The sequence below is a fragment of the Triticum urartu genome, chromosome 7A (genome assembly GCF_056163025.1).
Source record: "Triticum urartu cultivar PI428250 chromosome 7A, HENAU_Tu73, whole genome shotgun sequence".
NCBI classification, from domain to species: Eukaryota; Viridiplantae; Streptophyta; class Magnoliopsida; order Poales; family Poaceae; genus Triticum; species Triticum urartu.
The window spans coordinates 272711591-272782706 of record NC_141879.1 but is presented as its reverse complement, the minus strand read 5'-3'; the positions used below and the strand labels follow the sequence as shown (position 1 = coordinate 272782706).

General features: G+C 49.0%; 3 protein-coding genes across 5 annotated transcripts; 1 reads left to right on the top strand and 2 right to left on the bottom strand.

Annotated features, from left to right (window-relative positions):
- Positions 1-29398: 29398 nt before the first annotated feature.
- Positions 29399-32856, top strand: LOC125520996 (Membrane fusion protein Use1). 3 transcript variants are annotated; one of them, XM_048686036.2, is made up of 8 exons: positions 29399-29685; positions 30214-30310; positions 30595-30662; positions 31510-31582; positions 31721-31830; positions 31910-32014; positions 32300-32399; positions 32512-32856. In XM_048686036.2, exons 2-8 carry the CDS (start codon positions 30227-30229, stop codon positions 32686-32688), a joined length of 717 nt encoding a protein of 238 aa, XP_048541993.2. In that variant the 5' UTR covers positions 29399-29685; positions 30214-30226; the 3' UTR covers positions 32689-32856. The 3 variants fall into 3 exon arrangements, with proteins under 3 accessions (XP_048541993.2, XP_048541991.2, XP_048541992.2); XM_048686034.2 differs by having other exon boundaries at positions 29399-29702; XM_048686035.2 differs by having other exon boundaries at positions 29399-29702; positions 30211-30310.
- A 1705-nt stretch (positions 32857-34561) lies between these two features.
- On the bottom strand, positions 34562-36945 carry LOC125520995 (bidirectional sugar transporter SWEET11). Its single transcript, XM_048686033.2, has 5 exons — positions 36685-36945; positions 36050-36086; positions 35553-35925; positions 35351-35470; positions 34562-35246 (listed from the first exon to the last, which is right to left on the bottom strand). Exons 1-5 carry the CDS (start codon positions 36740-36742, stop codon positions 34923-34925), a joined length of 912 nt encoding a protein of 303 aa, XP_048541990.1. The 5' UTR covers positions 36743-36945; the 3' UTR covers positions 34562-34922.
- A 9480-nt stretch (positions 36946-46425) lies between these two features.
- LOC125519581 (putative protein S-acyltransferase 7) lies at positions 46426-50255 on the bottom strand. Its single transcript, XM_048684336.2, is given in 6 exon segments — positions 46426-46741; positions 46744-47256; positions 47343-47576; positions 47756-48046; positions 48374-48556; positions 49890-50255. Coding segments are annotated over 6 exon segments (1350 nt in total). The 5' UTR covers positions 49977-50255; the 3' UTR covers positions 46426-46699.
- Positions 50256-71116: the final 20861 nt, after the last annotated feature.

Genomic DNA, 71116 nt, shown 5'->3' with positions numbered 1-71116 from the left:
GTGGCAATCGGCGTGGTTCTACATCACCGAGCCACGCGACACCAAATGGGTGGCTGCCCCCAAGTTTCGATCCGGATTCCCTACACGGCTCACTTCGTGGAAAGAGAAGGGTCTGTCGTGGGGTTCATCGGTGGAGCTGGACGGACTCCAGAAATGTATCCTGAACATGACAAGCAAGAAGCTCAAGCTTGTTAACATAGTCCAGGTCATGCTCATCCGCCGAATCCTCTCGTGCCAACAACAGGACTTTAACTTGTGGGAGTTCGACCCGGCCCAGCACCAGACTCTGAGCGAGCTCTTCGACACGACGCACAAGGACGTCTGGAAGGTGTTGTTCAAGGGCGCCGAGGTCCCTCCCTCTCTCACCGAGGACTGCGGGCTAAGCGCGGAGCACCGAGCGCATTCGGTGAGTTCTATACATCTGGTAGGATATTTATTTCCCCTAGCTTAACCATGTGCGGGGTCTGATCTCCATGCCTTTGACAGGACTGGGTGGAGACGTCGGGGCAGATTAACTGTCTGGCCCCTCTGCCCGAAGACACTACGGACGCTCTCCTGACGGAGATGCTGAATCCGGCTCCTTACAAGGTGCCGGAGAAGACCAAGAAGGCCAAGGGAACCCGAAAGAGCTCCCGGCGCCAGGTGTTATCGGACTCATCGTCCGATAACTCCGCGACGCACTCCTCCCTCGAAGACGAGGATGAAGATGAAGATGTTCCCCCTCCAGTCGGGGGAGATAAGAAAAGCAAGGCCGCCCCTACTGGGGGGCGAAGGGTCCAAGAAGGGAAAGACTCTCCTTCCGGACTACTCCACCACCGCCGCCGAAGGCGAAGATGAGTGGCTGCTCAAGGACAAGCCCCTGGCGAAGTCGTAAGTATTCGGATACCAGAGTAACTCATAGCATTCCTTCGTCGCACTACTTCTCCTAACGCCGAATTATGATTGTGCAGACCGCCCCGAACCCGTATCGATGTATCCTCGTCGAACGGCTCCCTGGGCTCGTCGGATATGGATAGTGATCCACTTCCGACCGCCACCTCCCCTTGCCCTACGGACAACGCCGAGGTGTTGTCTCAAGAGGCACTAGGTCGAGGGGAGACAGTCCCGGAGGCGCCTCAAAGAGACCTTCCGGACACCGGGAGCACGGGGAGCAAAGCCCCCGAGGGCTCCGAGTTCGGCCCTCAGCCGAACACCGCACCGGAACCTCCAGTGGTTCCGGACTCGGGCAGGCAGCCTCCTTCCAAGAGGGGCAAGATGCCTGTGCCGGTGAGGCAAGTCCTTCGTGGGCGATGGCCATGGTGGGATAGACAAGGTTGCTTCTTCGTGGACCCTTCGTGGGTGGTTGCTTCTTCGTGGACCCTTCGTGGGTGGAGCCCTCCGTGGACTCGCGCAACCATTACCCTTCGTGGGTGGAGCCCTCCGTGGACTCGCGCAACCGTTACCCTGCGTGGGTTGAAGTCTCCATCAACGTGGATGTAGGATAGCACCACCTATCCGAACCACGGGAAAAACATCCGTGTCTCCAATTGCGTTTGAATTCTCCAAACCCTTCCCTTTACATTCTTGCAAGTTGCATGCTTTACTTTCCGCTGCCAATATACTCTTTGCATGCTTGCTTGGATTGTGTGATGATTGCTTGACTTGTCCTACAATAGCTAAAATCTGCCAAGAACTAAAATTGGGAAAAGGTTAAGTTTTTATTTGGTCAAGTAGTCTAATCACCCCCCCTCTAGACATACTTTCAATCCTACAAGTGGTATCAGAGCTTTCGTCTCCATTTTCTTTGATCACCATAGATTTTGGTGGTCCTAGCCTTGGTTTCACAACCTAGGAGAGTATGGTGTCTAGCGAGGGAAATTATCACCGTAGAGGTCCTTACTTTGATGGTACTAATTTTGCTAGTTGGAAGCATAAAATGAAAATGCATATTCTTGGACATAACCCCGCCGTTTGGGCTATTGTGTGTGTTGGTTTGCAAGGTGACTTCTTTGATGGGAAAGAACCAAACCGTGAAGCTACCGCGGATGAGTTGAAGATGTTGCAATACAATGCTCAATCTTGTGATATTCTCTTCAACGGATTGTGCCCCGAAGAATTCAACAAAATCAGCCGTCTTGAGAATGCAAAGGAAATTTGGGACACTTTGATTGATATGCATGAAGGTACCGACTCCGTCAAGGAATCCAAGTTGGATGTGCTTCAAAGTCAACTTGACAAGTTCAAAATGAAGGATGGTGAAGGTGTCGCTGAAATGTACTCTAGGCTTGCTCTCATCACAAATGAGATTGCCGGCTTAGGAAGTGAAGAGATGACCGATAGATTCATCATCAAGAAGATTCTAAGAGCCTTGGATGGAAAATATGATACCGTGTGCACATTGATCCAAATGATGCCCAATTACAAAGATCTCAAGCCAACGGAGGTGATTGGAAGAATTGTTGCTCATGAGATGTCACTTAAGGATAAAGAGGAACTTCACAACAAATCAAGTGGTGCCTACAAAGCCTCATGTGAAGCCCCTACATCATCAAGTGAGAAACAAAACTTCAATGAAGAATTGAGCTTAATGGTGAAGAACTTCAACAAGTTCTACAAGAGTAGAAGCAAAGATAGAAGCTTCAAGTCAAGGTCCTACAATGACAAAAGATCTTCTAGTCGAGAGCGAAACTGCTACAGTTGTGGAAGACCCGGACACTATTCCAATGAGTGTACGGCTCCCTACAAGAGAAGAGAAGATTCTCCAAAAAGAAGAAGCAAAGAATCACCACCAAGAGAGAGAAGGAGTAGAGATGATCGTTATGAACGAAGATACTCACGGAGAAGCAAGGATTTGGAAAGAAAGGAAAAATCATCAAGGAGCTACACGAAACGAAGACATTAAGCTCATGTTGGTGAATGGGTATCCGGCTCCGACTCCGACAGCCACTCCGAGAGAAGTTATCACTCCGACTCCGAAGATACTCAAGATGAAGGTGTTGCCGGTCTAGCACTTGTGTCAACCAACTCCTACGACATATTTGACTCACCAAATGAAGGAATTGGAAGATGCTTCATGGCCAAAGGTCCTAAGGTAACACACCCCGAGTATGTTGATTCCAATAGTGATGAAGATGACTTGTTAGGTGATGATTTGCTTGTTGACAACTCTAGTGATGAATACTATGATGAAACGTCAATTAATCATGCTAATCAAGATAAAACGAATGACAATGATAAGGAGAAGATTGAGGCTCTAACTAAAGAACTAAACACTCTTAAGTTAGCTCATGAAACTATCTTCGAAGATCATCGAGAACTTTTAAGAGCTCATGAGAAATTACGCTTTGAAAAGCTCAATCTTTAGCAAGAGCATGAGTTCTTAAAAGCAATCAATGATGATCTCCGCAAGAAAAGTTCTTCTTACATTGCCAAGCGTTTACTCTTATCCACTTACATGCCTCAAGTCAAGTCTAGTAACAAGAACAAGAAAGATTCTTCCTCCAGCAGTAACAATGATCATGCTAAATCCAATATTGTTGCTTCTAGTAGTTCCCTTGATTACACTAATGATTCTCTTAGCCAAGTTACACTTGAGCAAGAAAATAGATTATTGAAGGGAATTATAGAGAAAGGAGTGTACAAAAGCCTTGCCGGGAGTAAGCAATTTGAGGAAATTGTGCGCAAGCAAGGAATGCACTGAAAGAATCAAGGTGTTGGTTTTGAACGAAAGTTCAATGCCAATGGAGTTGAGTGGGAAGAAGATCAATACCCCAAGACAAAGTTTGTTCCTCAACAAGAGAAGTATGATACTTCTTTCAAGGGGACACAAGCTCAAGATGATCTTCCACCACAAGACTACAAGCAAAAAAGGCAAGGATAAGCTTCAAGAGGAAATTGATGCATTTGAAGAAGCTCCTAAGACCTTAGTCAAGTGGATTCCCAAGACTACTTCAAGTTCCACTTCATCAAGTACGACTACAACTCCAAGGATTCCCATCAAGATGGTGTGGATCCAAAAGAAGAAGAACTAGAGAGTTCTTGAGGGTGACTCCGCCAACATACTTCACTCTTATCATTTTGGCAAGAACAAGTGCAATCAACTTCCACATCTTGCACTAGTTCAAGGAGTCACAAACCCTCTTGTTGGTAAGACAAGGGACAAGGTAACCTAAAAGTTTTCATGGACATCATCTTGTGTGTGCATCACTCTATGTCTATGGATATCCTTGTTTGTTCCTTGTCGGACTAACCCATGTAGGTATTGAAAGTGCCATTCACTCAAATGGATAGCTCCAAGTGATCTACATCAACATTGAGCATCCACATCTTCAACATCTACATGAAGTCATCATCGACAAAACCCGAGGTTAGTTCATCCCTCTAAGGGGGGATATCACATCTAGGGGAGCTTTACTCTAAGACTTGAGCTAAAGCAACTCTAAAGATGTGAACACAACAATGCTTTATGTAAAAGTGGTAACCCCACTTGAGCTTAAATGATGAGTATGACCTATGATCAAGTGTTCTCACTTGACTCCTAAGTCAATATACTCATATATAGATGACCTTGTCATCGCAAATTGCTTGATAGATGCTAGAATTGGTTGTGCATGCCTTGTCACATATTTCGTTTGCCATCTTATTGTGTGAGCATGCTGGTTGCATATTTTACTCATTCGAGGACATCCACTTGTTGTTTTGATTGTTTGGTTTTATTTCCTTTTGCCAAGTGGATGGACAAGAATGCCTAAGAACCTCCTCTAGCTCTATGCTTTTCTCGTCTCAAACTCTATTCATGCTACATCACAAAATTTGATCAAGTCAGATTCGAACCACTCTGTGTGAGGAGCGCTCGGAGTCCCCGATTCGTCATAGACTTAAACTTCCAAAACCTCTTTATGATTCTCGGTCTGACCGATACCCCACTTTCGGTCCTACCGAGATCATTAAGTTGATCTAGGTTTTCGATCTCGGTGCAACCGAGTTGAACCATTCGGTCACACCGAGTTGCAACAACTGTATACAGTTTTGCATCTCGGTGCCACCGAGTTGTTCCACTCGGTCACACCGACAGGGTCGGGCTATATATAGTCACGAGCAAAAATTTGGAAATTTCTCTGAACCCCTTCGCCCACGCGATAGCCTGCTCTGCCAACTTGGTCTCCGGATTGTCTCCTTGCCGCCAGCCGCCTCCAGTCGCTGGTCTCCGTCGCCGTCAACGGAAATTCAACCCCGCCGTTGCCGCCGTAGCGAGTCTCCGCCGAACTAGGGTATGGACTCGATCTTTGTGCTATTCCCCAATCCGATTCTTAGCACATTGTGATCATCATGATTCTTGCCACGTTTGTTAAACTTCTATCCAGTCAATGAACTCGTAGATTAGGTTTGATTCGAAAATTCTAGGTTTAGGTTTCCACCGAAACCATCTCGGACCCACCGAGTTGAAAAACTCGATCCCACCGATTTGGCTTATGCCATTGCACAAGTGAGACTCGGTCTGACCGAGAATTACTTATCGGTGTGACCGATTTTGGAACTCTGTGAAACCCTAGCAGTCTCGGTGCCACCGAACTGTGACTCGGTCTGACCGAGTTCACTAGTTTAGGTTCCAAAAAACTGCTTCGGTATCACCGAGTTTGAAAATCGGTAGATCCGAGATGATTTCAGTGGGAAACTAAAACTAAGATTTTGAGTCATTCTTTTGCAAAAATCTCTGCATTTTGTGATGCTCATCTATTCTACCTCATCTATAAACTGTTCACAGGGTCAGCAGTCAGCTTGTTCATCATGTCAGACCAGACTGATTGCCAGAACATGTCAGAAGAGCAAGTGCAGATGAGTGAGGGCACTAGTCCCTCAAGTTCTTCAGATGATGGCAGCAGAAGTACTCCTAGCAATCTGCCAAAAGCTGCCACCAGACAGAGGAAGAAGAGAACCTCAGAATCAGAGGATGAGGATTATGTGGCAGAAGAGGAAGCAACTTCAAAGAGAGTAGTGCTTGAGAAGGAACATGGCTCAGCTCAAGGCACAAAGCCAGGGATGAAAATCAAAAGGCCAGCAGGCAGGCAGCCTATGTCAAAGGCCAGAGCTTCAACTGAGAAACCCACTCCCATAGAGCCAGTTGCTGCTGAAGGCAAGAAAAGGAAGGAAAGGGTCAAGAAGACCATAGCCAAAGTGCTTGGAAAGGCTTCCATCATGGAAGATGAGGATGAAGAAGAAGAGGTTGCTGCACCAGCACCTAAGGCACCCAAGCTGATGGGTGATGCCATAAGATCAGGGTCAACTGCTTCTAAGGCCAAGCCAGCTCCAAAGCCAAAGCCAAAGAGGAATATAAGGAGCATACCTGCAGCTGAAAAGAACAAGGCCCAGTGCCTGACATTGCTGAAGAAGAAGAAGGTCAAGTGCTCAGAAAGCTCAAGCCCAAGATCCCAGACCATAGTGATGCTCATCCTGTGGCTGAGGACATGAAGCTCAGGAGAGACTCAGGGCTCAGGAAGTGGAGAGAAGCAGATCCGTATGCTTCAAGGAGAAAGACTGCTGTTGACTACAGGTTCCACACTAAGGAACAGCAGGACTTTTATGAGACAGTGCTGCTTGATAAGAAGCCCATAGTTTGTGATATGAGATGGGTCGACTGGGAGTACATCAAGGACAATGAAGAACACTACCCTGGAGTGTATGATAGCTTCAATGCTTGTGGAGTAGCAGACTTTGTTGGGCAGAAGCTCACAAAGTGGAACGAGGAACTCATTATGCAATTCTACTCCACAGCACATTTCTACCCAGATGGAAAGATCACATGGATGTCTGAAGGTACGAGGTACCAATCTACTGTTGCTGAGTGGGCACAGCTCATCAATGCCCCAGAGGAGCATGAGGATGACTTGGATATCTATGCCAAGAAGAAGATGGACCACAACTCTATGTCCAATATGTACAAGGAAATTCCAAACGAGGCACTTGATACTTTCAAGTTTGGGTATGTGCATTATCTTCTGTCAGGGCTGCCAACCATTAACTGGATTCTTAGGCACACCCTATTTCCCAAGTCTGGAGATCACAAGATGATCAGGGGCCATGCGATCAATTTGCTTCATATATTTGATGTGCCACAGAAGTTCAAGGTGATGAGCCTCATGGTAGAGACCATTAAGAGGACAGCAGCTGATCAGAAGAGGAGATGTGGATATGCCCCACAAATTCAGGAATTAATCAACTCCAAGATGGGCACGGGCATATACTTATTGGACAAGGAACACCTGCCCATCCGTCCAGATTTTGAAGATAATCAAGTTGTCATGACTGAGAATGAACCATCATCTGCACAAGCACAAGCAAAGAAGGAGAAGGCAAGGAAGGAGAAAGCTGCCAAGATGCCAACTCAAGAGGAGGCATCTGAGTATTTCTTGAAAACCAAACAAGAGCAGATTGGTTACTTGATTGCATCCACCCTGCGGATTGAGCAAGGACTAGCCACCCTAACTCAGAACCAGGCAAGCTTAGAGAGGATCATGGAACAAAAGTTCTATGACTTGGATGTCAAAGTGACAGAGATTCAGACTGCAGTGGAGCAGCTCCAGGATGACATGCAGGAGAGGAGAGGCAAGACTACAACTGATGCATTTGCCAGAGTGCCAAGAGCTCAGAGATCACATGCAGTGCCAGTTGCTGACACCAGAGCCACCACTTCTGCACCAGCTACAGCCTCAGTTCCACCAGCTCCAGCGTCCACTTCAGCCTCGACTCCGACCATGTCTACAGAAGGCTGCGTCCTTGGAGTGCTCCGGACTCCACCACCACCTGAAGATCAAGCCTGAGTGTCGACTTAGCACTATGCATTTTCTAGGAACTTTTTGGTAACTTGTTGCCAAAGGGGGAGAAAATGTATAGATCATAGGCTTCGAGAGAGAGTGTTGCTTTTATTCTCTCTTGTTTTATTTGGTGGTTTTTCGAACTTTGTTTGCTTTTGTGTGAGCTCATGAGACATTGATGATCATGTGACAAGGTTTAACCTTTTTCTACCCACGCCTTCTTCCTCCTTGCTCATCCACTCTTGCGCACTCGAGCTCCAACGCCCAAGTCCACATCTTTCTCCTCAACCTCCTCCAGACATGTCCGGAGCAGGAGGCAAGTGGATGGCTTCCTCCGTTACGAAGGAACACATCAAAAAGTTGTGCGGAGCCGGATACTTAGCCGCGAATATCGCGCATCGGCTACCCGCTGCGGGGCAGATCGTCCCTACCCCAAAACCCCATGAGAGGGTAGTTTTCCTCCACCACTTCCTCCGCAGACTGGGGTTTCCCCTTCATCCATTCGTCCGCGGTCTCATGTTCTACTACGGTCTGGACTTCCATGATCTGGCCCCGAACTTCATCCTCAACATTTCGGTGTTCATCGTCGTCTGTGAGGCTTTCCTCCGCATCCGGCCCCACTTCGGCCTATGGCTAAAGACCTTCAATATCAAGACGAAGGTGGTGGGCGGCCAACAAGCAGAATGCGGCGGAGCCATGGTGGGCAAGATGCCCAACGTTATATGGCTTGAAGGCTCCTTCATGGAGACCATAAAGGGGTGGCAATCGGCGTGGTTCTACATCGCCGAGTCACGCGACACCAAATGGGTAGCTGCCCCCAAGTTTCGATCCGGATTCCCTACACGGCTCACTTCGTGGAAAGAGAAGGGTCTGTCGTGGGGTTCATCGGTGGAGCTGGACGGACTCCAGAAATGTATCCTGAACATGACAAGCAAGAAGCTCAAGCTTGTTAACATAGTCCAGGTCATGCTCATCCGCCGGATCCTCTCGTGCCAACAACAGGACTTTAACTTGTGGGAGTTTGACCCGGCCCAGCACCAGACTCTGAGCGAGCTCTTCGACACGACGCACAAGGACGTCTGGAAGGTGTTGTTCAAGGGCGCCGAGGTCCCTCCCTCTCTCACCGAGGACTGCGGGCTAAGCGCGGAGCACCGAGCGCATTCGGTGAGTTCTATACATCTGGTAGGATATTTATTTCCCCTAGCTTAACCATGTGCGGGGTCTGATCTCCATGCCTTTGACAGGACTGGGTGGAGACGTCGGGGCAGATTAACTGTCTGGCCCCTCTGCCCGAAGACACTACGGACGCTCTCCTGACGGAGATGCTGAATCCGGCTCCTTACAAGGTGCCGGAGAAGACCAAGAAGGCCAAGGGAACCCGAAAGAGCTCTCGGCGCCAGGTGTTATCGGACTCATCGTCCGATAACTCCGCGACGCACTCCTCCCTCGAAGACGAGGATGAAGATGAAGATGTTCCCCCTCCAGTTGGGGGAGATAAGAAAAGCAAGGCCGCCCCTACTGGGGGGCGAAGGGTCCAAGAAGGGAAGGACTCTCCTTCCGGACTACTCCACCACCGCCGCCGAAGGCGAAGATGAGTGGCTGCTCAGGGACAAGCCCCTGGCAAAGTCGTAAGTATTCGGATACCAGAGTAACTCATAGCATTCCTTCGTCGCACTACTTCTCCTAACGCCGAATTATGATTGTGCAGACCGCCCCGAACCCGTATCGATGTATCCTCGTCGGACGGCTCCCTGGGCTCGTCGGATATGGATAGCGATCCACTTCCGACCGCCACCTTCTCTTGCCCTACGGACAACGCCGAGGTGTTGTCTCAAGAGGCACTAGGTCGAGGGGAGACAGTCCCGGAGGAGCCTCAAAGAGACCTTCCGGACACCGGGAGCACGGGGAGCAAAGCCCCCGAGGGCTCCGAGTTCGGCCCTCAGCCGAACACCGCACCGGAACCTCCAGTGGTTCCGGACTCGGGCAGGCAGCCTCCTTCCAAGAGGGGCAAGGTGCCTGTGCCGGTGACCTCTGCCCATCCAGAGGCACCGGACAATCTGCTGGGAGCGCTTCGCAGCGCTTCCATTGATGAAGAGCACCGCACTATTATGAGTGCGGTGGTCCAGAAGGTTCAGTCCGCCAAGAGCGGACTGACTGAAGCCTGTGCCAGCCTTCTAACAGGCTTTGAGGTAAGTTTTTGAAATATAGGAGAAATATTACCGCATAGACAGTAGCCCCTGATGCTCTATTCGGTGTTCACAATGAAAAGCCGAACAGAGGATCAAACAATATCGCAGGAGTCTAATATAAGTATGTCTATATGCGTATGCAGGCTTCGCTGCTGGCCTCTGCCGCACTGACTGCGGAGGTCGCCGCACTGAAGCAGGACCTTAAAGGGTCCAAGGAAGAGCTCGGCCTTGCCAAGAGGCAGCTCGAGGAGAATAAAGGTAAGTAATACCTAGTCTATGGATCTATATAAAAGGAAAGCGATTGCAAAATGACAGGATTATCGTAAATTTGCCGGGGGCCACGACCGAGGTGGCGACCCTGAAGCAAGTCCTGTCCAAGGCCAAAAACAAAGCAGCCAAGGAGCGCACCGAGCGGGAAAGGCATGAGGCACGGGTGGGCGAGGTGCAGCAAGAGCTCCACGCTCTCGTGACGAAGAACGAGGCGTTGGAGCTTGACTTGGAGACGCGAGAGTCCGAGCTTGCCGCGGCCCTTGAGAGTGCAAAGAATGCCAAGGCCGAAGCCCAAAAGGCCCTCCAGGAGATTGATGCGATGAAGAAGATAGCGGTGGGTAAGGCATTCTATATGCAAAGCAAGCATGTGAAAGTAAATTACATGTTACTTACCCGAATCCGGAGCTCTCCAGGAGCATTCGTAGATTTGCCCCGTAGCGTGTCGGATGCCGCACAGTTTTACCAGGCCGAGGAGGGAAGCTCAACGGAGAAGTTGTTCTGGTCTCAGTATACTGGGACCGAACACCTGATGCCTCTTAGCAACCAGCTGAAGCAGCTGGTCGAGCTGCACAAGGCGGCCGAACAGGCCATGAAGGGCTTTATAGTCCGGATGTGGCCTGGCGACGCCCTTCCCAACAGCTACTTTGGCCTGGTGAGGCGGCTTGTGGATGCCTGCCCACAGCTGGAAGTCATCAAGCGGTCCGTCTGCATCGAAGGTGCACGCCGGGCTTTCGCCCGTGTGAAGGTGCAATGGGCCAAGCTGGACGCCGTGAAGCTGATTAAGGAAGGGCCGCTGGAGGGCAAGGAGCATCGCCACCCCGAGATGTACTATGAGGGTGTCCTGAATGGTGCTCGTCTCGTAGCGGACGAGTGTACTAAAGATATAATATTCGAGTAAATTCGCTCGTGTAATCCTGTATTTATGAAAACTTGTTCATATGCGCTATGCAACGCTTGTTTGAATTTAAAATATTACCTTCTGTTCGGCTGTTTATCAAATCTGAGAGATGGCTAGTCGTCGGCTTCTGCCCCCACGCCACGAGTGCTGGGGTGTTCGGGGTAAACCTGAGCACTCTTGTTCCCATTGTTGGGTCCTTCGAGGGAGGTGCTCAGCACAACAAACAAGGCAATCGGACTATAATGTGTTATCACTCTCACTTAGCCATAGAATTCTATAATTTTAAATTTCAACGAAGCCCCTAGTATTTGGAAGGCCGAATTCGGGGCGCGATACACGCCTTAAGCCGGACAGGGCTGACTCCTCGCTCTAAGCGGCATAAGCCTTTAGGGACTCGAAACCTCTCGAACAGCGACCAGTCTCTCGCCTTATCATGACAGTCAGTTTTAGCTTTCTCTACTGAGGTGCTTAGCCCAGCAGAACCGGGGCACAATCGCAGTAGTTCTCCCAGTGCTACCTTAGCCGATATAGCGGAACGTAAGTGAAAGTGCAACTATCCCTAGGTGGTTTTGGTAATTCATAACAACATATAGCTCATTGAGCTAATGCTATTCCAAGATGACTATTTCAGGAAAGCTCAGTGATTGGCATGGCATGGATGTGAAAGTGGAACCCTCAAAATGCTAAGGACAAAGGATTGGCTCAAGCTCAAAAGCTCAAGACTCTTCATTTTATATTTTAGTGATCCAAGATCACATTGAGTCTTTAGGAAAAGCCAATACTATCAAGGAGGGATGAGGTGTTGCTTAATGAGCCTCTTGCTTCATGTGCTTAGTGATATGCTCCAAAACCCTCAACTACTTTCCCATATCCACATATGACCTAAACCCTAAGCCAAACTCGGTCATACCGATTCTTTCTATCCGGCGCCACCGAGTTTCACTTGTCATAAGCCACTGCCAAACCCTAGCAATTCGGTTCTACCGATAGGGATCTCGGTCTCACCGAGATGGGATTGCAAACTCTCTATTTCCCTTCTGTAACTTTTCGGTCTCACCGAAAGAGCGAATCGGTCCCACCGAGATTGCAATGTAAATTCAGTGTTTCCTTTTTGTAACTTTTCAGTCTCACCGAAAGAGCAAATCGGTCCCACCGAGTTTGCCTGACCAACTCTCTGGTTAGCTAATTACCAAAATCGGTCTCACCGAGTTTGTGTAATCGGTCTCACCGAGATTACGTTATGCCCAAAACCCTAACCATATCGGTCCTACCGAGTTGCATGTCAGTCCCACCAAAAATCTCTAACGGTCACTAGGTTTACCTTTTCGGTCCGACCGAGTTTGTTGATTCGGTCCCACCGAGATTGGAAAACTCTGTGTAACGGTTGGATTTTGTGTGGAGGCTATATATACCCCTCCACCTCCTCTTCATTCGTGGAGAGAGCCATCAGAACACATACACAACTCCAACTCATATGTTCTGAGAGAGAACCACCTACTCATGTGTTGAGACCAAGATATTCCATTCTTACCATATGAATCTTGATCTCTAGCCTTCCCCAAGTTGCTTTCCACTCAAATCTTCTTTCCACAAAATCCAAATCCTATGAGAGAGAGTTGAGTGTTGGGGAGACTATCATTTGAAGCACAAGAGCAAGGAGTTCATTACCTACACACCATTTGTTACTTCTTGGAGAGTGGTGTCTCCTAGATTGGCTAGGTGTCACTTGGGAGCCTCCGACAAGATTGTGGAGTTGAACCAAGGAGTTTGTAAGGGCAAGGAGATCGCCTACTTCGTGAAGATCTACCGCTAGTGAGGCAAGTCCTTCGTGGGCGATGGCCATGGTGGGATAGACAAGGTTGCTTCTTCGTGGACCCTTCGTGGGTGGTTGCTTCTTCGTGGACCCTTCGTGGGTGGAGCCCTCTGTGGACTCGCGCAACCATTACCCTTCGTGGGTGGAGCCCTCCGTGGACTCGCGCAACCGTTACCCTTCGTGGGTTGAAGTCTCCATCAACGTGGATGTAGGATAGCACCACCTATCCGAACCACGGGAAAAACATCCGTGTCTCCAATTGCGTTTGAATTCTCCAAACCCTTCCCTTTACATTCTTGCAAGTTTCATGCTTTACTTTCTGCTGCCAATATACTCTTTGCATGCTTGCTTGGATTGTGTGATGATTGCTTGACTTGTCCTACAATAGCTAAAATCTGCCAAGAACTAAAATTGGGAAAAGGTTAAGTTTTTATTTGGTCAAGTAGTCTAATCACCCCCCCCCCTCTAGACATACTTTCGATCCTACAGTAAGGTCCCAAAAGATGGGAGCCGGGCAAACCCAACTATTCACCCAAGACATGATTCGGAGCTGATGCATATAATGCTATAAGTTCGGGGAGCCGCACTGTCGAAAGTGTTCGGACTTCTCACGCCATATTATGGGGTATGCTTAAGCCCCTGGCGTATTGGCCGTACCAGAGTGTACGGGTGTTGGATGTTATAAATGAACATATATATAAAAAAAGAATGCAATAATAGTCTTGATGCTATGCATTTTTTATTCAAAAAGGGTGTGTTAAAGCAGAATGATACAAGTAGTGCGATAAGCAAAAAGTAGGACTGTTTGACATGTCCCTTCCAAGGGCAAGCTGAGGAATGGTAGTAAAGAAAATATTTCACTCGTTATCGTAATCCACCTGGGAGTTCCGTGGTGTGACGTAGCTTTCTGCCTCCTTGGATGTTGCATCATGTGTTCGGCAAGCACGCTGCCGGACAGGGTTTCCAGAGATTGAAGTCCTAAAAGAGAAAAATAACAAAGCTGGAATCCCCTAGTGTGGTTTAAGACGCGACTTGGGGCGTGCCACCGTCGTGCCCCCCTCCCCGCCTATGCCCATGGTATTTTTAATGCGTAATATGTACGCGTGGCACGGATTTCGCCGTTTGGCTGGGACCGGGGTGGGGGCCGCATTGCTATGCGAGCTCGGAATGTGCCAGGCGGTCCTGTTGCCGATTACTCCGGGCGCACTTGAAGGTGTCCGGGTCCTTAAACGCCGAACTAGTGGATTGCCTTAAGAGGCTGCTTTGCACTTCCGCTGCGAGGGCCGCAGTGTGCTCCTCCGTTCGGAGAGAGCGCTCTGTGTTTCCATTAACTGTAATGACCCCCCGAGGTCCTGGCATCTTGAGCTTGAGGTATGCATAATGCGGTACCGCATTGAATCTCGCAAATGCGGTTCGCCCGAGCAGTGCATGATAACCACTGTGGAACGGGACTATATCAAAGATTAACTCTTCGCTTCGGGAGTTATCCGGGGATCCGAAGACCACTTCCAGTGTGACTGAGCCTGTGCAATGGGCCTCTACACCTGGTATGACGCCTTTAAAGGTCGTTTTGTGGGTTTGATCCTTGAGGGGTCTATACCCATTTTGCGCACTGTGTCCTGATAAAGCAGGTTCAGGCTACTGCCGCCATCCATAAGGACTCGAGTGAGGTGAAATCCGTCAATGATTGGGTCTAGGACCAGTGCGGCAAATCCGCCATGACGGATACTAGTGGGGTGGTCCCTACGATCGAAGGTGATCGGATAGGAGGACCATTGGTTGAACTTTGGGGCGACTGGCTCCAACGCATACACGTCCCTGAGCGCACGCTTCCGCTCCCTCTTGGGGATGTGGGTTGCATATATCATGTTCACCGTCCGCACTTGTGGGGGGAACCTCTTCTGTCCTCCGATATTCGGCTGCCGGGGCTCTTCCTCGTCATCGCTATGTGGCCCCTTATCTTTGTTTTCGGCAATTAACTTGTCGGCCTGCTTGAACACCCAACAATCCCTGTTGGTGTGGTTGGCTGGCTTGTCTGGGGTGCCGTGTATTTGACACGAGCGATCGAGTATACGGTCCAAACTGGACGCGCCCGGAGTGCTTCGTTTGAATGACTTTTTCCGTTGACCGGGTTTAGAGCCTTTGAATCCGGCATTGACTGATGTATCCTCAGTATTATCGCTGTTAATGCGGCGCTTATGTTTGTTGCGACGTGACCTGCTATTGTCATCCTTGGTATCCAAAGTACCATGGTTCTTTGATATGTTATTACTGCGAGCCAGCCAGCTGTCTTCTCCCACACAAAAGCGGGTCATGAGTGTCGTGAGGGCTGCCATAGATTTCGGCTTTTCCTGACCAAGGTGCCGGGCTAGCCACTCGTCGCGGATGTTGTGCTTGAAAGCTACTAGGGCCTCTGCATCCGGACAGTCAATGATTTGATTTTTCTTTGTTAGGAACCATGTCCAGAATTGCCTGGCCGATTCCTCTGGCTGCTGAATTATGTGGCTCAAGTCATCGGCATCTGGTGGTCGCACATAAGTGCCCTGAAAGTTGCCGAGGAATGCGGCTTCCAGATCTTCCCAACAGCCAATGGACTCTGCTGGCAGGCTATTGAGCCAATGCCGAGCTGGTCCTTTTAGTTTGAGTGGGAGGTATTTAATGGCGTGTAGATCATCACCACGTGCCATGTGGATATGCAGGAGGAAATCCTCGATCCATACCGCAGGATCTGTTGTGCCGTCGTATGATTCTATATTTACGGGTTTGAAACCCTCTGGGATTTGATGATCCATTACTTCGTCTGTGAAGCATAAGGGGTGTGCGGCGCCTCTGTACTGGGCTATATCGCGACGCAGCTCCAATGAGTCTTGCCCGCTGTGCTCGGCCCGGCCAGATTTACTTTTATTGTATTCGGCGTGACAATTATCGTCTCACGTAGTGGCGCGCCCCGGCGATCCGTAGATCGATCTTGCATGTTTTGCTTTGTCCTCCAATACGTCTCGCAGGTCTGGTGTATTTCCCCATGCCTTTTTATTTGAATGGCGTCGGGGTGCAGGCTGAGCTTTTGGCTGGAATGCCTCTCTGTCGCGGCCACGAGGTGGCTGGTCAGTCACGTCATACGCTTCTTCCTCCAGTCGGGGTAGCAACCTGCATTTTGGATAACTCTTGGAGGGGCGTTTGAATTTATATTCCTCGGCCGCCAGGACTTCAGTCCATCTGTCAGCTAGCAGATCATGATCAGCTTGAAGCTGCTGCTGCTTTTTATGAAGGCTATTTGCCGTGGCTATAAGCCGGCGCTTGAAGCGCTCTTGTTCGACGGGATCCTCTGGCACGACGAATTCGTCATCGTCGAGGCTTGCCTCGTCTTCGGAGGGAGGCATGTAATTATCATCCTCCTCATCTGCCGCTCTCTCAGGAGGGCTGGCCTCTCCATCCTCCTGCCCTAAATCGTGCTGGAGGGGATTATTGCCATCTTCCGCACTATCCAGAGTGCTATTATCTCCTGTGACGGTATCATCACTTTTGCTTTGGAGGGACTTAGAGTGGCGCCGCTGACGTCGGCGCTTGGGTTGCTTCTTGGAGGGGTCATCCTCCGCTGTCTCGTCGCCATTGCCTTCTTTGGGTGTGTCCACCATGTATATATCGTATGATGAGGTCGCTGTCCAGTGCCCTGTGGGCAGTGGTTCCTCTTCGTCTCCCGCATTGTCGTCCATACCGTGGATGTCTTCGGAGTCGAAGTCGAGCATGTCGGTTAAGTCGTCGACAGCGGCTACTAAGTGGGTGGTGGGTGAGCAGCGAATTTCTTCGTCATCCCCATCCCAATCCTGCCGGACATAATTCAGCCAGGATCCTCCTGACAAGGAGAGAGACCTTAATGAGTTCAGTATGTCGCCAAAGGGCGAGTGCTGAAAAATATCCGCGGAGGTAAACTCCATGATCAGCGCCCAATCGGATTCGCTAGGAACGGGCGCAGGCGGTTCGGAGTCCGTGGCTGGAGAAGGATCCGGCAGTTTGACAACACGGCTCTCGTGCAGGGTAAGGTCGATGTTCGGCTCGATCGCCGCTGAGGATAAGGCCTCCGTGGCGGGGTCCATCCACCCATCCATGGATGACACAACTGGCTTCGAATTGAGGCTCGGAGTGGCTGCCGGTGCGATCTCCTGAATACGGTCCGATGGTAGAGCTAAATCGTACTCATCGTGACCGAGTGGCGCACAAGGCAGGGGCTCGAATCCATCGAAGATCAAGTCTCCGCGGATATCGGCCGTGTAATTTAAGCTTCCAAACCTGACCTGATGGCCAGGGGCATAGCTTTCGATCTGCTCCAGATGGCCAAGCGAGTTGGCCCGTAGTGCGAAGCCGCTGAACACAAAGATCTGTCCGGGGAGAAAAGTCTCACCTTGGACTGCATCGCTATCGATGATAGAAGGAGCCATCAAGCCTAACGGCGACGACACAGAGGAACTCTCAATGAAAGCACCAATGTCAGTGTCAAAACCGGCGGATCTCGGGTAGGGGGTCCTGAACTGTGCGTCTAAGGTGGATGGTAACAGGAGGCAGGGGACACGATGTTTTACCCAGGTTCGGGCCCTCTTGATGGAGGTAAAACCCTACGTCCTGCTTGATTTATTCTTGATGATATGAGTATTACAAGAGTTGACCTACCACGAGATCGGAGAGGCTAAACCCTAGAAGCTAGCCTATGGTATGATTGTATGTTGTCCTACGGACTAAAACCCTCCGGTTTATATAGACACCAGAGGGGGCTAGGGTTACACAAGGTCGGTTACAAAGGAGGAGATATACACATCCGTATTGCCTAGCTTGCCTTCCACGCCAAGTAGAGTCCCATCCGGACACGAGACGAAGTCTTCAATCTTGTATCTTCATAGTCCAACAGTCCGGCCAAAGGATAGAATCCGGCTGTCCGGATACCCCCTAATCCATGACTCCCTCACCATCATCTCGGCCTTCTCCGATGGCGTACGCGATGTCAAGATGAAGGAGGAGCTAGCAATCCATGAAGACCTGTGCACATCCCTGGAGCTGTTCAACTTGGCGACCAAGTGCGCCAGGGCTGAGGAAGGGCGCCTTTCACTCCTCGAACTCCCGGCTGCCGACCCAGAAGAGAAGAAGCCCAAGGCCAAGGATGTGAAGCGCAAGGGGGCTGCCGTGCTTGCAGCAAAGCCAGACACCAAGCGAGGCAGGGATCGGCCCGAGTCATCCAAGGGCAGCCGGTACTGCGTGTACCACGACCTCCACACCCACAACACCAACGAATGTCAAGAGCTCAGGGCCGTGAGAGATGGACGTGTCGGCCGACGCCCCGAGCGCAACGACAGGGGCTATGGCCAAGGAGGAGGAAGAGGTGGCGGATGATGGGAAGACCGTGGCCCTCGCCAAGGGTGGCATGACCGACCTCGCGAGGATCACTGGCAGAACCAGCCTCGCGAGGGAGGCTGGAGAGATCAGCCTCGTGAGGATCGCCCGTGTGGCAACGCATGCCTTCCTCCTCTACCGCCGCCGCCGAGGAGGAACGAAGACCAACATCAGGACGAGGGGGCTGGGGGCTTCCAGGAGCCACACGCAATCGCTTGCATCTTGGGTGGCGCGCAGGCCCCAGCCTCACAGCGCATCTTCAAGCAGTTTGCTCGCGAGGTGAATGCAGTCCTCCCCAAGCTTGAGGCCACACGCCATCTCAGGTGGTCCGCATGCGCTATCACGTTCAGCTCAGCGGATCAGCTCAAGTGCGCGGCAACGGCCGGAGTCCTCCCGATGCTTTGCTCCCCAGTCATCAGCAACGTGCAGGTCACCGGGACCCTCATTGACGGCGGAGCAGGACTCAACGTCCTCTCTGTCGAGACGTTCGACAATCTCCAAGTGTCGTACGATCAGCTTCAGCCAACCAAGCCCTTCTCAGGAGTCACTGATGGTTTCACTGTTCTGATAGGGCAGGTTCGCCTTCCAGTCACCTTTGGGCAGCGCAACAACTACCGCACCGAGCTCATCGACTTCGACGTCGCCCACATCTGTCTGCCATACAACGCCATCCTCGGGTACCCGGCCCTGGCCAAGTTCATGGCAGTGACTCACCATGGATACAATGTCCTCAAGATGCCAAGAAGCGGTGGAGTCATCACCGTACCCTGTGAAGAAAGGGACGCAGTGTGTTCACTTGAGCGTGCGTTCCAAGCCGCAACAATCGAAGACCCGGACCGCAGAAATGGAAGACTTCCCGAGGCGGCCCCCAAGAAGAAGAAGGCTTCACCTGACCCAAGCCATCAGGAGGCAGGCGCCTCCGGAGGTGTTGGGTCAGGATCTGCGCCCAATCAGGGAGCGCCACCCTCTCTCGCATAGGAAGGCGCGCCCGGCGCCCTCCTCAGGCAGGGCTCGGGGGATCTTTCTTGGACAGCCACCGACTTCGCCAAGGTCGCGAGGGAGGCGCTCGGGCACCACTTGAAGGGGTGCTTCCAGGCACGTTTCCCTCAGGAAGGTACAAGGCAAGGAAGACCAAACCCTCAGTAGTTCATCGCAAGCAACACTCAGGAGCTACAGGAGTCGAGAGTCATGTGCGGCAGCCGCCGCTTGCCCGCCATGACCCCACATCTAGGCGAGGATGGTGGGCTGCGCGTCTGCATCGACGTACCGGGGTTCAACCGAGACGCGTCTCAGGAGCGCCTCTGGCCTTCGCGCACGGGGCGTTGCGAGGGTCCGCCTCACAGCTACATTCGCATGCCTTTCGGCCTGCCGAACGCGGTCGCCGCTCATCGGCGCCTGCTGAGGAGCATTTTGGAGGCTCAGGAGGTCAGGCATGGTACGGTCCTGGCGGAGATGGAGATGGCTCTCGGAGACCCACCTGTGCCCCCGGAGCCTCCCGAGGCTCCTGGGCCTGGGGGCTCGTGAGGGTCGATGTCTTCATCGCGCATCGCCTGCTTCTTCAGCATCACTTCATCTTCAATGTCACCAGGTGACGTCTTTCCAAGTTTCGTTTTTAGCTGGGAGCGCCCGCAGGGCTGCATCATTCCCAGGCCGCGTGGGTCCGTCCCTGCGGCATGTATCCCTTTTGCTTATGCTCTTTACTTACCTTGTCGGGGGCGCCCCTCGGGCTGCATCATCCCCGAGCTGCTCGGGCATGGCCCTGCAGCGTTTGCTTTTCCTGCGTCTACTTAAAATGAATTTGCTCTTTCGCGCTCAATTATCACCTGCTGCTTATCGCGGACTTCTCCGCTTTCATGCAAAGCACTTGCACGTTAAAAGGGGGGTACCTGAGCATCGCGACTCATGGACTCCTACTGGCTCTCCAGCCCTCACCCCCTGGCCTTGACCCACGGCATCGTGACCTGTCATACCAGCGGCTGCTGAGCTCGCTTGAGGGCCGGGACCTGAGGACGTAGAGCATTTGCATTCTAACCACCCTGCAGGAACACACCATTGATAAAGGCCCAGAGCCAGGCGCAACCCGCCTCGAGGTAGGGCCTCGTGAGTCCCGCACTGGCTCACGAGTGCCCAGATACACCTCTCCTAGCCCTACCGTGCCAGCCACGTGTCAGGGTGGGGCTGTACACGCCCTGGGGGCTCCTCCCGGAGGGGAGCCCCCTCCCACATACCAGTGGAAGCACCATGCTCCGCGCTGGCTGACGACACTGCCGAGGAGCGGCTATGCCCGTACACATACGGAAGCGCTATGCTCCGCGCTGGTGATAAACAACTGAGGGCGGCCTCCGGCCGTACCAACCTCAGGGAGCCCAGAGCTCAGTGTCTGGCACCATCACAACGCCTCCCCTCGGGAGCGCCGCGCGAGGGGGCTGGACACGGGGGCTATGCCCAGGCCTCGCCTGAGCGCACGCCACCCAGCCAGGTCCCTCGGACCTGGTCGTCACACGCCCCTCCCCGAGCGGAGCCAAGGTATGGAAACCCGTTTGAACGTCAAGGGGGACTCCTGAGCATCGCGACTCAGGAGCCTAACTTGCCCCGTAGCCCCTCACTCCTTAGTCCCGTGCTAGTTTTCGGTCGGGGCTAACGCTGGGTGAGGTACGCGCGGGGCCGGGCCCTGCCGACGCAGAATGATCAATCCACTCCTCGTTCCCCCCTTTCCTACTTGTTGCTTGTGCATCAAGGGGGACTCTTGAGCATCGCGACTCAGGAGCCTAACTTGCCACGTAGCCCCTTACTCCTTAGTCCCGTCCTGGTTTCCGGTCGGGGCTAACGCTGGGTGAGGTATGCGCGGGGCCGGGCCCTGCCGACGTAGAGCGCAAGCAAGTAGGGGAGAAAAATGCAAATTCCAGGAAATTCAAAGCAAATATTACAAGCCATAGATTGTTTCACGACGTCAAACACAAGTCTAAATGCCTCCGCGAGGCATGGTGCATGTTGCAGGAATAAAAACAAGGCAGAAGCCGCGAAGGGATCACTCTCCAGTGGCGTCGCCTCCTGGGGCTGCGGAGCTGGCGGCACCGCGCCCGGGCAAGATGCTGAAGGCGCGGAACCTCCCCAACAAAGCTTCGGCTCGCCCTTCCACGGCCTCAGCGGCAGCGGCGGCAAGGTCGCCGCTCATAGGCTCCAGCAGGCTGTCGAGGTCGACATTGGGGTCGCGCAGGTAGACGTGGCTGAGGACACGCGTCAGCGCCGCCAAAGACAGGGCATGCGCCTTAGCCTCGGCCGTGGGGCCAAGGCCGTCTACGACATCTTCAAGCGCACGGACCAGGAAGGGGAGCAGCTTGGCGGGGCCGTCCTCTGCGCTGGCCAGCGGCTCCTCCAAGCCGCTCTCGTAAAGCGTCTTCAGCGCGGCACGAGCCCTCTTCTCCGTCTTCGCGAAGGCCACCCGATCCTCCGCCAGGACCTTCGCCTTGGCGTCCAGCTCGACCCTCTCCGCCTATAGCGACCGCTCCAGCGTCTCCAGTTCGCCGTGGCGGTCATCGAGCTTGGTGTCCCGGTCCTTGACGGCAGCCTCCCGAACCTTCATCTCCTTCTCTTTCTCCTGGCGGTCGTGGACCTCCTTGGCGAGCTGGTCGCGCAGGCCTTGCAGCTCGACCTCCAGCTCCTTGCAGCGAGCCTTGGCAGCCGCAGCGTCGCCCAGGGCAGCGTCGCGGGCGGCCTTGGCTTGGTTGGCGGCCTGTTTCTCCCCATCGAAGGTCGCCACGGCCTGGCTTAGCGCTGCTCGGACAGAGGCAGCAGAACGGGCCCAGCCAGAAGCTAGCTTTAGGCGCCCGGCCACTAAGCGAGGGTCCGCGCTCAGAAGATCCTCCTGCAGCTGGCTCAGTTCGCTGGCGACCTGGTCTAGGACAGCGGCAGAGGAAGCAGAATAAGCGGGAACCGGCGGAGCAGGCGAAGAAGATGGCGGCGTGATCACGGCTTGGCAGGAAGGAACCCCCTGGGCCTTGGTCGCCCCGGCTGCAGCATCGAGCGCAGTCGACTCCAGGGCCAGCGGGGCCACGGGGGTTGACTCCGCGCCAGGGCGTCCCAGATGACCCCGCGAGGACGATCGGACCAGGGAGGCGTGAGCCGCGCCATCTTCCTCCCCAGCGGACGAAGGCACCGCCCCGGCAGATGGGCTCGCCCCAAGCATAGCCGAAGAAGCCCCTCTCAACCTCTTCGCTGCAGGCGCCGGCCTGACAAGAGAATATGGACGTCAAGCCTCGGCGGCAGAAACCAAGCAAAGCGGGAATCAAGCACTTACTGGTCGTCGCTCGCGGACCCAAGCAACTTCCGACCGAACTTGAAGCCCGAGAGCCTGCAGCTTGGGTCAGCCTCGGGAGGCCCGGAAGCAGAAGCCACGTCGGGAGGGCTGGGGCTGGCTTCAGACCGCCCAGGGATCGGCGCGGACCCTGGGGGAACCAGCCCCGACCTTCCCTTCCTTGTGACCAAGGGAGAGTCCTCCCCTCCTCGCCCAGCGCCGGCATCGTCGTCATCCGGCATGGAGCGGAGGGCCCAAGACCTGAGCCGAGGGAAGGACTCCTCCGACTCCTCGCCAGTCGCCTCGAAGACGGACTCTTCCTCCTCCGCCTCTTCTTCCTCCTCACTCTCGCTGGAGCTGCCGGAGGACACGTCCACCATCGCCAGCGCCGCAAGATCCTTGGGAGCTACCGCGGACACCAGCCCCTCACCGTTGAATGTGGGCATGGCGTTCACCACCTGCTCCCAGTCGTCGCGAAGGAACAGGGGGACGGGGGCGCCCACCGGCTTCGCCATGTCTCCCCCAACCAAGGAATGGAGGGTTGCGACCAGATTCTCATCGGTCAGGGCCTCCGAGGTCAGGCGCAAGGCGGCGCCCACTTCCCCAAGCCTCCACAACGGGAGCGAGTGCTCCTGGAGTGGAGCCACCCGGTGCTCCAGGAACTCCCTTAGGAGCGAGGCCCCGGTCAGCTTCACCGCCCCCAAGTTGATTGGCCTCAGGTCCGCGTCCATCCTCTTCAGCACCGCCTTCGCACGGGGGTCGACGAGCTCCGTGCGGGACCACGCGTCGACAGCCTTGGGCTGCCCCGTAGGCAGTACCAGACGGGGGTGGAGACGCCCGACATCCACCATGACCCACTTGCTCCGGAAGCCTTCGATCCTCTTCCCAGGCTTTGAGATAGCATTGGAATTGGAGTACGTGATAAAGCTCGCACACGCGGAGGCATGGACACCAGAAACCCGGAGAGAAAAATAGTGACGCAACAAGGCCACCGAGGGTTTTACCCCGACGTGAGCCTCACAGTAGTAAGCAAAAATCGCCAGGAGAAGAACAGAGTTGGGGTGGAGATGCAGAGCCTGCAAGTTGTACTGGCGGAGAATAGCAAAGAAGAACTCAGAGAAAGGAGGCACCAGACCGGCGATAATGGCGCTCACAAAGAGCGGATAGAAGGTGCTCCCCTTGACTTCAGGCTGGTCAGAGCCGGCCTTGAGCACAGTCGCCCCCTTGCTGCCCTGCGCCACTGTCATCAGGCGCGTAAGGGCGAGGTTCTTCTCCGACAGGTTCAGGGAATCCAGGGCCGGCGAGTACCAGGCCTTGGTCGAGGACTTGTGAGGCGCCATGGCGTGCCGGATGAGAAGGATTGAGACAGATCTGGAGGATTTCGGAAGCAAGGAGGAGGAGAGCAAGAAAGGGGATCTGGAGCGAGGCGAAGGAGAACAAAGCAAGTAAGTCTGGCCTGGGACCTCTTTTGTTAGATGGACAGTTGCCAAGGCGTCGTGGGGAAGCGCAGACGCCCACGTCCAATCAATCGCCATGCGGCGCCCAAGGCCGCAGGCTGTTAGGGCCCGCGGCGCTTCGTGCTTGCCCCTTCGCTTTCCTGCTAGGCCAAGCCCGGGCGCGCCTTGGGCCCGGGGGCTACTGTCGGTGTTCTGGGAACGGGGGTCCCCAGACTTGCCTGCCTGCGGCCTGCAGCGTGGCTCAAGTGGGGGCCTAGTGCGGCCCATCTTCATCAGCTCAAGCTCAAGACCCTCGCGAGGGGCCAAGCCTCGCGGGGCGGACGACAGGAAGCTTCCTTAGAGGCAGCCTTGTCAGGCAGGCTCGCGAGGAGGCGGAGAGATCAAGGCAGGGGTTCCTCGTGAGGAACCCGTGACGCAAGCCATGACGATCGAGACCAGGCGGGCGCCGGCCTGCGCAGTGTCCTTGTTTCCTCTTTGGTGCAAAGGGGCAAGCACAGGCCGAGGCATCGGGCAAAGGTTGCCATTCCGGTGCAATGAGACCAAGACCAGCAGAGCGGCAGGACAGAGGTCACCGTGGAGCCCAAGACGGCGTCATCACCAGTGCTTTTGGTAGCCGAAGACCACCTTTGGTCAGGATAACTTGTACTATATGTTCCCCTTCAAAATGGCCAATTGTTGGCGCCCTTCCCGCTCATTATTTGGGGAGAGGCACAGGGCCTCTATAAATAGAGCTAGCCACCACAGAGTAAGGGAGAAGGGGGAAGACATCGAGAGATCTGGTAGAACCGTAGCAGAGAGAGAGGCGACTGAACTCACCCTAGCAGTTGATCGCACCAGCTCAAGAACACCTCTCGCGAGGCTGTTCTTCCTTTGTATTGTTCATCATCAGCCCCCTGAGGCAATCCACCACACATTGGAGTAGGGTATTACACCACAACGGTGGCCCGAACCAGTATAAACCTTGTGTCCCTTGTGTTGTTTGTTATTTCCAGCTTAGATCACGCGAGGAGATTGGACGTAGATCGGTAGGGGAGAGATCTCCGCGCGCACCCCAGTGTTCGAACCTCAAGGGTCTGCCGGAACCCGAAATCTGACACAGCTCAATGCACACCCACCTATAACCAGAGTCATAATCAAAGAGCAGAGTTCCCTCTCACAAGGGAGCGTTTGTCTCAGCCTTTGAGAAACTTTGACTGGCATGCATATTTTTTTGTGAGAACGCCATCATAGTTAGCTTTATTAATCATAGAAAAGTTACCTCGTTCGTGAGGTGTCACAAGATAATATGGACGTGTCCATCGGCCCAAGTACATGATATAATATAAAACAGTGTTTAGCTGGCTCATGCGCCATGATTCATTTGCGTCCCTCGGGTAGTGAGAAATTTAACATTCACAATCAAAGTGACCATATCAATACAATTTGCGAATATAGCAGTAGAGCCATTCCACCAGATCTCTTGTCATGCACATGCATTAATAAACTCCATTGAACCAGACCCTACCTAGACATTGTTGGGGCCAATGAAATTTGCGAGTTCAGGTCCTCGTTGCATAGGATCGCCTCAATCATCATAGGATCCGAGACATCTGGTATAGGGACACAGGGAGCATCAACAAAAGTACCATTGGCATCCCTAATGATAGTTGCAAAAGATCCCAGTCCTTCGTCAACGTGAAAGAAAGCATTGATTGCTTGTATCTACGTTGGTAATTCCCCGGAGAGGAGAGGATGATGCAGCACAACAACGGTAAGTATTTTCCTCGGTTATGAAACCAAGGTTATCAATCCAGTAGGAGAACCAAGCAACACTATGTAAGCAGCACCTGCACACAAACCACACAAACTTGCAACCCAACGCGTAAGAGGGGTTGTCAATCCCTCCTCGGTATTGGTATAATTAAATTGTATGAGATTGGATAAATAGATCTAGCAAGAACATAAAACAAAAAATAAAGAAAAATTGCAGCAAGGCATTTTTGGATTTTTGGAATAATAGATCTGAAGACGATATGATAGGAAATAGACCCGGGGGGGCGTAGATTTCACTAGAGGCTTTTCTCAAGAAAATAGTATACGGTGGGTAAACAAATTACTGTTGGGCAATTGATAGAAAAGCAAATAATCATGATGATATCCGAGGCAATGATCATGTATATAGGCATCACGTCCAAGATTAGTAGAGCGACTCCTGCCTGCATCGACTACTATTACTCCACACATCGACCGATATCCAACATGCATCTAGTGTATTATAAGTTCATGGAAAAATGGAGTAACGCAATAAGAACGATGACATGATGTAGACAAGATCTATTCATGTAGGAATATACCCCATCTTTTATCCTTAATGGCAACGATACATGCGTGCCATGTCTCCTTACATCACTGAGATTGAGCACCGCAGGATCGAACCCATCACAAAGCACCTCTTCCCATGGCAAGAAAAATCAATCTATTTGGCCAAACCAAACCAAAATTCCGGAGAAGAAATACGAGGCTATAAAAATCATGCATAAGAGGGTTCAACAAAGACTCAAATAATATTCATGGATAGAATTGATCATAAACTCACAATTCATCGGATCCCAACAAACACACCGCAAAAATTCATTACATCAAAAAGATCTCCAAGAACATCGAGGAGAACATTGTATTGAAGATCAAAAAGAGAGCAGAAGCCATCTAGCTACTGCCTATGGACACATAGGTTTTTGGTGAACTAGTCACGCATCATCGGAGGGGCAAGGGTGATGATGAAGAACCCCTCCGTGATCATTGACCCCTCCAGTAGAGTGCCGGAGAAGGCCTCTAGATTGGATCTCGTGGTTCTGGAACTTGCGGTGCCTGGAATTGTGTTTCGACGACTCCCCTAGGGTTTATGGAATATTTGGGTATTTATAGAGCTGAGAGACGGCGGAAAATCCTCCCGTGGGCCCCACTACCCACCAGGGCGCACTTGGGGCCTCTGGCGCCCTGGTGCCTAGTGGGCCCCACGGGCCTCCTCTGGCGCACCTCCTTGGCCTCCTGGGTGTCTTCTGGGCAGAAAAAATCTCCAAAACGTCCCGCTGCATTTGGACTTCGTTTGATATGGATATTCTGCGAAGTAAAAAAACAAGCAAAAAACAACAACTGGCACTGGGCACTATGTCAATAGGTTAGTCCGAAAAATGATCTAAAGTTGCTAGAAAATGAATATAAAACATCCAAGAATGATACTTTAATAGCATGGAATAATAAAAAATATTGATATGTTGGAGACGTATCAAGCATCTACATTGAGCTTAACAAAGCCTTGATCGGGCTTCTTCTAGCATTGGTTCGTTTGTCGGAGGGCCTTCTGGCTAGACTTAACAAATTTTGGGGCTAATACCAACATTGGGAGACACTAGTTGCTTGGAGGTGTGATAGCACATCTTCCCCTAGTGGGTCTGAAGCCCATGATGACACAAGGCCCAAGAGGAACAAGCAACCCAATTCGAGAGTCCCAGGGTAAGACTGGATCAACTAAGTGAGAAGGTATAAGATATCGCTGGATCCCAAAGAAAGATATCGATAGTTTGAGCAGGCATGACAGTGGCAAGGCTACCTACTACCTCTGGCTCTCGTCCCCATTCCCCTTCTGGCTCTCTAATCCAACACCTTGTGCTTTTAATTTGTGATACCAGAACCACAAATACTAGAAGCTCATATTGAGTGAGTGATACTATTGTCGTGCTAACACTTGGTAATCAGAGCCAAAAATTCCTCCCCCCCCCCACCTGATCTGGCGTCTTCAATCCTAGAAACAAGGCAATAGAGAGACAATCGCTTAGCTCGAAAATTGATGGAACCACTCACCAGAGCAGATCAAAAGGATTTGATGCTGAATTTGAGGCAACTATCAAGGAGTCAGTCGCTGAGGAACTATGCTTTGGAATCCAGCAATCGAGACATGGATCATCGACCTGCGGGCATCCGTGGATCTGTTGCAACAACAAGTGCAACAATCTTCAGATCCAAGTGTAGAAGCCCACCTCGTCAGAGGATGATATTCTCGTGAAGGGCGCACCTTGGCCCGATGGCCATGGTATCGTAATAGCTCCATGAATGGTGATCATCGGGATCCTTGCGGCATCAACAGCCCCTCCGGCCAATGGTACGGTCGATATCTTGTTTCCCTTCCATTCCCTCGCTCTGCAGTTCAACTTCAGGGATTCTGGGAATTTGGGTGAGGTGTTTGCACTAGGGGCACAACACCCACCATGGTGAGACTCCAAATTTGTGGAAGGACCTTTGTGAGATGTATTTTGGGGTTTATGGAATGGACGCCATACTCTTTTGGGTGCCAGTGCTACAAGCTACGGGGGCCGAACGTGTTGTGGCGCGCGGCCGGAGGTGATGCAACTGTGCTGGACTGCGAGGCGGCCGTGTTGCGACGAGCTTTGCGGTGACAAACGATAGTGTCATCTATTTTCTATGACCGACGCCGACCAAAGCTATAGGTGGCGACGACCATTGCTTTGTCGACCAAACATGTGAGCAATTACATACATAGTTGTGACTGATCACAGACACAACTGTGAGCGGTGTTAACCACTGTCGTCACCTCATCAACCAAATCTATGACTGATCACGAGCATAGCTACGAGCTGCGTCGACCATTCTTGTGACCGATCACGAGCACAGCTGTGAGCGACGTTGACCATTGCTGCGACCGGCATCGACCAAAGTTACTACGAGCCCAGCGGCGGCGCTGCTTCCGAGCGGGACGTCAGATCCTTCATAGGGTGCGATGACTTGACAATCTAGATTTTTCTTACGCCTGAGTGCGCCGCGCCCGAGATTGACATGGCCCCCTTTTCCTCAGCAACTAGTGTGCGTGAAAGATGTGTAAGTTGAGACGGAGGACGAATCAAATGTTTGATCCAATGGCCAAGCGCGGGCCAAACTTACAGCATGCAAGACGATCGATCGATGCTAGGTATAATTCGTCGACAGCTAGACTAGAAATAATGTTCAAGATATTAATTGACGATTATTTTAGTACAAAGTACAAATATGGATCGGAAGAAGTAACACATTTTAATAAATTATATTCATGAGTAAAAAAATGTAGAAACCAGAAAAAAAACTGAAAACCAGCAGAATGTAAAACTGGACGGAAAACAAGGTGAAAGAAAACATTAGAAAAGTGATTGAAAAGGCACAAGAACCACCAGAAAAAAAACCGTATTCAGAAGGTCGACGGGAAAAAAACCACCCGTAATGGCCGGCCCATGTCCTCCTACTCGATTTGTACGCACCACACTACTGCGAGGAATAGGATCTCTTTCCCCATCGACACCCTTCCAGATCACACAACGGCACCATCTAGAAAAAAATCACACACCGGCGGGCTCGCCGCCGGCCGCCTCCTCTGTCCTCTTCCTGCGGCTTCTCCTGTTGCCCCCCCCCCCCCCCCCCCCACCTCCCCCGGCGGCCTGACTCTTGACTCGGCCAGTAGCGAAACTCCGTCTCCAAGTTGTTTGCCGTACGTCCATCCTGCGCCGCGCGACGGCGCGCCTCTTCCTCCCCGCTTCTTCCCATCAGACAGCGTCTCCTACGCCTCCTCCGGTCTGCTTCTCTCCATAGTGAGTATTAGCAGCTTACTGTTGCGTTTGTTTTCTGGGTGATGTTGGAGAACAAATTGGAATGCAAATTTGTTGCCGATTTCAAAGTATTTTTCCACGATTGCAAATCCCGTAATCACGATTGATGTGTCTATAGAGTGAATGTGAACATGACCTTGTCAGCCTAGTCGGCTATGATCTTCGAGTAAAGTGTATTCAGTGATAAATTCAGAAATAGTAGAGGAGGGAATTTGGGGAACAAGTAGTAGGGGTCACCCTCGACCAGTGGGATCAACTGTGATCTGCAGCATGGCAACGGTCCATCCACGTGCTGGATCAGAAAGTTCTCAGATTATTGCTGATAGAGGCTGAACTCTCTTTCCCCAAAATATGTTTGTGTCACCATTACAGGTGTGACTATCCTGTGGTACTAGTCTGATTGCTGATATTAGGAGCAGTTTAATCTGAAATCTGTTTGTTCTGTGTGTTTTATGTAATATCACAGTGTGCCCCCATTGAAATGGTCCAGCAGGTATTTGTCAATCATGGTGTTCAGCAAGGTGGAAGTGAACTTGAGAAGGCTGCTTGAGGCGGCCCCCCGCCAGCAGAATCAGGCTAAGCTTGTCCATGTAAGTGTAGCTCCTCTAATCTTCTTAGATTTGTATCATTCTTAATTTCTGTTCAACATCCGAGGAGACAATGTTCCGTAATTAACTTAAACGGACGAGAAGATATAATTTCCACGTGGATCCTTTTGTTGTTAAAATGAGTATAAGGAATTTTCTTTGATGAAATTTGCTTGCTTCATTCTGTGTTTGTTCAACTTTAACTGGTGGTAGCTAAGGATATCCGCACTTTAATCTTTATCATTTTGGCTGAATTATGTACTGGCACTGACAGCCTCCATTTGCAGTACATAACCACAGCCAGAGAGCTGTTGGAGCAGCTTGGAGCTGAAACTACACCAGAAGGAATATCAAGGTATGGTATAGTGTTGTGTGCTATCGGGGAATTAATATGTTGATGACGGTACAGCCTGCAAGCTGCAATCTGTGTTCCAGCTAGCATTTGTTGAGGATCCATAATTATAGAAAGAAATACAGCCGGTATATGACAAGATTTTAACCATCAACGTTGTAGTATTAAATTATAATGCACTCTTGCTCCTAGTTTGTGAATTTAGTGTGTCCTTCCAAGGTACCAGTGCTTAAATTGTGCGAATGCATCTGTATCAGTATCACCATCCATTTATATGTATTTCCTATTAAGGTAATGGATTAGTGGTTGTTAGTCATCGAATACAGTTTGCTGCCAGCTTGCTTTCATTGATCGTGTGTTTGAGCATTTCAACTTCTCTGTACTGTTATTATAGGAATGGGCCCAAAATTTGGTAGGAACTCATGACAAATGCCGCTATAACTTTTAGCTTACATATTTGAAGTTTCTCTGTGTACACTGACTGGCCTCCAGATGTACCATTCTTCTTCAGTATAAAAGGGCCCATGCTCCTCCACTCAATAAAGGCACACAAATCTGGATACTCTTCTTCTTTTGGATTTATGGAAATCTGGATACTCTATCTGTAAAGATACTCTGCTTGCTTGACAAAAGAAATCTTAAATGAAGGTTCAAACTCAATTTTTCATGATTTTCTTCCATTTGATGGCCTGCATTTTGACGATGAGAATGTCTGGTATACTGCCTGCCTTTTCATCGGCGAGCTTAATGCTGATTGTCTTGTGTGGAGCAAAGCAAGTTATCTTTTTCTCTTTACGCGTGCATTCCCATGATCAGAACATGTTCATTCATTACTTTCTTCTTGATTCAGTGTTTCAAAAGCTAAGCTCAGTGAGTATTCAGAAAAGATTGAAGCACTAGCTGCCACACTTGCTTCTCTAGTGGTATGTGTTTATCATGTTGATTCATATTTATATTGATATGCTAAATACTTCTACATGTAACGGTGCATACCACCGTTGCTCATACAATTTAGTTTCTAGATGCTCTTTTTCATTACAGTACTATATTTTTCGATGCAGCCAGAAAACGAAAATCTGGTTGATGAGAGTAGCGAACAAGACAGCTCTTATGAAAGAGAAAAGGTTGGGAGCCCAATATCCTTATCATCAGGATTGCGGAGGAGATCGACGTAAGTGAAATTTGGTCCTTTTATATGTTGAGTTTCTTACGGTAACAACTATAACGAACTAATTGATGCAATTGAATAGGGCTCAGATGGAGGTTGGACCAAGCAGTCATCAGAGGAAAGAAACAGATACTGGAGCACCTATTAAATTGGATGCAGAAGCTCAGGCTCACATTGAGAAGCATAGGTATGTCCCCTTTTTTTCTGCAAGTTTCTTTTGGACCTCAGTCTCTGGCTTAATGCCCTCATTATTCTTATCTACACGAGCAACCAGTTTATTGCTCCATTCTTTGACTAGTCTCACTGATTTTGCTGCTGTGAAAAGCTGAAAGTCGTAATCAGCGCTATATTTTATTATTACCCGTTTCTTTTGATGTTTTAAGAACTAGGCATGGAAAGTTAGGGTCGTACAAGATGAACAACTAAATATACTGGCTACCCTCTTACTGTGTTGGATCTCCTAACTGCACAGGAAGCTGCAAGAAGATCTAACTGACGAAATGGTTGACTTAGCACGCCAGCTGAAGGAGAGTAGCCTTTTAATGAACCAGTCCGTGCAAGATACAGAGAAGGTAACCTTTTCTGTTGCCTCGGCATTGTTTCATCTTTGCGCCAAGTTACTTCAGTTCCCTTTCTGCTGGATGTTTACTGAGAATGCTCACCTGCTTTGTACTTGTGATGCAGATCCTCGATTCCACAGAGAGAGCCGTGGAGCATAGCCTGGCCAGCACCGGCCGTGCAACGGCGCGAGCCTCAGAGGTCTACTCTCTGGCCTCCAAGACAACCTGCTTCCAGTGGTTGCTCATCTTTTTAATGACGTGCATGTTTGTCATGGTGGTTCTCCTCATACGGATCACCTGACATCGCCATGGCGTGTCACCAGTGGCCGCTAAGATAGTACTGCAGTCTTGTAGACAGTCCTTGTACGAAGATAAACTTGAACCTGTGTTCCAGACGAGCATTGCTGCTCAACATCGTTATGCAGTTTGCTGAAGAAAGATGTCCCATTGGGAGAATGCCATCGGCTCACCGTGCACCCAGGTGCTGTTGCCCACTGTTAATTTTGGAAGTTCATGCTCATCTTCTGTTGAAAATGTGAACCTAGAAATTTGTGCGGCGACGGCGAGTGAAACCTCAGGCTCCTAGTCCTATAGGTCGCCCAGGGCCGGCTGCGGGCGCGCGTATTCATCCCGGTCCCGGTGACGGTGGGGCTTTGCCTGGTGAGTGGTGACAACTGTTGTAGTCAGCTCATGATCTGCTCCTGGCTTGCAGCAATTTGTGTAGCTTGCCAAGTGCTGGCTGCTGTATCAGTACTACCAGTTTACCACCTTGTGCTACTCCTTGCACGCGTGGTGTTTGATAGATTGCCTGTGACTAGCTGCCGCTAGTTGACAGGCAAAAAAAGCTGAAAAGATGGCACGGGAGATTGAGATCGCGATGGTTAATGACTTGGCGATCGGACGTCACTTGATTCTTATTGAGCCAAATAGCTCTACAAGCAGCTGCTGCTCCCACTACGATCTCAGCTGTCTAGCGACCATCCTTTTTTTTTGAGTGGCAAAGGGCAGCAGGAGAGCCTCGTACTATCTTGTACAGTATTTAAATATCTGTAACACATGTACAACAAGCCACCACCATCTCCCATCCCAGAGACAGGGGTTAGTGACCATCCTGGTCCAATTACCATGCATATCATCAATGTTAGCTCGTTTCTGAATACCCAATGCAATCCTCATAGCCAGCTCTCCACGCCGGACAAGCAAGTGAAACGAGGGATACCTGAATGGTCGATGCCAAAAATTTACTGAAAACTTGTGTGCATTTGTTGTTGTGGCTATTTTGACCAACACAAACCCTACAGAGAAATCCTTGAATTACTGAAATCAAGCAGTGCCTTCACGGTGTCACCCGTTTGAGGATTGAGACGCTATATACTATGTATCATCAGAAATTAATGTAACAGATAAATTGCAGTGTTGTTCTGCAAATGTCCTCTTTCTGCTGCCCGCTAATTTTAAGCCGGTGTTTCTTTTTTTGCGTGTAAAATTTTAAGCCGGTGTTGGTGCTACTATTTATTTTTGTTTGGCAGTGATTATGAAGTTGTTTATGGATCTAAGGAGCATGCCTCTGTTGACAAGGAGGTAAAGAAGTCACAGTTGACCAGACTCTTAACATGATCTATGTCTCTGTGTAACTTTCTCACTGTTCTTTGTTCATGGCATTTTTTGTCGAAGACTCTCTTTGATGTCTTTGTATCGCATTGCAGTTGCAACCCGATAAGGTCAGGTGGGAGATGATTGTTTCTAGTGGCAAGCTTCTCGTGTCGGTAAACCTACACCCACATTTCTAAGAGCTGCCTTTGGGTTGCTCCAAGAAACCGTTTAAATCTTGCTCCGATTGTGAATTTTCAGGCACTTTGAGACAGTAGAGGCCCGCTTCCTTGGAGCTTGTTTCAGTGCGGGGTGTGTCGTGAAATAAATCTTGTCTTTATTGTGCTAAGCTCTGGTGTTCTAGATTCCACTGTTTGCTTGATCAACCATTGCGCTTTACGCTTTTGGTAGGCCGACTTCTAGTAGGCACTACTAGTAGGTCGAGCCAGCAAACAGTAGTATAAGTAGAAAGAGACAGCCAAGCTAATTAATTAATATACTGTCATATTGCAGTCTATTGATGAATCGATGGATGGATGACACGAATCAGGCAAGGTCTGAGACGAGAGAGACTCACTGCAACATACAGCATGAATGACCAGTACACATGCATGCGTCACAACATGCACAAGTAGTAGGTCGTGTCTTATTATTATTGTCACCGCACCAACCTGCGGACTACTCCTGATTAAGAGAGATCGAGGCACACACCTGAAGGTAATAATTTAACTAACACCACGCAGTACAATCCAGTAATAATAAATTAACAAAGTAAGTAATCCACACGCAAGCGCACCCTGCAGTACGATGATACTACTACTCAGTAATTAACTAATTAACCAAACCCATCAGTTCTCCATCTCCATGCATGCCGTGTGGCGTGTCATGCATGCTCGTGTCGTGTCGTCGTCGATGTTTGTGGGGTGGGTGGGGTGGAAGCCTGTCTCACACGGCGGTGGCGGGGACGATCTCGATGACCTCCGGCTGGTCGGCCTCGGCGGCGTCCTTGACGTCGATGACGGTCTGCTGCTCTGCCGCCATGACCTCGATCTTGTGCACGCCGAGGATCGGGACGGGGCCCACGGACAGGATGGCGACGGAGTGCGCGGGCAGCTCGATCACCTGCACCTGCGGCTGCTCCGCGGCGCCGCCATTGCCGTTGCCGGCGTCGGCGGTGGTAGTGGGCAGCACGGCGTTGCTGGGCTTGCGGTACCAGCAGTAGAGCCCGATCTGGACGCAGCTGAAGAAGAAGCCGCCCACGTTCGGGTACTGCATGCATGCGCGCATGGCGGAGTCAGAGATCCACCCACTCAATGTATCAGTGGCAGTGGCAGCAATGCCAAGTTAAGGGAACAAGTAGCTAGGTGGCATACCATGACGAATGGGTCCTTGGTGAAGAGGCCGTAGCAGAACCACGCGACGGCGCTGAGGACGAGGCAGAAGGAGAGGCCGACGGGCAGGAACTCCACGCTCTTGGTCTTGATCACCTTGACCTGCATGCCATATTGCCATGTCAACTGCCATGCATGGCCGGCCAAAACGATCGAAGCAGAGCAGAAGAGAGAGGCGGCTTACGATGATGGAGAGCGGCGCGACGAAGACGGCCATGGAGAAGGCGAGGCAGACGCTGCCGAGGAACTTGACGCGGTGGGCCGGCGCGAAGGCGTACATGGTGACGACGAGGACGAGGCCGAAGGCGGCGACGTCGAGGACGAAGAAGTAGGCGAGCGTCCTGAGCCTGGCGCGGGGCGGCGCGTAGACGAGGTAGGCGATGATGTAGACGGTCTCGATGCAGCAGCCGAAGCTGTTGATGGTGAGCAGGAGGGGGGACTTCGTCTTGAGCAGCGCGTAGAAGATGAGCAGCGAGCAGCTGAAGAGCGCCACCACGTACGGCACCGAGCTGAACCCGCCCGTCGTCTTCTTCCTGTAGATCTGCAGGAACGTCGCCCTGCACCCATACCGTATCGTCAGCTCAACACCACCACATGCATGCATCAATGGCGTGCGTACGTCAAAGATTACTTGAACAACATGCATGATAGGAAGGAATTAGCAGCTGGTTAGATACTTACATTGGCGCGAGGAACACGAAGAAGGAGACGATGTTTCCTGCACGAGATCAAGGAAGAGGAAAATCGACGCCGTTAGTTTTGTCAGTGGCATCCTTTAATTAGTTCTTTTGGCACCTATGATTAGTAGTGGAATGTTACTATTTATTCATTTTTAATTTATTTAGTGCTCGGCTGCAACCAACGGCAAGGAAGTTGCAGGGGAGAGCACGCACGCGTCCGTCGCCGCTCAACCAATCGCCATTCCAAGAAAAGAAAGGGAATTTGGCAGAGAGATCCACAGAGAGTGCACGGTGAGCTGTTGGTGACAAATGCATTAACTACGAAATGCACGCACAATTGATGGGGTCTTAGCCTTTTAGGTGTGATCGATCGATCTGTGCCTAAATGTGTTTGTGTCGTCTGTCAGCAACCGGTCAAGGATGTGTTCTTGCTAGAATTGGGAGGTGGTTGGGTTTTGGAGATGCGCTTCCCTACCCTATGCCTATGCATGCATGAGCCAACCTAGACGATCGATCTTGCGACAAATGCACATCAGACTGCTCAACAAGAAGGAAGAGAGGAAGCACCAAAGGTGTGCTGTGCCAAATGACATACAAACACAGAATGAAACTGCATTTTCTCCATGAATTGCGTACCTGCGATGCCGGCGAGGGCGCTCGCCGGGTGAGACATGTCGAAGAGGCCCCCAGCCATTGCGACGGCGACTCGGCTACTGCTGGCTAGCGAAGGTATCAGCTGGAGGGAGAGGAAAGGAGGGAGGGAGGGAGGGAGAAGATCTCAGCCAAGAACTAGTCCCGAAGCCAAGAGTCCCCTCTCCTACTCCCTTTCCGGGTGACACAAGGATCAGTGCGAGCTCTCGAGGAGATGCGCCTGCTGCTTGTGTGCTTTGGCCTCGGCGACGGCCGCTGGCTTATATAGACGCGGGCGCTGGTGCTGTACAGTGAGCAGCCACTCCTGGCCGCATGATCAGCCTGCCCGGCCTTGTGAACGCACCAGCTACCACTCTGCCTCCGTCTCCCTCCCCCCTCTGCGAAACATTTTTGCTGCATTTGGAACGTAGGCAAAATGAGTTTTGAAAACGAACGCAAAATGATCGGCTGGGCCAAGGAAAATGAAAGAAACACCATCTCAAGATTTGAACCCAGGTCTCTATACCTAAGTGCTCCCTCTGTAAACAAATATAAGAACGTTTAGATCACTAAAATAGTGATCTAAACACTCTTATGTTTCTTTACGGAGGGAGTAGTACTTACAACAATAACCAACTTACGCCATCTCATTCTTTGTCTAGTATACAAAGGAAAATCAACTTCTCCAAACCTTGTATACTGCTGTATTAATATAGAGAGAGATAGGAGTATTTCTTTCTTGGTTTTTTCATGAGTTTCTCTGGTGCATCATCAGCGTTGCAGTTGATGTGACACGGGCAGGCCGGCTGTGTCTTCACGCTCCGCTGGTTGCGAGGGACGATGTTGGTTGCGGTGTTAGTGATACCTCTACAGGAGATGTAGTTGGGTGATGCTGAGATTTACTTACACATTTGGTAACTATACTTGATAGCTATTTCAATAACTGCTCTGTCTCCGTCTCCCTCTCCCCTCTGTGAACGTTTGCTGCATTTGGAACGTAGGCAAAATGGGTTTTGAAAACGTGTGTCTGGTCTTGGAAAGTTTGTGTGATCAGGAGGGAAAGATTCATTTGATAATGGAGTAATGATGTAGCTATGTGTGTGAGGCATCTCGCGGTGCTCCATGTTGGACAGACTCCTAGATTGTCACATAAGCAAAATTACAATGTAACACATCCTAACTATATTTTTATTAACTAAATTGCTCATTATGTTTCATAAAACAGGCATACATTTTAGTGTGTTTATTCACTCATTTCAGTTTGTATATAGTCCATATTGAAATATCCGAAACATCTTACATTTGTGAACGGAGGGAGTAGTAAACAATATATATGCCTATGTATACATATATAAAAGGGCCTTCTCGTATGTGCTGCATTAATTGTTTCGACTCCCAATATTTGTTGTTCCTCTGATATTGTTAATTAGTCATTATAAAAGTTTCCAAGCCATTCACTACACAACTTAACTAACAAGTTGCCTAGCTAAACCATGAATATGCTCTAAGAGGCAATCATGATCTATACATAGGCGAAAACAGTGCCTGGGAGACAGGGGTCTGTCAGTTTGTTGCCGCGTCATTGATTTCTTGGTAGCCCTGAATTAATTGAATTAACCACCATTCCATAAGTTAGGAATTGCTATAGAAGGGAGTGAATTCTGAAATCTAATTAACAACCAACCAACACGTAAGAATTAGCCAGCATTAATTAATCTGCAGGATTTTGGTCCTCTTGGCTCACCAAGCTGGTGTATGAGGCTACGCAAAAAGCGGAACATTTCGAACAGAAAAGATGATGTCGGCTTCCAGTGATGAAAGTGTAGTCATTCCTGTCAGCTTTCCCTCACAATGTTCATGAGGTGTGTTTCCCAACAGTGTCACACCGACTGGAATTCGTCCCATATATTCAAACAAATTATATACTTTGACATAAAATTTGTTTAAGTGTACAACTCAAATTTGCTTAAGTGTACAGCTCACAATGTTCAAGAAAGTACTCAAGCAAATTAAATATATTCTCCTTTTCTTCCCCAGCTCCCACTAAGATATTTTGGTTCGAAAAAGGTAGAACTAGAAGATACAGAGAAAGTGAAAAGAATGATCACCCATACATAAGCCCTCAGTATGAACAGTTTAGCTGACAGGAGCAGAAGAGATATATGCATGATACACTGAAAAGTGACTTGATCAAGAATAGTAGCGCAAATATTGTCCTCCACCAAGTGATCAGCTAGCTATGAAAAGAGTTCTGGGAAACCATGTGAATCCATACTATCAGTTAGCCGGGATTGCTTGCAATCAATTGGGGATACCATTTCTGAAGATATTTTTGTCACCAGTACTGTATATGGGGCAAATTTGACTTGCAGGAATACATGGAGTAGTATCAGTTTGAAGGATGCACTTGCAATTATTATAGATGATTGTATGCTAATTAATGTGTCTAGCCAAAGAGATATGCATGTTTAATCTCAAGAAGATGATAGATATGAGCACTACTACTACTTATGACATAGTATGACTGAAGTGTTTTTACTTTATGTAGTGGAAAAGGCTTAACGATATACATGAAAAGTCCATTTCAAGGTTGTGGACGGTTCAAAACCCAAAGTTCATTGTTAGTGTTACTGAATTTATTTGATGTTACTATACAGGCTTATTTTCACCAAAAGAAACAAAAAGGTGACTTGCAGTGCCTCCCTTTTTTCTTCCCAAGAGACTTGGAATGCAGAGTTTTTGCCGCTTTTCAGGTTCACATCAGCTAGCTTCAAAAGTGCATCACATTATTATTGTACTGGCTTGGAATATTTTGCATTTGTACTACATACTTTCTGGATCCATCTTTCCTATCAGATACGATCCCTGAATTTTTGGGCAGCTAGCTCTTGAGGCAGCAAACACTGTCATCATGCAACATGAGGAGTTGAGGACCATGTAAATGACGAGAAAACTAGGGGGAAATTTCGAGCACGCTCCAGGTTTACATGACATGAATGCTAAATTTTTCTTAGTGGCATATTTAGCAACATTTGTTCAACTAGACCACCTTCTGTCCACAGGAATGCATGCTACTAGCTAGTCTACTGCTATTTATGCTTCACAGAACCAGCTAGGCCGAAGAGAAAGATCTGCTCAGAGGTGCCGTATAAGTAGACACATAGCTGGCCTCCAATATTTACCTGTTCCAAAAACTTGGTCTATAAATTTACTTGATTTTATCACTAAATCTCCATCAATGGACGCAACTTCACAACGCCACCTCTTCTTCAAGCAAATTTGGTAGCTTGTAGTTGTAAACCACAACCAACAGAAATTTGAGCATACATTGTTGGGTTAGAATTGATCTGGCCGATGATGAGAAGTACCTTGCTGGTCTCAGTTTCTTGTTTCTTGCCCATGGCAGCATTCCAACATCCAATTACAGAAAAAAAGATGCTGAGATGTGGTGTATGCTTGTGCTCCCATGTCTCATCAGGTTGTTGCATCACCCAGCATCAAATTTAGTCAAGATGTGGGCAGTTAGTTCTTATCATGCCAATATTACCTAGCAGTTGCTTCAGAAGGCATTCATATATAAATTCATGCTAAGAGATAGCCAGTAGGTGGCAAGCTCTGTTATCTTATCCTGTCCAAATATTGCAACTAGGTGTGGAAATTCTAGACAGCACCTACTTTCACCTCAGTGCAAATGTTCTGTAAACAAAGCTAACTGATCTCACCCTAGATAAAGGAAGAAAAAAGGCAACTGATCTTGTGGTTCGGCTTAATTTAGCCTTGGGCTTATAAGCCCAAAAAAAGCCCCTATTAATGTGTTTTTGGCTTTTGACCAGAGCCAAAAGCACATGAACAGGTATTTCTTGGCTTATAAGCCAGACTCCAAAACCCAAAGGTAAGCCTAATCAGACACCCCCTTGGGCTGCTGGGAAGCTCCTATGCTTGATTTGTGTTCATCAAAGCTACCAAAGGTAAGTGTGCCTCTCTGAAACTTCATCTCCGTACTCAAGATAGTTACATGTTGTCGTCCTAAAAAAAGTAAATTGATTAACTATTACTAATGTGATACCGAAGTGCATGAATATCACCTACGTTTTCCAGATGGAGGTGTCAATATTCTCTCCGCTGCTGTCCTTTCCGACTACATCTGCCCCCATGCATCATGAACTGGGAGACTGAACTGAAGGTGTGCAGTTCCTACAGTTGCATAGTGGGGTACTGCATTTCACCAATGGCCGTCCGCTTAGCTTTGCTCCGACCAGAGCCGGCCCGCCGCTACCGCAGACTTCTCGTTCAATAAGGGCAAATCTGATCCTGTGCATAATCACCATGTCTCCCATGCCATTTCCTCAAGTGTCTACGTTTTCCGGCAACACGCATCTAAACGCGCGTGGTTTTGTGGTGGCATGAACAACTCTAGGTGGCTGGAACCCAGCTCTGTGCACCCAGCATTCTCTGCTAAGAATCTTTTGACATTTTCTTTCCATGCGCGTGCACTTGTTGGAAATAGTTGATGTATGCTATATTTTGTTCTGTGTTACTGAATCAGCTAGTTAACCACAAAGTTGCATGTCACATTTCAAATGAAGAAGCTCCATCAAAGTACTACATGTTTCGCACACATTAAATACTAGCTAGTGGAGAAGCTCAGTGGTGCTAAATCCTTTCTTACAAGGAACCAAGGACAGATTGATTCTTCGATGCATGCCGGACATCTATATATGTAACTGGCTAGCTATAGTTCCGGTATGAATTAGCAACTAATTGAGCTATATATAAGTGCATGATGGACAGGCACAGGTGTCAATCAAGCTGGGATCGATATATATGGTTAAGAAGAAAGTCTGGGGTGACCGTAACAAACTTTACCGCTTTTCTCCTTGGAGGTGGAGGTGACGGGTAAATGTGGCGAAAGCTCCTTGTTGTTTTCCTGGATGGATGGAAAGGACCAGAACCGGACTAAATTAACTTCTACTATACTTTTTTTTTCGAAGTCCAAATTTCTACTATACTCAAACTGGGATAATCAGGGCAGACAGTAGAGATCTCCTTAACCTAGCCGGGTAGGTAGCTAGGCTGGCCTGCTGCTACTGCTAGTGCTAGTGCCGGTAATGCTGTGCCCATTTTCCCAATCTTGTTTCACGCACGATCAAGATCATGGGGTGGACATCGGGCAACTTGGGTGGTCAGCCCCCGAAACAATGCGCATGCACCGGCCGGACGGGTTTTACTAGTGGCGGTTGCAGCAGTAGAGGTTAGGCCTAGCTTTTCCCCCTTTCTATCTCGTTCTCGCCTCACCCCATCTCTTCCGACCCCTTCCATTCCCTGTGCTGGTCCTCGCAATGAAGATCTCTGTAGTAGCATTTCACCTTCAGCCAGTGAGACGGGCACATCAACGAACCATATCTTGCAAAAAGAGCGCATATATATATATATCCGATGGCTCGCGCATAAATCTGTGTCGCGCAACTTACCACCTCCCTCCCTACAGCGTTGCTTGGTGGTGATGCATTGAGTCCTTCCTAGTTCCGAGGGGTCGTTTGAGTCAATAGAAATTGGAAAACATAGTACTCCCTCCGTTCATAAATATAACATGTTTTGGATATTTCAATATGGACTACATACAGACTGAAATGGGTGAACAAACACTAGAACATGTATATATACATTCGATTCAGAAAAGAGTTTGGAACATCTTATATTTGTGAACGGAGGGAGTAGGAGCGAGACGTCAGTAGCAAAATTCATATGAATCATATCATAGTCCTACAAATTAAACCGCCCACGCAAAAGAATGATTTCTGATGACTGTCAGTAAATTAAGCTCCAAAATTCTTGCAACAATCATTTGAACCAAAGTGGTTGTTAACTTTACAACCCTGGCCCTGGCTAGCTTGCACGCATAGATGCAGACAGCAGGAAGGGGACACAGCGATCCTGCTGTGCCTTTTGCACCCAAAGAAAACCAGCACCAGTACCACTGAGGTGATCAAATGGCATGTTTTTGCCGTGAATTTTGATGGTTATTTTCAGCACCACTAGACTTTTCCGATCCGTGTGTGTGCATGCGGCATGCCAACATGCAGCCGATCTGCCCGTTGGTTCTTCCAGAACGGCAAGTTGGTGCCAAGGGCTCTCAATAACTTGAATCTTTTTTCCCTCTGTCTCATATCTTATCTCCTGTGCGCTGTAACCTATGTGGCCACTGTAGTGGTGAATGAATTATTAAAGTGCCTGCCTCAATGTCGCCGATCGGCGTACGAGGTTCCAGTTGCCTCGTCTAGTCAACACCAAAAGGAATAATCAAGGACGATAGAAATGCATTGGTTGCTTGCTTGGCCTACCAATCATGGAGCTCCCAATTCTACCGGAACAGCAGTACTACAAGTCCATTGCCTAGAATGCATACATGGCACTGTGGGAGTAGGTAGCTCTTCAGCTTCAATTTTATTGATGGGTCTTGAAGCACGTTAATTTTATACAGTACAAAAGAGGGTTCCGTTCTCATATGAATTGAGAGAAATCACCCCGCTGAAAAAGGCCTTGGTTTCGTTTCGGAGTAGTATAAATGTTTGTCCATGTGATACCCAAAAGTACAAGCAAACACTTCAGTTAAGAGTATGTCATTTTCGGATTAGGCGTGGGTCAATTGAGCACATCTTGTACCAGAGAGGCAGGGGTCTCTCTCTTTTAAGGAAACGACGAGAGTTTGTACCTTTTGATCTTACCTGCCCTAGCTCCTAAAGGTAGAAATTCAGTGTGCGCCTTCCACATGCATCTGGTTTCTAATTTTAAAACATCCGTCAGAAACAATTTCACAGTAGCTGAGGCTACTTTTGTTTTACCATGATATGTGGAGTATTCCTGAACAACATGCTGATGAAACATATTCTTCGTACTGCATGCATATTCCATGAGAGTATTTCCATAATACCCTAATTGTTCCATAAAAAAGGAAATCCTATTTTTTGCAATGGCAAAGAAGAAAATCTTGAAGAATTATTTGCATGATGGTTTCGGGCTAGTAATTCGGTGATGCACTTGGACAAGTCACACATATGCCTCGGCAAGATGCTCAATATACATAGCCATGATAACGCACAACAAAGACAAAGCCTATTTTGCCAGCACCCGGCCCGTCACATCATGGCATGCAAAGGTGTGCCCAAAGGAAGTTCCCTGGAAATTGCAAGCCAAAGTCTTAGGCAAAAGGTTCCCAACATTTTTTGCTTGTTTGTTTTGAAATGAATTTCTCAACATCCATAAATGTGGTAGTACCCTTTTAGTTTGCATGGTTGTATTGTACCCTCGACCCATCAAGCATCGAATTTCGGGCTTGGCGCCTTGTGTGTCTCGCTAATACAGATTATCCTAGACCGGAAGCTGAAAGGCTCCTGTGCGGTTGTATTATCATGGCAAAGAATCAATAAAAGCTTCCATTAACCCCGCAATAAAAAAAGGTTTCATTAGGAAAAAATGTAACCTTTATCAAAAGAATAAAATAAAATAAAATGAAAAGAGGACACGGTGCTCTGCCTTCGTCTATAGCTCTTGCCAAAAAGCGGCATGCGTCTCCATGGCAAAACCCGCTAGCTAGCTCTAGGCTGCACCTTGTTTCTTGCTAGCTAGTGTGGTGACTTGTACGCTACCATACACACGGCTCAGCAGGGCGGAAATGTAGAAGGACAAATTAATAAAGCTTTATATATTGTCAGCATTCAGTGCGTCACAGCCGCAAAATGGTGAATGGAACGAAGCAGACTCCACATGCGAAAATGCAGCCATTGACGCCCTCGGCTCCAACTCTTCTTCCCCAATAGGCAATCCGCCATTTTTAGCGTTTTTCGTGCGAGAGCCAACGGTTAGATGCGTATAACCGGAAACCGCCGTCCCCGTCCCGAGTAGTCGCTGACATACCGGCCCCACCGGCATGCGCCGTTTTGACGTTGAGAGTGGTCGCAGAAATACATGCGCTAACGACAGAGACATTGCTCGGTGTACACCGAGGCGGTGGACAGTGACTGACATGCAGGCCCTGCAATCCGAGGCAACATCCTGTTAGTGTTTGTCCCCACGGCGCACATAGGCAGGGCAAGCAACACATTTGCCCGTCCCCGGTACAAGTGGCAAGGTGGAAGAGAAAACAGTGTGCGTGCAGAGTAGATCGAGCGGGGCGGTATAGGAAGGATCGACGCAGTTTCGAAGGGCCGGGGTCGATGGAGCTAGGAAGCGGTGAGGTGGCCGGCCAGCTACGCGTGCACCGGCCCGGCCGGTGGATCGTTGGAGCTGAGGCAGCGCCGGGCGGGAGGCGACTAGCTAGGCAAGTTGCATGCAGTTTTGGGCGCAGAATCACACTATAGCCGGCCGGGTAGGGTAGCTGTTGCTCACTCCGTGTCTTGGCGCTTATGCTTCTATACATCACTCTGACTAGACTAGCCCTGAGATGAGATCTATCGCCACTAGCGGCCGCAAATTCGCTTTTGTTCCCATGTATGCGTCTTGGATGGCAACGTGGCCGTACTTGAGTCTGGATCGTAATTGTTTCCGTCTACCTAGAGGGAAGGAAAGCTGCTGGCCTGCCTGGCACTTGAGCTGGATGGCACCATGCATGCACTGCGGCGGCCTGCGGGCACTACCAATGCCAGCCTCCAATATGCATATGCTTGATCGATCCCTCTCGCTCTCAGCTGCACCAGCATGCTTGATCGATCGCCTAGCTCACCTACCTAGCTTGCAAATTGCAATGCTCTCGACCGACCTCTCACGCACTTCACTTCACTTCATCGAGAATAATACTCCCTATGCTCCTTCATACAAGTCTTTTTAGATATTTCAATACCGACTACATATAGAGTAAAATGGATGAATCTATACTCTAAATCATGTTTATATACATCCGTATGTAGTCCGTATTCAAATCTTTAAAAAGTCTTATATTTAGAGAGGTATAGGATGTTTTGGATATTTCAACATAAACTACATACGGACAAAAATGAATAAACAAACATACTGAAATGTGTCTACATACATATCCTCCTACTACATGCATGCATGCGTACGGCCGGGTCGGCAGCCATGTGGTACTGCCAGTTGCTAAATGCGATTGGAGCCACCCACCGTTTTGATTTTGATGTGGATGCACGCGAGGCTATGATGGGAAATGGCGCACAGGGAGGGCAAGGCAAGGCGACCAAGTACTAGGATGGATGGATGGATGGTGTGAGAGAGCGCCACTGTCGCATCGTCCGCACATATTGGCCTTCCTGGTCGGCTCCAGACGAGAAACGTGCCTGCATAGTATGTGCGCTGATTGCTGTGCTGAGGCTATTGGGCATCTGGACTTGGATTGATTTGCCGTTCCAGCCGACGTAGAACGGCAACGTGGACACATGTGATAAGCAATTCAAACTATTCAAAAAGAACGGCTACGAGCGGCAGGATTCGTGACACCGGTTCTTGCCCGCACGTCTGTCTGCTGCGACGGCTCAGGCCTCGGGGCCGGACAGCCAGAGCCAGCAGACTTGGCAATAGCCCTGTTTGGAATTTCAAAGCATACGTAGCTGGCAAGCTCGATTAAGGGCCCTTGTTCATTAGGACGTAGGAATAATACGTCCTAAATCTGCACACCTACATTCACTTGCCATTCAACACAGCTCAGATTACACTCAGAGATAATTAATCTTGATTAAATACGCCTCACCTCCTTCAGTCAAACCAGGGGGGGCGATGGCACTCTGACAAGCCACATCATGAACAAACACAAACTGTCCCATAATTTGTATATATATACACACAACTGCATTGCAGATACATCATCAACCCAAACCCGGGAAGGGTGGGAGCTCGAGCTATTATCACAACAAACACGCACAACAACAGAAGCCTGAACGGCCTGATGCACCACCGGGAAAGCAACGGGAAGTCTGGTCTGAATTACACACGTCCAGGACCTTATCCCGCCACAACTGGTAAATACATGGTGCTCCATTCAGAACACGATCGATGGCGCACTGCAAAGCAGAGCTCAAATGTTCATCTGTAGCATTCCGTTTGTGATTGCTAATGCGCACCGCTCGTAGTAACATGGCCGCCCCCATTAGTTTCCTCGGTAGGGGCTGTTTGCACAGAATTGCTGTTCACTGACTCCGAGGTTTCAGCTCTAGGATCCCAGCTTGAATGCCTTGAATGCATGCCAGCTCGGCCTTCCACAAGCTCCGGGGAAAGTTGATCTCGGCTAACATCTGGGGATGCATGGGTTACTCTGCCCTCTTTCTCATCCAACATGCCACCAAGACCTACTTCCAAGTCGCCAATATCGGCTGTCGTCCTGGGTTCATCCCAAGGCGCTGGCTTCTTGCCCATTTCAAGATCTCCAACAGCCTTGCCCATGTCGGGGCTCATGAAACCCCCAGATGAAGATCGTGCTTGTTCTACACCTTGCTCTACCGTGACTCTTGCCCGAAAATTGTTCTTTGAAGGAGGAATAGAGCTGCAGAATATCTCTAGAATGTTGTTCAGAATACCTCTGTTATAGGGGTTAGCCCGCCGATCATAGCGGTATCTGAAATTTTCATAAGTTGTCTACAAAAGGAAATGGGTATATGATTAACTATTGAATTGCAAGTACTACGAATAGGAGATGGTTATTAAAATAAACCAACGCCTACCTGGTTTGTGCTCATCAGATAGAAATGGAAGACAGACAGACCACCAACAAACCACACACAAAGAAAACAGTAGGCAATCAGAACAATTGAGGCTGGTGTCTTTAACATTGCCCTCCAAATTGACAAATGCTCAGCATCACTAATCTTGATTATGTACACCCAACAGAAGGCAAATACGTAGAGGCAGATTAACATGGTGGAGAATACAAACATGTAGAAGAACCGATAATTACGCTGCATCAAATATATGCTTATGATTAGACCCAACTGATATTGAAGATAAGTGAGCAGAAATCCTACAATCAGAAATGTCTGCACAAAGAGCAACCTTGAAATAACTATGAGCACGCCCAAGCAACATGCTTTTGCAAAATAAGGATACATTACAAACTGTTACAAATCTCCAAACTTACCTGCCCAATGCATTGTCCAACCCATGGGCAATGATGATCAAACCGTTCCACGCAGTTATTGCAGATAGAACAGTGTGAGCATCGAGGTGGTCGGTAAAGCAAGCAGGTGTCACAATACTTAACCTTCACGCTAATTCCGTTTACAACAACATCCCTTGTCCGAGGCAAACGGAGCGGTGTTTGACCTCTAATATAATTGCTCCCATAGATGCTTTCAGGTTCAGGAGGGTGAGTATTGCGAGGTATTATACCAGGGTCTCTACCAGATGTAAGAAGAAGTAGCGTCAAATCCTAGAAAGGAAAAGAAGCTCAGTTGTGTTTACATTTACAATGGATGCAAAAACTATCATCGAAAGAACCAGGACGGTACTATGTACGAGACAGAGACAGTAAACAAAATAAAATAGGTTCACTTGGACCATTTCATTTTACAAGGTTAGGTAATACACCCTCTGTTCACAAATGTAAGACGTTTTGACAGTTTAATGTTCACAAATGTAAGACGTTTTGGCAGTTAAACTGCCAAAACGTCTTACATTTGTGAACAGAGGGAGTAGCTTTTATTTTTTGCTTCTAACCATAAATAATTAATGACTTGTGATGTACTAGTATGCTTACATAGACGGTGAAGACAACCACCACTACCATCACTGAGATACCACAGTGATCAGGAAAATCATTTATGAGGTGTCTGGCGACAAATACACAGAACACCACCACTGGTACAAAGATGAGGGACATAGTGAGAAATATGGATCTCGCATCAGGCCCAAATATAAGCCTCCCTTGCAAGAAGAATTCCTGAAAAATGCAAAGGAATGTCATCAACAAAATTTGGCAAATGTGGTTGTAATAAGCAATCATAGCAAACATTAAATGTTTTAAATTCAAAGCAGTCGTACAGCCTAAATAGCAACAAAAGCTTTCCTGTGAAGTGCTGCAAGCTGTAGACCCTTTGGAGGAGCTTAAGCTTTTATTGGATTTAAGTTGAAGCTCGTCTAAACAGTGGCTGATGGCATAGCTGAGCTATCATAAGTTAATAAGCTAAAGAATTTTGTATCTTTCACCAATGACCATTTTGACTATTTAGCTCTACTAGAAAACATATGTCAATATCAAGCCATATGTACAGAAAAGAGAACAAAATGCAATTTATCATGATTTCTGAACAATATGACAAAGCTCATGATATATTAACATGAACAAGGTCCATCATATCTAAGAGCTAGCAAGAAGTATTGTAAGTGCACTCAATCACGACTCTCCAAGGATAACAAAAGTATCACAAGACTAAAAATATGCGGAGAAACTAGCAGGCTTGGATGTCAGGAAACAAAGTTTTCTAAAATCATCATTATCAACTTGAACATATCAACGTTGGTAGCAATTGAAGAGAAATCTTATTATTATTGGTGACATCTTTACACATACAACTCCTTACTTTGCATAGTTTCATTTCACCTAGGTACTAATTGAAATCAGTTGCAGCTAAAGCATAGGCATCCTTACATATACTAACTCACAAGGAGTTAGCTGTTCATCATAGAGACAAAGACCAATCATCAAAACTGTGGATAAAATTTTCAACTAAAATCCATCGATTGTACTGCTCAACATATATTTCACCTGAATTTATCCGAATGAAATACCTATTTCGCAGATGTATCGGTTGTATGATAATGAACAAAAGAAAAACAAAATATCTTTTCCAAATGGAACCAAACTTCCATTTTTCTGGGGTGACAGCCATCACAGAGCGGCAGCCATCCAAGTAACTCACAAGTACCTCCAGTACTGATCATTTATCAATCTCCAATTCACAGTACGTGGTAAACTGGCGATGGGTCAAAAGATAATTTCAGAGTAACAGGTATGAGTTTGCACTTATTCGAATGCAAACGTTCACATGGCACAAGAGCGAAAACCGACATGACTATCGAAAACCCATTCTGACGAACTCCACAACAAATTTCTAGTCTGGTTAAAAGTTAGCCACTCTTGAAAGAAAAACTCAATTTCACAGACAGCTAAGCGACTCGCATAGAGCGCATCTGTACATTCGTACATCCAGACCGAAATCCCTCCTACGGCGATGGACAAAAGACAGAGGAGGGGAGAAAGGGAGAGAACGTACGTTGTTTCCGCGCCAAACCTGGAAAACCCTAGGCTGCTCGTCGGCGTCTCGGCTGCCATCGGAGCGGGAGGGCCGTGGCACGTACATCCCGCCCGCCGCAGAGGCAGGAAACCCTAGAGCACCCTCCCCCCGACGCGACCTCCGCCCCTACGGCAAATGATGGCCCGTCCTGCCTCGCCTTCCCCGGAGAGAGGTCCGGACGCAACGCCGCCGCACCGAGGTCACCCCGGCGAAGAGGGCTGCTGCGGAGGCGGCGGCGTGGACGGAGGCGGAAAAAAGGAGAGGTGGGAGGGGACGGGGACGATGAGGTCTTCGGGCTCGGCCGGTCGGGTCAGGGCCGGACGACAGGGACGTGGTCGCGCGCCCGCTTTTGACCGGGCGCGCTCGCATCCATAGCGTCTCAAAATGATCTCTTAAGTCGCGAATCAATATGTGGTGAGTTGGTTAGGTGAACAGTGGTATCCTTAACCCACCAGCATTTAAATCCTGATGATAGCATTATTTTTGGATTTATTTCAGGATTTTCGGCGATACGCATTCAGTGGGAGGAGACGTTTCCGTCGACGACAAGGCGCTCAGTCTCTCGAATCATAGGGGTGTATATGAGCGCTTGTGTCTGTACTGATGCTTAAAAAAATGATCTCTGAAGTCGAAGCACGCACGGCCCACAAAGAGGAACCCGACCACGGAGAGAGTTGCTCGAGGCAGCGAAAAAAGGTTAAATCGGCCAGCCCATAACCGTTTCCTACGAATTTAATTTGTAAAATGATCAAACTATCTATTGTTTTTATTAAATGAATATTTTGGATTTGTATAAAAAAGTTAGTTCACCATCTATGATAAACTAGATGATGTCCCGCATGTTGTTGCGGAACTTTACTAATAGTTGCTACAAAAACATGTAAAACTAATTAGAAGCAAATGTATGATTAAAAAAGATGTGAAGCATATAGAAAGAGAAAGAAATGAAATGTGGTTACAAGAATGTCATCTCTAACAAAATATGAAGGATGAACTCAAACGAAAAAAATACTTATGACTACATGTGAATTGATGTGGTTGGATTGATTGAGCATCACGAGGTTCGACGACAATCGGTCGAGGGATGGCTCTCCTGTCCTCCTCCCCCTCCTCCCGCCCGTGGCGCTCCCCGCCCTCCTCCGCCCCTCCTTCCCCCTCCCCGTCGTCGGTGGCGGCCCGGGCGTCCTCCTCTCCCCTCGCTGGTGCGACCCCCCGCCCCCGCCCCCTTGCCTGCGTGTCGGTGCTCTCCCCCCCTTCCCCCTCTCCTCTACCCACGTTGGGATCTCGCTTTTGGGCTCTCGCCTCCGATGAAGACGAGTTGTGTTCTGCTCCTCCCTCGCCCTGCTGTTCGTCGGCGGCTCCGGTAAGATCAGTGGCCCTCCCTCCTGCGCCCCGTCCCCGCAAGTTTGCTCCTGGTGGGAGGGGTCGACCTCTGGTTGCCGCGGATCCCGATGTTGGCTGGTTCCGGGTGTCTCGTCGTCGGGGCAGGGCCGGTAAGGGCTCGGTTGCTTCTTCTGGGTCTGGGCTGCTGGATGTCGCCCCTGATGGGGGGCTTGGTGGCTCCCCATCTTCTTCATCTTCACCTTCTTCTTCATCTTCCTCGCGTGGTGCATCCCCGTCTGCCGCGCCGCCGCCGGCGGGGCTCCCGAGGCGGTTGGTGCCGTCGGTGCCGTTTGACCTAGATCTGGTGGCCGCTCCGTTGGCTATTGGGCCGCTGGATGGGCCATCTGGGGGGCTTGCTGGGCCTCTCGTTGTTGCCTCGCCAGGTGGGCCATCTCCTCCCCCCCTCTCGTCTATCATTGACTTTCCCCCTTTAGCTTCTTTTGGCCCAGTTAGGGCGCCCGCAGTGCTGCCTCCTCCCCCCTCTTCGTTGGCCCATTCAATCCATCGGGCCCAGGCGGGCATGGCCTCGACCGGGTACTTATGGATCCCTCGTGGCTCCTTCCCCCCTCTGTTAGGGTTTCCGGCTTCCGCTGCAGATCTACGCCGTCATCGCCTTCCCATCCGTCGTCTCGTCAGATCTAGCCCTCCTCCTCCCCTTCTCCTCTCCTTTGCCGCGGTGCTCTCCATGGACAAATCTCGGGGCTCCTCGTGTGAGGCCGTGTCGGGCTGTAAGCGGCCGCGCGAGGCGTCGCCCTCGTCGGTGTTGGATCTGGAGCTCGAGGCTGAGCTTCGCTCCAAGCTGGAGGCGGGGCAGGCGGCCCGCGAGCAGGCGGCTCGGGATCGTGCGGCCTGGGCTGCGGGTCCGGATTGGTCGCAGAGCTCGGAGCAGGGGCGCGTCCTTGGTTTTGGGCCTCCGCGGCCTGGATCTGGTCCTTCTCCTCCTCCTGTGGTGGATTCATGGGAGGCGGCGGCAGCCTCTGGTGGTGGGGGCTCTTCTTCCTCAAGCTCTCTACCTGTGCACGGCGCGGGGCGCGGCGCTCCTGCCCCGGGGTGTTTCCCTCCTCCCCCTCGCCCAGCTGGTGCGGGTGTGGGAGCCCGTCCGCCGCACCGTTCCTTCGTGGGGCCGGCGCGGCGTCCCTCCGGTCCTTTCCCTGGCTCTTCCTCCTCTCCGGGGATGGGGGATGGGATCCTGCCTCCTCCTCCCCCCTCCCGCATCCCCGCCCATCCTCTGCCTCCCATAGCAACCCTTCTGCGCTTACCTGCTTCGCCTGCCAGAAGCCCAATCACTTCCAATCTCGCTGTACCAACCCCCCTTTCCGTTTGATTTGCCGAACTGATGGGCACCTCACGGTCAATTGCATGAATAGATTGAAATCCCCCTCTCTCCTCCAATATGGCACGGGCCTTCCTGGATGTGCCTTCTTTGCTTTTGATTCTGATCTGCCTACTCTGGAGGTGGCCCCTCGCTTTCGAATGCTGCTATTGTTCATGTGAAGGACCAGAAGATTTCTCCCCAAACCTGAAGGAAATATGCCCTGGAGGCAATAATAAAGTTATTATTTATTTCCTTATATCATGATAAATGTTTATTATTCATGCTAGAATTGTATTAACCGGAAACATAATACATGTGTGAATACATAGACAAACAGAGTGTCACCAGTATGCCTCTACTTGACTAGCTCGTTAATCAAAGATGGTTATGTTTCCTAACCATGGACAAAGAGTTGTTATTTGATTAACGGGATCACATCATTAGGTGAATGATCTGATTGACATGACCCATTCCATTAGCTTAGCACCCGATCGTTTAGTATGTTGCTATTGCTTTCTTCATGACTTATACATGTTCCTATGACTATGAGATTATGCAACTCCCATTTGCCGGAGGAACACTTTGTGTGCTACCAAACGTCACAACGTAACTGGGTGATTATAAAGGTGCTCTACAGGTGTCTCCAAAGGTACATGTTGGGTTGGCGTATTTCGAGATTAGGATTTGTCACTCCGATTGTCGGAGAGGTATCTCTAGGCCCTCTCGGTAATGCACATCACATAAGCCTTGCAAGCATTGCAACTAATGAGTTAGTTGTGAGATGATGTATTACGGAACGAGTAAAGAGACTTGCCGGTAACGAGATTGAACTAGGTATTGAGATACCGACGATCGAATCTCGGGCAAGTAACATACCGATGACAAAGGGAACAACGTATGTTGTTATGCGGTCTGGCCGATAAAAGATCTTCGTAGAATATGTAGGAGCCAATATGAGCATCCAGGTTCCGCTATTGGTTATTGACCAGAGACGTGTCTCGGTCATGTCTACATTGTTCTCGAACCCGTAGGGTCCGCACGCTTAAGGTTTCGATGACAATTATATTATGAGTTTATGCATTTTGATGTACCGAAGTTTGTTCGGAGTCCCGGATGTGATCACGGACATGACGAGGAGTCTCGAAATGGTCGAGACATAAAGATTGATATATTGGAAGCCTATATTTGGATATCGGAAGTGTTCCGGGTGAAATCGGGATTTTACCGGAGTACCGGGAGGTTACCGGAACCCCCCGGGAGGTATATGGGCCTTAGTGGGCTTTAGTGGAAGAGAGGAGAGGTGGCCAGGGCTGGGCCGCGCGCCCCTCCCCCCTAGTCCGAATAGGATAAGGAGAGGGGGGCGGCGCCCCCCCCTTTCCTTCTCTCTCTCCTCTTTCCCCCTCCCAAATCCTATTCCAACTAGGAAAGGGGGGAATCCTACTCCCGGTGGGAGTAGGACTCCTCCTGGCGCACCCTCCTCCTGGCCGGCCGCACCCCCCGCCCCCTTTGATCCTTTATTTACGGGGGCAAGGGGCACCCCTAGACACACAAGTTGATCCACGTGATCATATTCTTAACCGTGTGCGGTGCCCCCTTCCACCATAGTCCTCGATAATATTGTAGCGGTGCTTAGGCGAAGCCCTGCGACGGTAGTACATCAAGATCGTCACCACGCCGTCGTGCTGACGGAACTCTTCCCCGACACTTTGCTGGATCGGAGTCCGGGGATCGTCATCGAGCTGGACGTGTGCTAGAACTCGGAGGTGCCGTAGTTTCGGTGCTTGATCGGTCGGGCCGTGAAGACGTACGACTACATCAACCGCGTTGTGCTAACGCTTCCGTTGCGGTCTACAAGGGTACGTAGATCACACTCTCCCCTCTCGTTGCCATGCATCACCATGATCTTGCGTGTGCGTAGGAAATTTTTTGAAATTACTACGTTCCCCAACAGTGGTATCCGAGCCTAGGTTTTATGTGTTGATGTTATATGCACGAGTAGAACACAAGTGAGTTGTGGGCGATATAAGTCATACTGCTTACTAGCATGTCATACTTTGGTTTGGCGGTATTGTTGGACGAAGCGGCCCGGACCGACATTACGCGTACGCTTACGCGAGACCAGTTCTCCCGATGTGCTTTGCACAAAGGTGGCTAGCGGGTGACAGTTTCTCCAACTTTAGTTGAACCGAGTGTGGCTACGCCCGGTCCTTGCGAAGGTTAAAACAACACCAACTTGACAAACTATCGTTGTGGTTTTGATGCGTAGGTAAGATTGGTTCTTGCTTAAGCCCGTAGCAGCCACGTAAAACTTGCAACAACAAAGTAGAGGACGTCTAACTTGTTTTTGCAGGGCATGTTGTGATGTGATATGGTCAAGACATGATGCTAAATTTTATTGTATGAGATGATCATGTTTTGTAACCGAGTTATCGGCAACTGGCAGGAGCCATATGGTTGTCGCTTTATTGTATGCAATGCAATCGCGCTGTAATGCTTTACTTTATCACTAAACGGTAGCGATAGTCGTGGAAGCATAAGATTGGCGAGACGACAATGATACTACGATGGAGATCAAGGTGTCGCGCCGGTGACGATGGTGATCACGACGGTGCTTCGAAGATGGAGATCACAAGCACAAGATGATGATGGCCATATCATATCACTTATATTGATTGCATGTGATGTTTATCTTTTATGCATCTTATCTTGCTTTGATTGACGGTAGCATTATAAGATGATCTCTCACTAATTATCAAGAAGTGTTCTCCCTGAGTATGCACCGTTGCGAAAGTTCTTCGTGCTGAGACACCACGTGATGATCGGGTGTGATAGGCTCTACGTTCAAATACAACGGGTGCAAAACAGTTGCACACGCGGAATACTCAGGTTATACTTGACGAGCCAAGCATATACAGATATGGCCTCGGAACACGGAGACCGAAAGGTCAAGCGTGAATCACATAGTAGATATGATCAACATAGTGATGTTCACCAATGAAACTACTCCATCTCACGTGATGATCGGACATGATTTATTTGATTTGGATCACGTAATCACTTAGAGGATTAGAGGGATGTCTATCTAAGTGGGAGTTCTTTAAGTAATATGATTAATTGAACCTAAATTTATCATGAACTTAGTACCTGATAGTATCTTGCTTATTTATGTTTGATTGTAGATAGATGGCCCGTGCTGTTGTTCCGTTGAATTTTAATGCGTTCCTTGAGAAAGCAAGGTTGAAAGATGATGGTAGCAATTACACGGACTGGGTCCTTAACTTGAGGATTATCCTCATTGCTGCACAGAAGAATTACGTCCTGGAAGCACCGCTGGGTGCCAGGCCTGCTGCTGGAGCAACACCAGATGTTATGAACGTCTGGCAGACCAAAGCTGATGACTACTCGATAGTTCAGTGTGCCATGCTTTACGACTTAGAATCGGGACTTCAACGACGTTTTGAACGTCATGGAGCATATGAGATGTTCCAGGAGTTGAAGTTAATATTTCAAGCAAATGCCCGGATTGAAAGATATGAAGTCTCCAATAAGTTATATAGCTGCAAGATGGAGGAGAACAGTTCTGTCAGTGAGCATATACTCAAAATGTCTGGGTATAATAATCACTTGATTCAATTGGGAGTTAATCTTCCAGATGATTGCGTCATTGACAGAATTCTCCAATCACTGCCACCAAGCTACAAGAGCTTCGTGATGAACTATAATATGCAAGGGATGAATAAGACTATTCCCGAGCTCTTCGCAATGCTGAAAGCTGCGAAGGTAGAAATCAAGAAGGAGCATCAAGTGTTGATGGTCAACAAGACCACTAGTTTCAAGAAAAAGGGCAAAGGGAAGAAGAAGGGGAACTTCAAAAAGAACAGCAAGCAAGTTGCTACTCAAGAGAAGAAACCCAAACCTGGACCTAAGCCTGAAACTGAGTGCTTCTACTGCAAGCAGACTGGTCACTGGAAGCGGAACTGCCCCAAGTATTTGGCGGATAAGAATGATGGCAAGGTGAACAAAGGTATATGTGATATACATGTTATTGATGTGTACCTTACTAATGCTCGCAGTAGCACCTGGGTATTTGATATTGGTTCTGTTGCTAATATTTGCAACTCAAAACAGGGACTACGGATTAAGCGAAGATTGGCTAAGGACGAGGTGACGATGCGCGTGGGAAATGGTTCCAAAGCCGATGTGATCGCAGTCGGGACGCTACCTCTACATCTACCTTCGGGATTAGTATTAGACCTAAATAATTGTTATTTGGTGCCAGCGTTGAGCATGAACATTATATCTGGATCTTGTTTGATGCGAGACGGTTATTCATTTAAATCAGAGAATAATGGTTGTTCTATTTACATGAGTAATATCTTTTATGGTCATGCACCCTTAAAGAGTGGTCTATTCTTATTAAATCTCGATAGTAGTGACACACATATTCATAGTGTTGAAGCCAAAAGATGCAGAGTTGATAATGATAGTGCAACTTATTTGTGGCACTGCCGTTTGGGTCATATCGGTATAAAGCGCATGAAGAAACTCAATACTGATGGGCTTTTGGAACCACTTGATTATGAATCACTTGGTACTTGCGAACCGTGCCTTATGGGTAAAATGACAAAAACACCATTCTTCGGTACTATGGAGAGAGCAACAGATTTGTTGGAAATCATACATACAGATGTATGTGGTCCGATGAATGTTGAGGCTTGTGGCGGATATCGTTATTTTCTCACCTTCACAGATGACTTAAGCAGATATGGGTATATCTACTTAATGAAAAACAAGTCTGAAACGTTTGAAAAGTTTAAAGAATTTCAGAGTGAAGTTGAAAATCATCGTAACAAGAAAATAAAATTCCTACGATCTGATCGTGGAGGAGAATATTTGAGTTACGAGTTTGGTGTACATTTGAAACAATGTGGAATAGTTTCGCAACTCATGCCACCCGGAACACCACAGCGTAATGGTGTGTCCGAACATCGTAATCGTACTTTACTAGATATGGTGCGATCTATGATGTCTCTTACTGATTTACCGCTATCGTTTTGGGGATACGCTCTAGAGACGGCCGCATTCACATTAAATAGGGCACCATCAAAATCCGTTGAGACGACGCCTTATGAACTGTGGTTTGGCAAGAAACCAAAGTTGTCGTTTCTGAAAGTTTGGGGCTGCGATGCTTATGTGAAAAAGCTTCAACCTGATAAGCTCAAACCCAAATCGGAGAAATGTGTCTTCATAGGATATCCAAAGGAAACTATTGGATACACCTTCTATCACAGATCCGAAGGCAAGACTTTTGTTGCTAAATTCGGAAACTTTCTGGAGAAGGAGTTTCTCTCGAAAGAAGTGAGTGGGAGGAAAGTAGAACTTGACGAGGTAACTGTACCTACTCCCTTATTGGAAAGTAGTACATCACAGAAACCTGTTTCTGCGACACCTACACCAATTAGTGAGGAAGCTAATGATAATGATCATGAAACTTCAGAACAAGATACTACTGAACCTCGTAGATCAACCAGAGTGAGATCCGCGCCAGAGTGGTACGGTAATCCTGTTCTGGAAGTCATGCTACTAGATCATGATGAACCTACAACTATGAAGAAGCGATGGTGAGCCCAGATTCCGCAAAATGGCTTGAAGCCATGAAATCTGAGATGGGATCCATGTATGAGAATAAAGTATGGACTTTGGTTGACTTGCCCAATGATCGGCAAGCAATTGAGAATAAATGGATCTTCAAGAAGAAGACTGACACTGACGGTAATATTACTGTCTACAAAGCTCGACTTGTCGCAAAAGGTTTTCGGCAAGTTCAAGGGATTAACTACGATGAGACCTTCTCACCCGTAGCGATGTTTAAGTCTGTCCGAATCATGTTAGCAATTGCCGCATTTTATGATTATGAAATTTGGCAGATGGATGTCAAAACTGCATTCCTGAATGGATTTCTGGAAGAATAGTTGTATATGATGCAACCAGAAGGTTTTGTCGATCCAAAGGGAGCTAACAAAGTGTGCAAGCTCCAGCGATCCATTTATGGACTGGTGCAAGCCTCTCGGAGTTGGAATAAACGCTTTGATAGTGTGATCAAAGCATTTGGTTTTATACAGACTTTTGGAGAAGCCTGTATTTACAAGAAAGTGAGTGGGAGCTCTGTAGCATTTCTGATATTATATGTGGATGACATATTACTAATTGGAAATGATATAGAATTTCTGGATAGCATAAAGGGATACTTGAATAAGAGTTTTTCAATGAAAGACCTTGGTGAAGCTGCTTACATATTAGGCATTAAGATCTATAGAGATAGATCAAGACGCTTAATTGGACTTTCACAAAGCACATACCTTGACAAAGTTTTGAAGAAGTTCAAAATGGATCAAGCAAAGAAAGGGTTCTTGCCTGTGTTACAAGGTGTGAAGTTGAGTAAGACTCAATGCCCGACCACTGCAGAAGATAGAGAGAAAATGAAAGATGTTCCCTATGCTTCAGCCATAGGCTCTATCATGTATGCAATGCTGTGTACCAGACCTGATGTGTGCCTTGCTATAAGTCTAGCAGGGAGGTACCAAAGTAATCCAGGAGTGGATCACTGGACAGCGGTCAAGAACATCCTGAAATACCTAAAAAGGACTAAGGATATGTTTCTCGTTTATGGAGGTGACAAAGAGCTCATCGTAAATGGTTACGTTGATGCGAACTTTGACACTGATCCGGACGATTCTAAATCGCAAACCGGATACGTGTTTACATTAAACGGTGGAGCTGTCAGTTGGTGCAGTTCTAAACAAAGCGTCGTGGCGGGATCTACGTGTGAAGCAGAATACATAGCTGCTTCGGAAGCAGCAAATGAAGGAGTCTGGATGAAGGAGTTCATATCCGATCTAGGTGTCATACCTAGTGCATCGGGTCCAATGAAAATCTTTTGTGACAATACTGGTGCAATTGCCATGGCAAAGGAATCCCGATTTCACAAGAGAACCAAGCACGTCAAGAGACGCTTCAATTCCATCCGGGATCTAGTCCAGGTGGGAGACATAGAGATTTGCAAGATACATACGGATCTGAATGTAGCAGACCCGTTGACTAAGCCTCTTCCACGAGCAAAACATGATCAGCACCAAGGCTCCATGGGTGTTAGAATCATTACTGTGTCTAGATTATTGACTCTAGTGCAAGTGGGAGACTGAAGGAAATATGCCCTAGAGGCAATAATAAAGTTATTATTTATTTCCTTATATCATGATAAATATTTATTATTCATGCTAGAATTGTATTAACCGGAAACATAATACATGTGTGAATACATAGACAAACAGAGTGTCACTAGTATGCCTCTACTTGACTAGCTCGTTAATCAAAAATGGTTATGTTTCCTAACCATGGACAAAGAGTTGTTATTTGATTAACGGGATCACATCATTAGGTGAATGATCTGATTGACATGACCCATTCCATTAGCTTAGCACCCGATCGTTTAGTATGTTGCTATTGCTTTCTTCATGACTTATACATGTTCCTATGACTATGAGATTATGCAACTCCCATTTGCCGGAGGAACACTTTGTGTGCTACCAAACATCGCAACGTAACTGGGTGATTATAAAGGTGCTCTACAGGTGTCTCCAAAGGTACATGTTGGGTTGGCGTATTTCGAGATTAGGATTTGTCACTCCGATTGTCGGAGAGGTATCTCTAGGCCCTCTCGGTAATGCACATCACATAAGCCTTGCAAGCATTGCAACTAATGAGTTAGTTGTGAGATGATGTATTACGGAATGAGTAAAGAGACTTGCCTGTAACGAGATTGAACTAGGTATTGAGATACCGACGATCGAATCTCGGGCAAGTAACATACCGATGACAAAGGGAACAACGTATGTTGTTATGCGGTCTGGCCGATAAAAGATCTTCGTAGAATATGTAGGAGCCAATATGAGCATCCAGGTTCCGCTATTGGTTTTTGACCGGAGACGTGTCTCGGTCATGTCTACATTGTTCTCGAACCCGTAGGGTCCGCACGCTTAAGGTTTCGATGACAGTTATATTATGAGTTTATGCATTTTGATGTACAGAAGTTTGTTCGGAGTCCCGGATGTGATCACGGACATGACGAGGAGTCTCGAAATGGTCGAGACATAAAGATTGATATATTGGAAGCCTATATTTGGATATCGGAAGTGTTCCGGGTGAAATCGGGATTTTACCGGAACCGGGAGGTTACCGGAACCCCCCGGGAGGTATATGGGCCTTAGTGGGCTTTAGTGGAAGAGAGGAGAGGTGTCCAGGGCTGGGCCGCTCCCCCCTCCCCCCTAGTCCGAATAGGATAAGGAGAGGGGGGCGGCGCCCCCCCTTTCCTTCTCTGTCTCCTCTTTCCCCCTCCCGAATCCTATTCCAACTAGGAAAGGGGGGAATCCTACTCCCGGTGGGAGTAGGACTCCTCCTGGCGCGCCCTCCTCCTGGCCGGCCGCACCCCCCCTTTGATCCTTTATATACGGGGGAAAGGGGCACCCCTAGACACACAAGTTGATCCACGTGATCATATTCTTAACCGTGTGTGGTGCCCCCTTCCACCATAGTCCTCGATAATATTGTAGCGGTGCTTAGGCGAAGCCCTGCGACGGTAGTACATCAAGATCGTCACCACGCCGTCGTGCTAACGGAACTCTTCCCCGACACTTTGCTGGATCGGAGTCCGGGGATCGTTATCGTGCTGAACGTGTGCTAGAACTCGGAGGTGCCGTAGTTTCGGTGCTTGATCGGTCGGGCCGTGAATACGTACGACTACATCAACCGTGTTGTGCTAACGCTTCCGCTGCGGTCTACAAGGGTACGTAGATCACACTCTCCCCTCTTGTTGCTATGCATCACCATGATCTTGCGTGTGCGTAGGAATTTTTTTGAAATTACTACGTTCCCCAACAAAACCTTACTCGATGGGCTCCGGATCTGGGATGAGGCTGGATGGGACTGGCAAGTGGCTCAGATATTTGAACATGAGTTTTCAGTGGTGTTCCCTTCCAAGGAATGCCTGCGGATGATTGCTTCCTGTACCAGCTTTACCCTGCCCCTCAATCAACTGGTCGTCTCGGTCAAGCCGGCGACCTGCAATGGTACGGCGGTTGGCCCTCTCTCTCAGGTCTGGGTGCTCATTGATGATCTACCAGCTGGTCTCCGCTCGTCTGCTTTTCTCATGGCGGTGGGGGTTCTAATTGGGAAGCCCGTGGAGGTGGACTCGGAATCTCTGACTAAGGTTGGCCCCGCTAGGGTGAAGATTTGGTGCCTGGATCCGAGTTGTGTTCATGGTTCGATCGACATTTCCCCCTCTCCAAACGGTATCAGGCTCAGGGTGCGGGTGGAGGGGGCGGCTGCCTTTCAACCCCCCCTTCTCCTCCTTCTAATCCCACAGATAAACACGATAAGGACGGGGATGGATCGATGGGTGGTAACAACCAGAGTGATGGCTCCAATCTCCGTTTCACCCAATCTGAATGGGATGGCTTGGCTGAGTCTGAAAGGGAATTGTTCCAGTCTCAAGCTCCCTCTGGTGCTGGCCCCCGGGAGTCTTTGGCGATCCCTCCTACTAACTCCATGGCGGATGTTCCTGATGCTGCTTCTCTGAAGTTTCCGTCTGTGGCGGCTACCCCCATGTCTGGTGCTTGCTCCAACCTCCCAGCCCGCCCGATCTCCCCCACCCTCTCCGGGATTGAGGATCTCCCTGACTCCCCTGAGCGTGATGTGGTGGGTGCCCAGTCCCAGCGGAAGAACAAATCCTCGGTGCGCAAATTCTCAGCTAAGAGCAGGAACTCTCTGGGCTCCAAACAATCCACTGTCGTCGCCTCGACAAGGAGCTTGGGTCCATGTCTCGCTCTGGTCCGTCTTCGGCTTCCCCCATGCCTCGGTCGCAGGCGATTCGGTCGCCGGCGTCTACGGCCCGCAAAGATCGGCAGGTGGCCAACTTGGGTGTTTCTGTACTGGAGCGGGCGGAAAAGCGGGCTGCTGCGAAGGATCTTCCTACCCCAGGTATTCTTCCCACTCATGTCGTTGGTTCCTCTCCGGTTCATCTGGTTCTACCTACTCTGTCGGATAATCATCTTTTTAAAATCATGTCGGATGTGGGTGTGGTGGTTGACTCTAATGTGGGCTCTCCTAGCTCTCTTCTTGCAATCATTCGGGCTAATGAGGCTGCTCAGGCGGCCATTGCCAAAGCTAAGGAGGCCGTTGCCTCCGAGGCTACTGTGTCTATTGGTCCTCTGGGTCCGGAGGCGGGTCTGGGTGTTGGTAGTGGCCAGCCCCAACCTGGTCCCTCCAGGAGGGGCACTTCTAAAAGAGTTAAAACCTGCGCGGCTCCTAGCAGGTCCAGTCTCCGCATTAAGAATCTTTCTTATAAATGAAAACTTTATTTTGGAATATTAGAGGGTTCGGTGCTAGGGGGCATCGTGACCAAATAAAAGATTTGATTCGCTCGAACCATATTGACTTCGCGGGGTTGGTTGAAACTTTTAAGGAGTCCTTTTCCCCTAATGAACTATCTGCCATCGTGGGTATGGATAGATTTGATTGGCATGTTTTACCTTCTTCGGGCCACTCGGGTGGGATTTTGTTAGGCTCGAATAAGGACATCTTCGATGTTGTTGCCTATGACCATGGGATCTTTTGGGTTAGTGATGTTCTCTGTCTTGAAGCGTTGAATACTCTAATGGAGGTAATAGTGGTTTATGGGCCTGCTGATCACTCTATTGCCCCTCTGTTTCTTAACGAACTTTCTGTGAAGATCGAATCATGTAACCTCCCGATGGTTATCGGGGGTGATTTTAACCTTCTTCGCCCCCCCTCTGATAAAAGCAACGATATCTTCTCTTGGCCTTTAGCGAATGCTTTTAATGAGTTTATTAGCTCCTTTGCTTTTCGTGAACTTCCCCGGGTTGGAGCCCGCTTTACTTGGTCTAATCACCAGGTTAATCCTATTAGGTCCGTGCTTGATAGAGTTTTCATCTGTCCTAGGTGGGACTCCCTCTTTCCTAGGGCCTCCCTTGGTGCCAAATGTATTGTTGACTCTGATCATACCCCTCTCATTGTTGACGACGGTTCTATTAACCTTAGACCTCCGGCCAGATTTCAATTTGATGCCTCCTGGTTACTCGTTGATGGTTTTTGTGATATGCTTGCCGTGAAGATTTCCCATCTGCTCTCCTCTAACTCGTGCTCCTTTGGTCCTCTGGATGATTGGCATTCTTGCTCCTACAATCTGCGTAAGTTTCTTAGAGGCTGGTCCCGTAACCGTGTGGCGGAGGAACGCTGCTCCAAAGATTTCCTCGAAACCCAAATCTTGGCTCTAGACTTGACTGCTGACTCTGCTGGTCTTTCCGAGGATGGGTGGTCTGTGAGGTATAACCTCGAGGCTACCTTACCGCAGTTACACCATCAGGCTGAGGTGTATTGGCGCCAGCGGGGTACGCTTAATTGGACGCTAAAGGGCGATTCCCCCACTGCATATTTTTTTGCCATTGCGAACGGTCGGAGGAGGCGTTGTGGTATCAACAACCTGCTCATCAATGGGGTGCGGTCTTCGGACCAATCTGTTATTATGAACCATGTGCGGGACTTCTTCTCTACTTTACTTGAGGCGAAACCTCCTTCGGGCCTCTCGATCTCCCCTTCTCTCTGGAACATGGGTTTAAAAGTTTCGGCCGAGGACAACGTCGCGTTGATGATCCCCTTTTCTGATCAGGAAATCTGGGACATAGTTAACTCCGCTAACCCGAATGCGGCCTCTGGGCCTGATGGCTTTTCTATTCCTTTTTTTGAAAATTCTGGCCTTAGTTAAAGCAGCTGGTTTGCAGGGTCATACAGGGCTTTTGCCTTGGCTATATCGATATTTCCCGCTTGAACTATGCCGTCATTTCTCTGATTCCCAAGGTCAAGGGGGCTGAACTAATCTCTCAATTTCGTCCTATTGCGCTGATTAACAATTTTGCCAAATTCCCGGCTAAGGGATTCGCTAACCGCCTCTCTCCGGTTGCTCATAGAGTTATTAGTCCCTTCCAATCTGCTTTCATTAAGGGTCGCTTTATTTTAGATGGTATCCTCTCTTTGCATGAAATTGTGCATGACCTGCACTCTCGGGTCTCTAAAGTGGTTATTCTTAAGTTAGACTTTGAGAAAGCTTACGACTCGGTCAGCTGGTCTTTTCTTAAGCAGGTCTTGCTCGCGAAAGGTTTTGATGGAGCTTATGTGCATCGTATCATGCAGTTGGTTACTGGGGGCCACACTGCTGTTTCAGTGAATGGGCATATTAGTAATTTTTTTGCCAATGGCAGGGGTCTTCGTCAAGGGGATCCTGCCTCCCCTGTCCTTTTCAATTTTGTAGCTGATGCCTTTTCTTGTATGCTCACGAGGGCGACTCAATGTGGTCACATTAGCCCGGTGGTCTCTCATCTCCTCCCGGAAGGGGTTTCGCACCTTCAGTATGCCGATGATACGATCATTATGGTTGAGTTGGATGATGCGTGTATTGCTAATTTAAAATTCATCCTTCTTTGCTTTGAAGCGGTCTTTGGCTTGAAGATTAACTTTTCCAAGAGTGAGGTTCTAGTTACTGGTGTGAATGATGCAGAAGCCCTGCGTATGGCCAGGCTTCTTAACTGTTCTTTAGGTTCCTTCCCTTTCAAATATCTGGGCCTCCCAATTTCTCCTTTTAAACTTCGTGCTAAGAACTTTGCCCCGGCTGTTGCTAAAGTGGGGAACAGGGTCCTTCCTTGGCGAGGGAGATACAATACTAACGCTGGCAAGGTGGCCTTAATCAACTCCTGTCTTTCTTCCCTTCCTATGTTCCTCATGGGTTTCTATCTCCTTTCGGCGGGTATTCACGCTGGCTTTGACAAACACAGGGGTGCCTTTTATTGGAATGCGGCTGATAATAAGCGGAAATATAGACTAGTCAAGTGGCAGCTTATGTGTCGGCCTAAGAACCTTGGGGGGTTAGGCATTATTAATACCTTGGTGATGAACAAATGCTTATTAATTAAATGGTGGTGGAAAATTATGACTACTGGGGCCGACTCACTTTGGTATTCTATCCTCAAGGCTAAGTATTTCCCTCAATCTAGCCCCCTGTTTGCTTCTGCTGGACGAGGGTCTCAATTCTGGAAGAACCTTGTCAAAGTCAGACCGATCTTTTTGGAGCATGTTAAGTTTATCGTGGGCACTGGTAGTTCTGTTCGTTTTTGGCGGGATTGGTGGTGTGGAGATGCTCCTCTGGCTACTCAATTCCCGGTTTTGTTTTCTTACTGTCCTAAGCCGGACATCTTCATCGCGGAGGTGGCAGATAATAATTGGGACCTGGCTTTTCGCCGCTCCCTGTCTCCTGAAGAGTTAGAGGATTGGCAAAGTATTTCTGCCCTCTTCCCTGTGCTCTCGGAGGCTCCGGATTCTGTAGTTTGGCCTCATTCGTCTTCTGGCAGGTTTTCGGTCAAGTCTCTTTATTCTAGGCTTATCGGAGGTACCCCCTCGAACAGATTCTCTAACATCTGGAAGTCCAAAGTGCCTCCTAAGATTAAGATATTTCTTTGGCAAGCCTTCAGAGGCCGCCTCCCTGCGGCTGATCAGATTCGCAAGCACAATGGTCCGGGTTCAGAGTTCTGTCACCTTTGTGGTGCCTTGGAAAATACGGACCACATCTTTTTTCATTGTGTCTTGGCTAAGTTCGTTTGGAGTTGCGTCAGATCTTGGCTTCAAGTCTCTTGGAATCCCTCGTCCTTCTCTGAGCTTAGAACCCTAGCCAAGGTTCTGGTTGGGGTTACTAAGAGGGTGTTCTGGGTTGGCTTGGGTGCCTTATGTTGGTCTCTTTGGACTACTAGGAACAAATTTACTATCGAGCATATCTTTCCATCTAAACCTGCTGATGTTCTTTTCAAATCTTGTATCATCTTGCAGCGGTGGAGATTATTGACTAAAGAAGACGATCGGGATGCCCTGGACGCGCTCATCGCCAAAATTCGGGCTTCGGCATCCTTCTTCTCTAGGCTGGGTCCTAACGTCTGATCTCTGTTGCGGTGGTTTTATCGGTTGGTCTTAGTCATCTCTCCCCTCCGGCCTGCGCGCTGTGTATGGCAGGGTGCCATGTATCGCTCTGAACTTCTTTCGCCTCTTCTAGGCTTTTGGTCGCTGGATTCGTGGTTCTTGTTATCTGTTTGGGTGTTCGGGTCTGTGACGCTGCCGTGTGGCTTTATTTATAAAGTCGGGTCAAGGCCTCTTATCTAAAAAAAATTGATGTGGCAGCATTGCATGTATATAGTAATGAAAAAAATATAATTTATGGCTTGCATGCATGACTTGTTTATGTGACATGGTTGCATTGCCTGAAAAATAGATGGTGGATTGTACTGCCTCCGTTTCTAAATATAAGTCTTTTTAGAGATTCCAATGCAGACTACATGTGAAGCAAAATGAGTGAATCTATACTCTAAAATGCGTCTATATACATTTGTATGTAGTTCACATTGGAATCTCTAAAATGACTTACATTTAGGAATGGTGGGAGTAGTTATTTAGGAATAGAAAATGTCCATATATATCAAACGTAACACTTATGCATTTTATTACCACAATCGGTCATGGGTCGAGTTCGCATGGAAGGTAGGTAGGAGTAGGACGACAACAACAGGGGAGACTTGGAGGATACGAAGGTGAGAATTCAAACGAAAACAAGGACTAGGTTCAGATCATCCATTTGATTCATGCCTTTGTTTATTGTTTAGCATCCCATTAGAGTCTGCGAATAAGTGTACATCTACCTTTCGTTTTTAGTCAAAATTTTATAGAAAATTATAGTAACATATATGACATAAAATTGATATATTATCAAAGTACATTTCAAGATGAATCTAGTGATACTAATTTGATGCCATAAATGTTTTTACTTTTTTCTAAAAAGGTGGTCAAAGTTTTAAAACTTTGACTTAAGACAAAAGCTAGATGTACACTTATTCACGGATGAAGAAAGTATAGCTGTAGAGTTTTGAGGTGGCCTCATGAGGCGTCTCGTCCTACCTCGCACAACCCAAGCGTGGGTTGGTTGTGGCTGATACACCACGTCTCGATGCCTGGAGGCACAGACTCAAGAGGGTACGCATGCCCACGAGCTCGTTTGAGAACATCTCGCGAGGTAAGGACGCCAAAGCTCTGGGGCAACAGGGCTTCGGCGAGGTGTGGCTGCGGGCGCACACCTGCCTAGCCCCGTGCAGGGGACACGCGAGGAGGAGCAACGTGCAACTGCCGCTCTTCCTAGGACAAGATTGAAAAAGGCGAGCGAACGAGAGAGAAAATTCCAACTCTGGCGAATGGAAAACACAAAAGCTCCAAATTTCATTCAAGAAGTTGAAAACCAGCTACAGAAAGCAAGCAAAAGAATAGCCGCGTCCGGCACCTAGAGTAGTCTTCTTGTCTTCCCACTAGGCCTACTTCCCATGAGTGCGGAGCATGGGGTCTCCACTAGGACGTGGGTGGTTACCCCCGTGAGGCCCAAGGGCGACCTCAGGAGACTCTGGGATGTGTGTAGCCCCAACTCATTATTATGTGAGAGTGTCATGAGCGGAGACCTTCACAAGCGTGGGGCCTTACTTCATGGGTAGAACTTTTGGAGGTGCTGGATGTTCCAGGCGTTTTGGATGGAGATCCCGTCGTGCGTCTCCAGGCGCGCGGCGCCAAGCCTGGAGACACAGGCGATCCTGAACGGGCCCTCCCACATGGGCGAGACCTTATGCAGCCCTTCCCTGGAGAGCACATGCCTCAAGGCGAGATCACCCATCTTGAGCGTCTTGGAGCGGACGCTGCGGCAGTGGTACCGCCACGGCGCCTGCTGGTACCTCGCTGCTCGAAGTGAGGCTTGGCGGCGGCGTTCCTCCCCTAGCACGAGGTCCATCCCCCACGAGGCGACCTGGCGTGCCTCGTCAAACGCCAAGACCCGCGCGGAGCAATGCCTAACCTCGTGAGGGAGAACCGCTTCAGCTCCGTAGACGAGGAAGAATGGAGTCTCGCCCGTCGGCTTGATCCCGGTGGTGCGGATGGACCACAACATGGACTGGAGCTCGTCGAGCCAGCCCCTGCCGCATGCCTTGAGCTTCTTCTTGAAGGTCCTTGCCTTGAGGCCCCTCAGGACCTCTGCGTTGGCGCACTCAGCCTGGTCGTTGCTCCGACGATGTGCCACCGAAGCGTAACATATTTGCGTTCCAAGGTTAGCACAATACATTTTGAAAAGGGTGCTGATGAACTGTGAGCCATTGTCGGTGATGATGCAATTAGGAACCCCAAAGTGGCTCACAAGGCCCTTGATGAACTTGACGGCCAAACCGGCCGGGATGGTGCGGATGGTCTCCACCTCCGCCCACTTGATGAATTTGTCGATGACGACATAGAGGTAGTGGTAGCCCCGGGGTGGCTCGACGGAACAGGCCCAGTTTGTCCAGCCCCAAACCGCGAACGGCCATGAGAGCGGAATGGTATGGAGGCCCTGAGCGGGCTGGTGAATCTGCTTGGCATGGAACTGACAGGCATCACAGGATCTTACCAGCTCGGTGGCATCACTGAGTGTCGTGGGCCAGTAGAATCCGCTGCGGAACGCCTTGCCCACAAGAGTGCGCGATGAAGAGTGATGCCCGCAATCCCCACCATGTATGTCAGCCAACAGCTCGCATCCATGCTCCCTGGAGATGCATCGTAGAGAGACGTCGTCTGGCCGTTTTCGATAGAGCTCACCGTCTCGGATGCAGTACGCGGTGGCCTGGCGGGCCACACGCTCTGTTTCGGGGATATACCCCGCGGTGTAACCCGGCATGATGTATGACCTGGCTAGAGCTTGGCCACTTACTGATGACCCGCCCAGACCTGGCGACTCACTGGTAACCTGCCGGAGCTTTGCAACTTACTAGTGACCTGGCGGGCGGGTCATACGGACGACAAGGCCCAAGGCACAGTAAACTGTCTCATGTTATGGTGGGTCGGCTTCAGAGGAAAGGATAAAGAATATTCCCTTACAAAGAAAGCAAGACTAGGACTCCACTTATAATAGAGTAATCATAATCCTACTAGGACTAGTCATGTAAGTCGCCCCTCCAACTTATATAAGAAGGGGTAGGGCACCCCAAGAGGGAGAAGTCTGACAAGTCTAGACAGACAAATCAATAGCTCTCGAGATAGAGGTAGCAAAATAGCACCCTTATAATCGTGAGCATCACCATGATCAATACCATTGAAGCAAGATGTAGGCTTTTACCTCCACCGTGAGGGGCCGAACCTGGGTAAAACCTCGCATCTCTCGTCCCGCTCAACCCCTCTCAAGCTACCAATTAGATGTGTCGGCCTCACGACTAAGTCCTTACACTAAAGACATCTGCCGTGATAAATTCATGATAGTTGGCACCCACCATGAGGCTCACGCACGGTGGTCTTGAGTTATTGAAGGGATCTATTTCAAGAATCGAGAAGTTCCCAATTTTCCGGATAAGAAAAGACCTAGCTCGGAAGGATCAACATCAGCTTCAAGTTTATCATTCCAGATTTAATATCAGAAAATGATTAGGGTTACAGCTTTGGTCATCCATGGTTTTGTGATCACTTGGACTGATTTTAAGTCATCAAGACGGGCGAATTTCTGAAGAAGATGTGTCAGATCAACCGACAAATCACCATCGTGTGTTCATGGTTGCGGCTACTCCTGAGAAGAAGAAAAGTCATACGCGTGATTGATTCGCTGACACCGACTGGGCATCGTCCGTATCCATATTAAATATGGCATGATGTGTAAGAGAGCGCACGTCCTGCACGCAGCGACATCTGAACGCAGTTATCTGGCCGCATGCATTTTTAGGGGGATGCGTGCATTAATATTGCTGAAACAGCTCGTGTAGTACTAATACAGATGAATACACTTGAGGCTGGTCGTAATGGGAGTATCATAACTAGTATCATACATGCCAACTAGGCAATTTAGATGATGTGACATAGAATTAAATGAAGAAAGAGAAGATTGAGTATCATATTATGATACTGTATCATAATAAATGCTACACTACTATGTGTCATGAATGCTAATAAATAAAGTCATCTATGATACTATTATATGATATTAACTTATGATACTACCCATTACAAGCAGTCCGATGAAGGTACGTTTTACCTGTCCCTGACGTGCTAGGTGGGTCCGGAGTAAAGAGTGAAGACTCTTGGACCGGCGTGTTTTGTACGGCACCGCTTTTTGGTTTTAACTTGGCAACGTCCTTTTTGGTCAGCCTTGATCCGGTACCCACACTGAGTTAGACCATAATTTGCTGCCAAACCAAAGAATCATATGCCCATAATCGAACTTGTTCCGGCGAGCGCCATGAAAGACGGGTGGGTGAAGTTCTTTGGTAAAAAGAAGAAATAAGGCTCCAACAAAAAAGTTTAATTCGTATTAATTACTTTCTCTGTTGCTCATGAGATAAACAAATTGGTATTC

Excerpts from the sequence above, each read along its gene's own strand:
- LOC125520996 (XM_048686036.2), top strand. The coding sequence starts at position 30,227 with ATGGTGTTCAGCAAGGTGGAAGTGAACTTGAGAAGGCTGCTTGAGGCG. Across the intron at positions 30,311-30,594 it reads ATCAGGCTAAGCTTGTCCAT|TACATAACCACAGCCAGAGA; the intron begins GTAAGTGTAGCT and ends CTCCATTTGCAG. Across the intron at positions 32,015-32,299 it reads GCTCACATTGAGAAGCATAG|GAAGCTGCAAGAAGATCTAA; the intron begins GTATGTCCCCTT and ends CTAACTGCACAG.
- LOC125520995 (XM_048686033.2), bottom strand. The coding sequence starts at position 36,742 with ATGGCTGGGGGCCTCTTCGACATGTCTCACCCGGCGAGCGCCCTCGCC. Across the intron at positions 35,926-36,049 it reads TTCGTGTTCCTCGCGCCAAT|GGCGACGTTCCTGCAGATCT; the intron begins GTAAGTATCTAA and ends GTATGGGTGCAG. Across the intron at positions 35,471-35,552 it reads TCGCGCCGCTCTCCATCATC|GTCAAGGTGATCAAGACCAA; the intron begins GTAAGCCGCCTC and ends TATGGCATGCAG.